The sequence below is a fragment of the Thalassophryne amazonica genome, chromosome 7 (assembly GCF_902500255.1).
Source record: "Thalassophryne amazonica chromosome 7, fThaAma1.1, whole genome shotgun sequence".
In the NCBI taxonomy this organism is placed as follows: domain Eukaryota; kingdom Metazoa; phylum Chordata; class Actinopteri; order Batrachoidiformes; family Batrachoididae; genus Thalassophryne; species Thalassophryne amazonica.
The window spans coordinates 91,004,705-91,069,172 of record NC_047109.1 but is presented as its reverse complement, the minus strand read 5'-3'; the positions used below and the strand labels follow the sequence as shown (position 1 = coordinate 91,069,172).

The 64,468-nt window shown below is 42.0% G+C and overlaps 1 protein-coding gene across 1 annotated transcript; it reads right to left on the bottom strand.

The window, feature by feature from the left end:
* Positions 1-9,316: 9,316 nt before the first annotated feature.
* Positions 9,317-58,026, bottom strand: c4b (complement 4B (Chido blood group)). Its single transcript, XM_034175037.1, is given in 42 exon segments — positions 9,317-9,688; positions 9,775-9,907; positions 11,847-11,930; positions 13,325-13,429; positions 13,539-13,628; positions 13,710-13,812; positions 13,896-13,970; positions 17,061-17,151; positions 17,234-17,390; positions 17,477-17,567; positions 17,642-17,701; positions 18,897-19,052; positions 19,169-19,362; positions 21,006-21,168; positions 21,314-21,409; positions 21,507-21,699; positions 21,848-21,926; positions 24,109-24,315; positions 34,934-35,023; positions 35,128-35,179; positions 35,394-35,609; positions 35,716-35,855; positions 35,951-36,030; positions 36,875-36,989; positions 37,073-37,288; positions 37,371-37,442; positions 41,275-41,398; positions 41,537-41,683; positions 43,453-43,644; positions 43,721-43,885; positions 43,973-44,131; positions 44,211-44,323; positions 46,901-47,042; positions 47,151-47,274; positions 47,827-47,914; positions 48,016-48,098; positions 48,196-48,284; positions 48,385-48,457; positions 48,532-48,710; positions 48,790-48,882; positions 48,885-48,981; positions 57,890-58,026. Coding segments are annotated over 42 exon segments (5,136 nt in total). The 5' UTR covers positions 57,958-58,026; the 3' UTR covers positions 9,317-9,546.
* Between the last annotated feature and the right edge of the window lie 6,442 nt (positions 58,027-64,468).

Genomic DNA, 64,468 nt, shown 5'->3' with positions numbered 1-64,468 from the left:
ATGCCACAAGCTTGGCACACTTATCTTTGTGCAGTTTTGCCCATTCCTGTTTGCAGCACCTCTCAAGTCCAATCAGGTTGGATGGGGAGCGTTGGAAAACAGCCATTTTCAGATATCTCCAGAGATGTTCAATCCGATTTAGGTCTGAGGTCAGGCTGGGCCACTCAAGGACATTCACAGAGTTGTCCTGAAGGCACTCTTTTGATATCTTGGCTGTGTGATTAGGGTCATTGTCCTGCTGAAAGATGAAGCATTGTCCCAGTCTGAGGTCAAGAGCGCTCTGGAGCAGGTTTTTATCAGGGATGTCTCTGTACATTGCTGCCTTCATCTTTCCCTCAATCCTGACTAGTCTCCCAGTTCCTGCCACTGAAAAACATCCCCACAGCATGATGCTGCCACCACCATGCTTCACTGTAGGGATGGTGCCTGGTTTCCTCCAAACACGACGCCTGGCATTTACACCAAAGAGTTCAATTTTTGTCTCATCAGACCAGAAAATTTTATTTCTCACAGTCTGAAAGTCCTTTAGGTGTCTTTTAGCAAACTCCAGGTGGGCTGCCATGTGCCTTTTACAAATGACTGGCTTCCGTCTGTCCACTCTACCATACATGCCTGATTGGTGGATTGCTACAGAGATGGTTGTCCTCCTGGAAGGTTCTCCTCTCTCCACAGAGGAATGCTGGAGCTTTGACAGAGTGACCAGAGTTCTTGGTCACCTTCAGCTCAGTATAGACAGGTGGCCAGCTCTAGGAAGAGTCCTGGTGGATTCAAACGTCTTCCATTTATGTATGATGGAGGCCACTGTGTTCGTTGGGACCTTCAAAGCAGCAGAAAAGTCTCTGTACCCTTCCCAAGAGTCGTGCCTCGAGAAAATCCTGTGTCAGAGGCCTACAGACAATTCCTTTGACTTCATGCTTGGTCTGTGCTCTGACATGCACTGTCAACTGTGGGACCTTATATGTAGACATGTGTGTGTCTGTCCAAATCATGTCCAATCAACTGAATTTACCTCAGGTGGACTCCAATTAAACTGCAGAAACATCTCAAGGATGATCAGTGGTAACAGGATGCACCTGAGCGTAATTCTGAGCTTCATGGCAAAGGCTGTGAATAATTATGTACATGTAATATACATTATGTACATTAGGTTTTTTTTTCATTTAATAAATTTGCAAAATTCCAGATAGCTACCTATATTAACTTAATACAGTACATTTTGACTTCCGCCACACACTGGACTACAGACACCAAGCATCTGTAATCATATTACGACATAGTTCCAGGCATGAATATGGGAAATATGTTGTAATTACTGATGTCAATCAATTAGAAATTTTAATTGAAATTAATCGCATGACTGTTTATAGTTAACTCATGATTATTCTTCAATCCAAGATGCTCCTTAATGTTTGTAAAAAAAAAAAAAGAAAGAAAAAAAATAAATAAAGAGTTTTTTGTTTCTTTTTCATCTAATCAATTGCAATGTTTACAATTACAGATGCAAAGAACAAAGAAATCTTTGGTCCCTCCCAAATAGTTGTTTTTACCTGGTTTTTTTTAGAGGGGTGGGGGGGTCAAAGCCATAATTGGGAGGTCAGACCCCGCTGTATCCTCTGTAATTTAAAGCATGGTCACATCTTTTTTTTTTTTTTTTTGAATGATTTATTTAGTCATTTATTTTGTGTATCACACAAAGGAATCTCAGTGCTGCCACAGTGGTTTGATCTTGAGGAGGTGGCAGTCAGTGGCTTTTCCCACTGTCGCTGACTGAATGGTCCCCCCTAAAAATCAGTCCCCCTGCCTTCACTGCACGTGTCATTAGCCGCGTTTCACTTATTATCACCTCGTTTCTGCTTCAAACTGCACTCCAGTCATCATATATCTCAGCGACAGTTATCTGAAGCTTTTGTACAACAATCATTTCCACATAAATTCAGCATTATTTCATCATAAAAGACGGAGGAAACGATCAGAGTGGCGCAGCTACACGAGCTGCTAGCTGATGTGTTCACTGCACATTGGTCATTTCAAAGCATCACAGAGTATCACCTCGTTTCTGCTTAAAACTGACTTTAGAATGATTTAAGAGGTTTTACCTTGTCCTCTGACGGTTAATAAACCTATTAATCCATTTGATCACTTTGGTTGAAGAGACTCTGTCTTGGACGGGCGGCTCAGCTTCGAAATGACGCATGCACAGTGGAGGCAGGGCGGACCGATTTTTAGGGGGGGACCGTTCGGGCTACGACACCGTGTATCAAAAGAGACAAAGAAAAACATATAGGTACAAAAAAAACAAAACAAAAAAAAGAAGAGACCAAGGCAGGGAAAGAGGCTGATAGAGCTTGTGATACAGAGAAGCAAAGATGCAGACAGAGAACCAACTGCCCAAAGTCAAGACCGTCATGTACAGAACAGTGTTGTGTGGCACTGTGGCAGGCCAGGTTGCACAGTGTGATGTCATTATCAAATTTCTATCTTCATAGCTGGTAAAACATATTTTGTCACATCATGATTTTCATACTCAAGAAGCATGATTTCTGAAAAAACAAACAAAAAAAGCAGTATTTTATGCTGAGAGTTGCTGTTTGTGGTGAGTAGCATCCTCGGACACTTCTTGTCACTTTGTATAACGACTGCCAGCAAAAAAAGTATTCAATTAAATCTAATGTTTAGTCAACATTTTCATTCAATTTGCCTTTTGCATTTAAAAAAAATTGAAAAACAAAAACTAATTCTCCGTGGGGGCGAGTCCTGAATGGGTGGTCCAACTCCATCAGTACCTCCATCATGTGGCAGCGTCCAGGAACAGCGCACCTTTCAGGAGGACCACAGACCACCCTCACCAGTGACCCGTTGCAGGCCTGAGAAAAACTGGCAGGACAAATACCTTCAACAACTAATCAGAAGCACACCTATGAAAATATACTGTACGTGGTCAGGCAAGCGCTTTGTCGACTTCACTGTCATCTCTGCTGACAAACGCAGAGCTGTCTTTATTCATAACAGTAAATATTTTACTTGATGTTTTGCTTGACATTAGCATCCTTAGCGGAAAGCACCCTACAAAAGAATGCGTAAAATACTTCTTGTAGAAAATGTAGCCATGTGACATTGTGACTGTTCCACATTTATTGTTGGTAATAACAACAAACTACGCATCTGTGTTCCTCCTCAGAAATGAGAAGACAAAACTTGAAATTTTGTTAGCTGCAGCCTCCCTGCTAGCTTGAGGTAGGTAGGAAATAATATTGATTATTCAGTGAAAGCAAATATTTGCTTTGTCCTCCAGCTAATGTTTTGTCAAACTACATTTTTGTAGTCAATGAAATATTTGCTAACTAAGAAGCTAGGTTAGCTATGGAGTGCCACCCTGCTCAGCGCGCTGCTCTCGTTGGAGGGACATCTCTGCTATTTTGACATTGTGGGATTGTGGGAGCTCACAGATTGAGCTCGCCAGACTACTTTCTCCTGACCCAGTTTCTGATTGTTTGTAAAATGGCGCTGAATTTGCCAACATGTGAAGATGCTGCTGGATGAGTGTGAGTATTGACCATGACCATTTAGGCATAAAAATACACGAGATGCACACGTTCTTGTGCCAAATATCACAATTATCTGGGAACTACTTTTTGCACAGGAATTCATCAAGCACGTCGGCCATGGGCGTGTATTATCACAGAATATGCAAAACTCTATAGAAGTTCGGCCAAAATGAGAGCATCCACTTTTAGCTTGCTATAAGCTAAGCTAGTTGCACTTGTGAGAGTATGATACAGTGCTTTCAAACAGGTGAATGGAATCAAGCTAATGTTAGCGCTGCCATGTAGATTGGTTAGCATAATTTGAACCCAGGTTTTCTTCAGTTGTAGTCAGAGTTAGGTAGGATTACTTTCACATGTAATCAGTTACTGAATATGAAATAAAATACAATTGTTAGGCTTTTGCATTACTTACAACTTAAATTGAATACTTTTAAGTTACTTCAAAATCAATTACTGAAAATTCTGCACTTCATATTAAAAATGAACAGCACAAATATACATTTTTTTAATCTAACAAACTATAAATTACATTTAAATAAACACAAAGTGTCTCAAAACATCTATCATCCATCATTTTCCAAATGCTTACTTTGTTTTAATTTATAATTAAAGTTCTAGTTTATTAGATAAGACTTTTGTGGTTTTATCCAGTTCCAGTATCAGTGCGCCACTTTCAGTAATTAATTTTGATAGAATTCAAAGTATTCAGATTACACTGTAAGCAATCCAGAAGGACTGAAGGACCTTATAGCTGAAAATGTGTAAAAAAAAAAAAAAAAAAAAAACCTTTTAAAACATGTAATGTCAAATTATTTAGGATACAGGAAAAGTAAGGTACTATTAGCATTAACAGTAAAATTAGCAAGAAATAGCATAAAAAAAATCAGCCGAACCAAAAGAGAAAAATCATACCATGCCGTTTACACAACTGAGAAAGAAAGCTACATACATCCAAAAAAGAAAAAAAAAGAAGTACAGCAGTTTGAATAATAGTTGTAATTTCAAGATCCGAACTATTTGCAGGCCATGACATTGACCCTATGTGTCTTTTTGCAAGGAATGTTTTCACAGTTTTTGCTCTATGGCAAGATGCATTATCATCCTGAAAAATGATTTCATCATCCCCAAACATCCTTTCAATTGATGGGATAAGAAAAGTGTCCAAAATATCAACGTAAACTTGTGCATTTATTGATGATGTAATGACAGCCATCTCCCCAGTGCCTTTACCTGACATGCAGCCCCATATCATCAATGACTGTGGAAATTTACATGTTCTCTTCAGGCAGTCATCTTTATAAATCTCACTGGAACGGCACCAAACAAAAGTTCCAGCATCATCACCTTGCCCAATGCAGATTCGAGATTCATCACTGAATATGACTTTCATCCAGTCATCCACAGTCCACGATTGCTTTTCCTTAGCCCATTGTAACCTTGATTTTTTTCTGTTTAGGTGTTAATGATGGCTTTCGTTTAGCTTTTCTGTATGTAAATTTCATTTCCTTTAGGCGGTTTCTTACAGTTCGGTCACAGACATTGACTCCAGTTTCCTCCCATTCGTTCCTCATTTGTTTTGTTGTGCATTTTCGATTTTTGAGACATATTGCTTCAGGTTTTCTGTCTTGGCGCTTTGATGTCTTCCTTGGTCTACCAGTATGTTTGCCTTTAACAACCTTCCCATGTTGTTTGTATTTGGTCCTGAGTTTAGACACAGCTGACTGTGAACAACCAACATCTTTTGCAACATTGCGTGATGATTTACCCTCTTTTAACAGTTTGATAATCCTCTCCTTTGTTTCAATTGACATCTCTCGTGTTGGAGCCATGATTCATGTTAGTCCACTTGGTGCAACAGCTCTCCAAGGTGTGATCACTCTTTTTTAGATGCAGACTAACGAGCAGATCTGATTTGATGCAGGTGTTAGTTTTGGGGATGAAAATTTACAGGGTGATTCCATAATTTATTCCTCAGAATTGAGTGAGTCCATATTTTTTTCCCTCTGCTTGGTCTAAAAAAGTAACCGTTACTGACTGCCACAATTTTTTTCTTCATTTCTTATAGTGTTTCTTAAAGCCAGAAAGTTGCCATTTGAAATGACTTTAGTTTTGTGTCATGTCTGTGATCTGCTTTTCTTCTACAAAATTAAACAACTGAATGAACATCCTCCGAGGCCAGTGATTCCATAATTATTGCCAGGGGTTGTATTTAAAAGATTGTTACATATTTTATAACCTATGCCTCCACAGATTAGCCTGCAGAGGGAAAGCTAGATTTAAAAGGTTCATTTTTCAAATGTGTTGTTGGTGTTGGACACAGTACATTAAAGTAATCCTTAGATGAACATGTGTGGAGCTGACGTCTACATATTTATTTACCTTGTATTGATTCAAATTTAATGAAATGCCTAACAGCAAAGGTTGACACAGTGCTGCCGTTGATTTGGCTGTGATTGAAGTGACGATCAGTCCTCCCACGTTGCTTATATTGGAACCGGTCTTAGAGATTAGAATAATATAAGTGCATAAGCCCCCGCTTGTTTCTTGCGTCTCCACCTATACCCCACTCCTTGCTCCCCACCTCCCCACCCGTGCTCTTTTGCACTACCCATCATAGTCCCTCTCTGCATCAGCTGCAGCTACACTGAATATCTCCTGCAGTATGCCTGTGTTTTGAGTGCGTCTGAGGGTCCCCAGCTCTCAGCTTTCTTACGATTATCTTTATGATGTAATTACTGATTCCACACTGGTCACTTTGCAGGTCCACGAGCAGCGAGGCAGATTTGTGTGCAGAACTGTGCACTGTGCTAAGATAAACCACTCCTTCTGCCTTCTTCCTCCCCTTACAGACCGTGAGGAGGAGGTAACTGACTGGGGTTGTGTTGAAAACAGAGAGTCCACTCAGGTCCTTTACTGCGAGTTAGAGAAAAAAACCCTCACATAAATACATTCAGGAGGAACCTTAAATCAGACCAGCAAATGAAACTGAGTGACACCAGTGAGGGTCATCAGGATCAGGAAGTTTCTTGGCTGTACTTCAGGGAGGAGCAAAAGAACTACTGGGATCAAGAGAACCTGTCTACTTGTCTGATAGATCTTTCCAGGACTGGGACATGTGAGGTCTAACTGGGAGCTGATTGAAATCCAGCAGTTGCCTTTATACCATAACATACCCTTTATTTATATAGCACATTTCACAAACATAGTTTCCAAAGTGCTGTTAAAAAAAAACAAAAAAAACACAGAGGACCACACACTCACGCGGTGTTAAAAGCCAAAGCATAAAACAAAGTGATCATCGCTGGGGTGGGGGTTACCTGGGAATGTCCTATTTTCATGACTGATCTGGCATCAGTACAAATACTGACTCAGCAGTTCCAGTCCACTTTACTGGGACTCTAATCTTCTATTTTGATCACTGCATCTTTGGCAATTCCTTGATGTGGTTTGGTTTTATTTTGATAGTATGGGCAGAACAGATGGTTACCCCACTGAGTCTGGTCTGCTTAAGGTTTGTTCTTACAATCAAACATTCCTGAAAGCGTTTTTCCTTACCAAGCCAACCTAAAGGAGAGCAGACACTCTCCTGTGCGTGTCTCATTGTTACAGAGGACTTTTTGCACTGTCCATCTTGTACATTTCCTAAAATTATCTATTTGTGCATTAGGCTCCTTCCAGATAGATAATATTGTGAGTTCTACAGTCAGGTACAGACATACATGAAAATTCAGTAAGGTATATCTTATATATTATATTCCAATTCTAAGGTGGAACTATGCTAGTATATAAAGGTATATCTAAATATCTAAAAAGGAAGAGTAAAAATAGGAGAGTAGAAAAGAGTAGAGTAGAGCCACTTAGGTGCCTGGTGTTGAGAACCAGGGATGGTAGGTTGAAAAGCTTTTTTATCCCATGGGAACTCTCCCTACCCACCCAAGTGGCTCAAGAAAAAAGTATATATAATATAATAAATAATAAGACATAAGAAAGATAAGACATCACAGGAGAAGATTGTAGTATAAGTAATTTAGTATGTAGACTAGTAGTAAAATTAAATATAGTTAGTAGGCTAAGCTGTAAATCTGGTATTTTATTATAGAAACAGAAGCTATGAGTGTATAAGTGTATTGGTATCTATCTAAAGTAGCTCTGTTAGCATGCTATGGGAAAATAAAAGGTATAATCATTATGCTATCAAATGCAAACCTAAGAACCTAGGTACTATATGTTGATATCTTTAAAAGAACACAAACTGATGAATCATTAAAAATCTACACCATGTAAAATAAAACTGTAAATAGCGAAAATAAGCTAGTTATAGTAGAAGAGCTAAATTAGCCGTTAATAAGCCAACTGTACCCAGCAAGCTAACACAATGAACAAAAACATAGTGTATAAAGTATAACAACGTAGTTAAACCTACAGTAACATGTCAGTGGATGGACTCAAGAACATTTCCAAGACACCAAATGTGTCTTTGACTTCATTTACTTTAACTATTAATAAATAACTAATATAACAGTGTTGTTTTTGTTTTATTTTTGCCTCTATTCAGCACCATAATGGTGTTGAAATTAAACAATTAAAATGAGTTTGTAGGGTTGAACAAAAATTGCATGACTGTTTAGGAATTATAGGGATACGTACACATTGTGCCTCCATTTTCATTAAAAGAACAGTTCACATATATAAATATATAATTCTTTTAAAGAAAATTTTTCTGTTCCACTCAACCATGAAGCAGCACAAGTTGCACCATACCCAGATGACATCCGCAGAACCCTAGAACTAGAGTTGTGTGGGTGTTTGGTAGCATTTGTTTCCTGCTCTCTGGTTGCACAGTGACTCCGTATTTGTGAACTGTGTTGTCACTACTAACCTTCATGCTCAAGACAGATTTATCACATAGTAGCACACTGTTTGTGTTTTGTAATGATTTACTTAAATTAAATCCAAGACATATTTATTGATTCGGAAATGTTGGCATATCCATTCTCTGACTTGTCTAAACTGGCTCAAAAGTGATGTTTTGTGTTAAAAATAATCCTTAAAATTAGTTTGTGCTTATGGGCTTCAAAAGTGAACTGTGCATGAATTCATTCATTCATTCATTTTCTACACCTGCTTACTCCAATCATGGGTCACAGGGGGCTGGAGCCTATCCCGGTAGTCATAGGACGTGAGGCAGGGTACACCCTGAACAGGACACTAGTCTGTTGCAGGGCCACATATAGACAAACAAACACATTCACACCCACGGTCAAATTAGAGTCACCAATTCACCTAACTTGCATGTTTTGGGCAGTGGGCGGAAGCTGGAGCACCTGGACGGAACCCACACAAATAACGCAGGGAGAACAAAGTCAACACAGAAAGCCCCGGGTGGGAAAGGATCCCACAACCTTCTTGCTGTGATGCAACAGTGCTAACCACTAACCCACCATGCCGCCCACACTGTGTGCAAATGCCAGTAATTATTGAATTCCTCGAGACATTTCTGCTATAGCCCTTCAGTTAAAGCTGAAAGTTTACACTTCAAATACATCTTGATTGTTTCATTTGAAGGTGCCAATGCAAATATTTATGGACCTGACTGTATCTGTTGAAACATATATGTTGCAGGCACTTTAAATTTATTTTAAAATGAATATATGCACATTTACCACAAATTTTGTCTCCCTACTATGAAATAATCTTGCAACTACATCAATAAAAATACCTCTAGAGCCACCACTGTATGCCATCATCTAATTAATGAAAAAAGCAGTTAAGAATTGAACAGCAGTTTAAATGAGATTTATTGAAGCAATGAGGCTGAACATTTAACAGACTGACCAGTAAAAGAGTAAGTGATTAATGGACAGATTAACACTAGAAACAATCCTGTGGTGGAGTCTGGTGTCGTTGCTACTATATGTAATAAATGAGTATATACGGTAACTACTAAATTACTGTAAATGGAAATGAATATGAAAGCCAAGTGCGACGTTTGACTGCCCCCTCAGAGTCTGCAGCCATCTCTTTTATACTCTGATATGAATTCATTAAATTCCCTGCAAGCAATTATGAAGGTGGTTTTTCTGCATTCTTCTGTCAGAGGCTTCTTTTCAACCCAAGTGTTTGATTCCAATAGATACTGCATCCTGGAGAGAGAAAGAGAGTGAGAAAGAACAGAACAAGAAACAAGCCGTGTACAGTTATACTGCCATCATTCTACTCGTAGACTTACTCTCCAGATGAGTCAGTAGTGGAGCCGTCTTTGCCCATTATGAGGTACTCTTTCCCTGCTTCCAGCTGTCCTTTACACTGGCGTCTCTTCGCAAACACTCGAACAGAATTTTCCCTCACATGTTTGTCCGCATCTAGCAAACATAATGTACATTTCTACTGTTTTTATGTGAACCTGAACACAATGTAATGGGCAGCACACCCTTGTTTGAGGGTGGGCACTAAAGGGGTAAAATATGATGCATATGAGTAAATTCTCTACTTCTGGGGACGGAAATGGCACTTTTTTGAGATTTTGGGCAAATTACATGCAAACAAAGTGAAAATACAAAGAAAAATAGTGATGCGGTGGGAAAGTGGACATGTGCTCCTGTCTGTTTACGACCTGGAGCTCAAACGTGTCGAGGCGGTTTTGCAGGCGAGAGAACGTAGTTACTCTGGTTAGCTGTGTAGGCTAACACTTAATGACAAGACGTCTCCCATTTGCCTCGTCTTCCCTTCTCCACTGGGAACAGAAAAAAATGCACTTTTCACGACTGCTTCTGTGACTGCAGCCAAAAACAAAACAGTACACATTTTTCTGTGTGAAGTTACGCTGTGTATATATTGCACAACGGGAGCGGAAGTCCCCATAAGTGGTCAAATCTTGTGATATCACGCAGGGTTCAAACTAGACTGCGATGCCCTATTAATCTTTCAAGGGGTCATATTCTACTTGTCAGTTCTTTAATCTACATTTTACAGCTACATATGGCCGTGGTTGAATCAGTGTCTACAATTTTTTAGCTTTAATATTATCCGTCGTCAGCCATAAGCTCCACAAGGGGGATATAGAATTCCATTTCCTCCATGTGTGCATATGTAAGCCACATTTTCTTGTGCACATGCACATGAAAACTTGAACAAAATTGGTCTGATTTGCAACACATTTTGGGGGATGGATCTGGACATTAAATTGCACTGGACTGTGTAAATCACTATGTTTACATGCCGTTAATATTCAGGTTAAGGTCAATATTCCGGTTTCTGAATCATTAGGAATAAGCCGTTTACATGCTTAGCTGACAGAGTTACTCCTGTATACATGGTCACTGGTATCATTTGGAATATCCCCATGTAAATAGCGACGCATGGACAACGTCCAGACGCATGGAGAATGTCATGACGCAAATATGCGTCATTTCTGTTGCTTCTCCCTCTTTCTACCGTCAATAAAAGACATTATATTCATGTCTTTCACGATACTAATGAAGTACTCAGTTTCCTCCTCACTCCAAAAGTGTGGTGCTGTGCTGCCGCGTCTGGATTTCGCCATACTTGTTTACCTCTGCTTCTGTGGTGTCCAGTGGGTTGCGCACGCTGCATACAAGTAGTTGCCATACTCAAAATACCAAGATTCCTTGCGGATAGGACATGCACAGAACACAAAATAATGTTCCGTTCTATGGGGATATACCGATGCGTGTTTATATGACCTGATATTCAGGTTAGAAAAGGAGTAACCCAGGGGTCATATTCGGGTTTTTAAAAACCGGAATATGAGCATATTTGGGTTTTTATGGGTGTTACATGGCCGTGCGCAACTGGGTTATTGCTAATATTTCGGTTATGAAAGAGTTATTGGCTGCATGTAAACGTAGTCAATGAGTGTATCTTGGATGGGTTGGAATAATGACTATTTAGTGACTAACCAAGCTTTTATTTGTGCAGTTTATGTTGAGTGGGACAAATTACCAGCGGGAGATGGTCTGTCCCTAAGTGCTGTTAACATACCTGGAGTTCTCTGTCAACTTGCCAAAAAGGTGTATAATATGAGCCTTTGTACCAGGCCTTCCCAATTCTGGTCGTGGAGGACATCTGCCCTACTCCCCCACAGCTAATTAACTCTCACAGGTTTGCTCAAGTAATGAGGAGCTGGAAAACACTATAATTAAATAATCAGGTGTGAGTAGAGCAGGTAGACATGAAAACATGCAGAACAAGTGCCCTCCAGGAACAGATTTAGACAAACCCTGCATTATATAGAGTAACATGAAAGCACATTGCTATGAGATCTATTTAGAATTTACTCACTTGTTTTCAGCACGTCTGTAACTTTGGTGGTGTACAGCGCAAAGTTACTCTTCATGGAATCACTGAGAACTTGAACCACGTATGCTGAAATAGAGCAGCCGTAAAGTAATAACCATTAATTCAAACAGTTTAATGGTTAAATAACAAATTGCTGTGCACAGTATGTTTTTAAAGAGTGGCCATACTCATGGCTTTAATAATGCATTCATTAATCATGCAATCGTTTGAAAAATGTTGTTTCTATGTGTCAGCGTGTATTTCTTTGTTCCAGTACTCCCCTGCTGTGCTCAGGCTAATTTCCCCCACACTTGCTATATGAATATAGGATGTCCTCAGAATTGCCTTAAGGGATTTGTTTCAACAAAGGTCATCAGAGTCAAAGGTCATATTTTTGATTCTGTTTGTAGCCCTAGTCCTCACAGGTCCTTTGGCCAGTGTTGATCAAACTTGATGTGTGGGTCACAGTCAATCACAGAATGTCCCTTAAAAGGTATCTTTTGCCAAAGGTCAAGGTCATTGGGACAAAAACGACCACCAGACAGGAGGCACATATGTAGAAAAGTTTTAGAGTTGCCCAGGCAAGGTCATCATTACCAAAGATCAACCACTGGGTTCAAAGGTCAAATTTTAAGTTTTATTTTTATATTTATTTTAAACTCAGATTTGCGCCAAGCTTGGCACACTCATGCATATGGGTTCTGGATTTTCCCAGGTGAGGTCATATTTGCCAAAGGTCATACATCGGGGCCCAAGTCATGTCTGTCTGTCTATTTGTTGGCCTACTCTTCCTAGACCCTTTTGCTGATTGCTACCAAACTTGGTATGTCAGTGAAGGGTACCCTCAAAATTGACCATAGAGCATTCATTTTGGCAAAGGTCAAGGTGTTTGATTTTCAACCTGATTGGAACCACATGTCACACACATTGCAGTGAATTATAGAATTGCCATGGAAAAATTAGGCAGCGTCCAATCATTAAGGAGAAGGTCAAGGTCATTGGTGTTAAATGTCAGATTACCGTAGCCCTTATTTGTGTTCATACCCACTATTGCCAAATTGGATTAAAAAAGACAGATGTGCTGATCGTGGTTTGTAGTAAATACATGTAGATATAGTAATTCAATTTTCTGTGAGATTCAGCAGCTCAAAATTAATCTTGTTGGGTGTAAAAATCACTGTAACCACCATCTGATTGATTTGTGAATCAAGTGGCCACCAATCAGAAACACCACCTGTGCATTCCTCTATCACCAGGTCTGAGTGCACATGAAAACGCTGATATCAAGGTCACTGAGTTAGGTATATATATTTTTTCAACCAAACACACAATAACAACTGCATTCTTCAAATTTAAGCATCAATGGATTATGTACATTTTATAATGGAACAAAACCATTTGTGACACCAAACACTGTAGGATCTCAACAAATTACAGAAAGGTTAGACTGTGCACATCACACGGTCTTGTGCACTACTCACCGTATTCTACTAAAGGGAAGAAGCAAGCGTGCTGTTCACGGTCGTTCTTTCTGATTACGCCCCCTCTTTCGGATTTAAACGTAGTTTGTTCTTTGTAACAAGGTCCTGCAGAAGAAAAAGAAAAAATATATACAATACTCATTAATTGCACAAATCTGACAGTTTACATGCTAAATTTGTGTTTGTCTGTGTAGCGTTTAGATTGACAGCTGACGTTCAGCACACTGGCACACATCCTCTGAACACAGCTTGGAGACCATCTTGCTTCTTTGGGGAGCAGAGTAGAAAATAGTGCACTTCCTGCCTGCAAAGAAAACAAGAAATAAATCAGAGCTACAACATTTCTGTTCCACTTCCAAATTATTATAAAAAGCATTCAACTTACTTGGTTCATAATAATCATAGAATACAGCTTGAGCCGGATGCAGAAGTCCAACTGGTACTCTCTGTATAGCGTCAAAATTAATGCATTCCTTTTGCTCAAAGAGCTAGAGAGATAAAAAAAAAAAGGTGACTGCCTTAGTGGTGGTCATTTGATGTTGTTCTTTGTGAGAGCAGATTTCAGTTTTACCTCGTTGAAGTAGAACAGTACTCTTCCATAGGAAACCTCATAGTGGGAAATATATTGTTCTGGTGGCTTTTTCAGCTGGGAGGAGGACATAGAGGAATTTGAAATGACATAAAATTAAGCCCCTTTTTCAGAAAATAGGATTTTACTGTAACAACCAACATACTAGTGCAGCAGATAACTGAAACAATCATGCAAATGGTGATAAAAGCATCAAATTCGGCAGAAATACTCAGACACTCCTCTTTTGAAAAAAACGATTGGCCACTTGACTTTTCAGTCGGTGGTCAGGAAGCGGTCAGTTGAAGAATTACACAGAGGTCAAAATTAAAAGATGCTCCAATCATATTGAAAAATATTCCACATTATTTGCCTGATCATAAAGATTCCACAAAGGTATAGTTTGGACTATCTGTGACTGAATTCTATGGAGTTACAGGATAAAAACAGCAAGAATGGTGACAAAGGTCAGTTTCATTTTGTACAGGGGTCAAAAGTTAAAGTATTAAGTTAAATTATTGGTTGAGCTAATTGGATTAATAAATGGAATAGTTTTGACAGTGTTGAATGCTTGGTCTCCAAACTAAAGGTCAAACAAGGTCTACATCTATTGGATTCTATGACATGTGACATATGTTACCCTGTAACGTGATAAGGAAGGATGATAAAGTGGCCAAACCATTCCTTTTTAAAACCGTGTTAACTCAACTAGTAATTTGCATCACTTTTTACCAAAATTAAAGCAACTTTAACTTTTGACCCCTGTACAAACCGACACTGGCATTTGTCACCATTCTTGCTGTTTTTATCCCATAACTGCATAGAATTCAGTTACAGACCGTCCAAACCATACCTTTTTGGAATCTTTATGATCAGGCAAGTAATGTGGCACAGGTTTCAATATGATTGGAGCATCTTTTAATTTTGACTCCTGTGTAATTCCTGTGTAATTGACCCCTACCTGAACGCCAACTGAAAATTCAAGTGGCCAATAATTTTTTTCAAAGAGGATTGTCTGAGGAGTATTTCTGCCGAATTTTATGCTTTTATCACCATTTGCAGGATTCTGCTCTAAATATTCTCTTATCTGCTGCACTATACTGCCAGTCCATGTATAGACCCTACACTGACTATGAAATTCACCATTTGATATGGATGCGCATTCTGAAATCATCCGGTAGGTGCCAGTGTTGACCAGGTGGGTAACACAGCACACACTGCCTTCCTTTTTATGTAGACAGTGTTCAAAACACAGGTGTTTCAAAGTATTTGAAACATTTCACATTTGCAGTATGGACGAAAAACTTTGGTAGCATCTCCAGCCACAGTGTCTGTCTGCTCTTTCATTCTGGATTTATTTTCCCACTCTGTTGCATATTTTGGCACATATTGTGATGTCTTCCTTCTCATGCGGACTCTGAAACAATGTTAGAGATGTGGGTGTTTTTAAGGTTTCAAAATGTTTTCATTTTGCCATCAGTAATTGGCAGAGGTGGAAAAGCTCGGCGTTGCAGACCAAACAGTCCGCCCTGCCTCCACTGTGCACTGTGATCGCTTCACCCAATGGATCAAATGATTAATGGGATCAATAACCATAACCATCAGATGACAAGGTAAAACCTCTTAAATCATTCTACAGTCAGTTTTAAGCAGAAACGAGACGATACTCTGTGATTCTGTGAAATGACCGACGCACAGTGACCGCATCAGCTAGCAGCTTGTGTAGCTGCGGCACTCTGATCATTTCCTCCCTCTGTTATGATGAAATAATGCTGAATTTATGTGGAAACGATTGTTGTACACAAGCTTCAGATATCTGTTGCTGAGACAGATGATGACTGGAGTGCAGTTTTAAGCAGAAACTAAGTGATAATCGGTGAACCGCGGCTAGTGACGCATGCACAGTTGGAGCGATACATAGTGGGACTTTTATTCACTAAAGTTGGTGTCGCTTTACATACCACTGGCGTGTAAATTAGGATTTTGTACACTCCTATTTGCATCACCCTTATCTACACAAATTTAATGTATAATATTAAATGCAATATGGCTGCCTGTGCTCAAATTTGAAAAGCCTTCTGATAAAGTCAGATTTCACAGCCAAATATTTGATCCAAACTAACAATATTTTGAAGTTTCGTACCACATAAACTGCCCATACCATCCCAAAATGCAATATGGCTGCTTCAGGTGGTGCATATTGCGCGATAAGAATGTGTAATATACGCCAGGTGGTGCAAATTTATTGCGTATTGCGCAATATGCACCACACATGGTTTTTATAGCCAGTCCGGATGGGGGAACAAATATGTGAGAAGACTTTTACTCAGTGAAGCCAGAGCCACACACCTCTGGTAATTTGCAGTCACAACAACAGCAGGTTTTGGCACATGCACTGTTGTACAGTACATCTGGGCTCATACTGTGATGTTTTCCTTTTCATGTGGACTCCAGAAAGATTTTCTAAAGATATATGAATCAAATGTTTTCAAATCTTTCAAAGCAGTGTTATAAGTTCTATCTATTCCTTAATTCTGCTTTTAGTTCCCCTTTCTGTTTTATATTCCATCTCAAATTTGCCAACATCATGTTTCTACTCACAGTTATTATCTTAACTTTCCTCATTAGCTGATGATAATGTAAGCGGTGGAGCAGAGAACAAAGTAGCTTTTGGGTTGGGTCTGCTGCATCAATGTTCATGGGGAGGTTAATGTGGAGGTGATGGCCTAGTGTTGGGCTTGAGACTAGAGGATCCTTGGTTCAAATCCCAGTCTGACCGGAAATCACTAAGGACCCTTGGGCAAGGTCTTTAATCCCCTAGTTGCTCCCGGTGTGTAGTGAGCGCCTTGTATGGCAGCACCCTGAGATTGGGATGAATGTGATGCTTTATTGTAAAGCGCTTTGAGCGTCTGATGCAGATAGAAGCGCGCTATATAAAATGCACTTCATTTCATCATGACCTAATCAGTTCATCCTCATTATGCACTCTTTATAATTGGTTAAGTTACAGGATGACATCATTTATTGTTTTGGAGTTATCATCTACAAAAGCCAGCTGGGATTGAATAACTCACTCACCTGTTCATCTACATGTTTGCGGTACAAGATTTACGCCGTTACCAGAGCAGAGATTAAATGTGGATCAGGTAGGGTGAACGGACCACAAACCTCCTCGAGATCCTCGATTTTGGCATCAAATCCACTGAGAAGTGTGATGTCAGCGATCGCCATCCCTGTGAGATTCTGGCTCAGGCTGTGACTAAACACAGGACAAGAAAGAGCTGCTCATCTGTGACTGTGTCAGCGTCAGTGCCTAATAAATAGAGAATACTTTAACTGACCTGACGCAGACTCTGTAGCTGACAGTGTTCTCTAAATTTGGGTCATCAGCGGCTTTGTCATTCTTGTTCGGAGACGCCAATTGGGGCATTTGTACCTCAGTCTCGTCAGTGTCATCATACTCTTCAGTGTAGTAATCGTACGTCTCTATGATCTTAGCTAATGAGACAGCAGTCGACACTACGATGAAGCTTTCATCAACACTGTGAGGGGTTTTTGGTTAGTTATCAGTGAACAGAACTCACCAGTGTACTTCACTTTCCCCTCCACTGTGACGTTGATTGACAGTTTGTCACAGCTGTCCTTCACATCCAGCAAATGATAAACCTTCACAGTCTGCCAGACAGATCGAGAATCACACTGGTTACTCCACGTTGCAGCTCCCTGTTAGCGTTTGAATGCAAACGTACCTTCATTTTAGCTTCTCCTTCTCCTGTCAGCTTCATCTCAATGTTGTTCCCTTTAAGTTTCTAGGACAAGAAGAGTACTCATAAAAGAACGAAGGTTAATATACTCAACAAAAATATAAATGCAACACTTTTGGTTTTTCTCCCATTTTGTATGAGATGAACTCAAAGATCTAAAACTTTTTCCACATACACAATATCACCATTTCCCTCAAATATTGTTCACAAACCAGTCTAAATCTGTGATAGTGAGCACTTCTCCTTTGCTGAGATAATCCATCCCACCTCACAGGTGTGCCATATCAAGATGCTGATTAGACACCATGATTAGTGCACAGGTGTTCCTTAGACTGTCCACAATAAAAGGCCACTCTGAAAGGTGCAGTTTTGTTTTACTGGGGGGGATACCAGTCAGTATCTGGTGTGACCACCATTTGCCTCATGCAGTGCAACACATCTCCTTCGCATCATCCGTGAAGAGAACACCTCTCCAACGTGCCAAACGCCAGCGAATGTGAGCATTTGCCCACTCAAGTCGGTTACGATGACGAACTGGAGTCCGGTCGAGACCCCGATGAGGACGACGAGCATGCAGATGAGCTTCCCTGAGGCGGTTTCTGACAGTTTGTGCAGAAATTCTTTGGTTATGCAAACCGATTGTTTCAGCAGCTGTCCGAGTGACTGCTCTCAGACGATCTCGGAGGTGAACATGCTGGATGTGGAGGTCCTGGGCTGGTGTGGTTACATGTGGTCTGTGGTTGTGAGGCTGGTTGGATGTACTGCCAAATTCTCTGAAACTCCTTTGGAGACGGCTTATGGTAGAGAAATGAACATTCAATACAGGAGCAACAGCTCTGGTTGACATTCCTGCTGTCAGCATGCCAATTGCACGCTCCCTCAAATCTTGCGACATCTGTGTCATTGTTCTGTGTGATAAAACTGCACCTTTCAGAGTGGCCTTTTATTGTGGGCAGTCTAAGGCACACCTGTGCACTAATCATGGTGTCTAATCAGCATCTTGGTATGGCACATCTGTGAGGTGGGATGGATTATCTCAGCAAAGGAGAAGTGCTCACTATCACAGATTTAGACTGGTTTGTGAACAATATTTGAGGGAAATGGTGATATTGTGTATGTGGAAAAAGTTTTAGATCTTTGAGTTCATCTCATACAAAATGGGAGAAAAAACAAAAGTGTTGCGTTTATATTTTTGTTGAGTGTATTTAAGCTGATCATTAATGTCCAACCTGTCCAGTACCTTCAGCTCTGTTTCCACTTTGTCATCCTTCCCCACTGACATCCTCACAACTTCTGTCCTTCCTGGGACACTGAACTCTGCCATCACATTTGTGATGGGACCGGAAGACTTCCTTAGTTCATATTCAGAGAGCGCTTCTAGTGCCATAATGGTATCCTGCACATCGGAATAACAGCGTTTTTATTTGGAATATTAAAATTTGAATTGCACAAGCAATATGCAGGCCATATCCAACAGCATGTATTTTGTCCTGTGTACTTGTCGTTGTTCACCTGTGATGATTTGAAGCCTCCAAAATAGTTTTCTTGGGTGATTAACCAACAGGCAGTTTTGTCTGCCCACTCGAATTGTTCATGTGCCACAGCAGTCAGGAGGGCATAAGCTGTCGTCTCCACTGTGATGGCATCTGCTCGTTCTTTATGCGCTGTTCCAGGATTAGCCGCCCACTTATAGCAGTCATTTTCCACTGTTAATTAAGAAATAGACAATAAGTAACAGGTGGGGGGTGGGTGGGGGGTATATATTTCTACCTGTAAATAACAATGAGAGAAAGCATTTTTTTTTTATCCCAAATTGAAATATTAGGGACATTATGTAGGTAAACCGAGGATAACAAGTTTACTCAAAGGGATATGTTAAGTTTCCAAATGTTACAAACTCACAATATTAAGTTTCACTGCACTTAAAATAACGTGTTACTTAACAGTGTTGCACCATGTTTTAAGTCCTTCCTCAGAGTAACACACTCATTGCCGGGTTCATTCCAAGCAGACTTAATGTGTTTTCCCAATTTAAAGACATTAGTTGTATCAATCAAGTTCATTCAAAGGGATATGTTACGTTTATCCATTTTTTTGCTTCACATCAACTCAAGCTTATTGTTGTGTTTTTTGAAACACACACACTTTACTTTAACAATGTTGCACACTGTTTTAACTCCTTCCTCATAGTAATTCACTGTAATCTGGGTTAATCTAAAGAGGTCTTTTTGAGTTTTCCCCATTTAAGAACACTATGTGGATCAGATTAGGATACCAAGTTCACTTAAAGAGCTCTGTTAGGTTTGACCAAATTTTAAAAGTTATGATTCACATGAACTCACTTCAACTTAAAAACATTGTCTTAACTCCATTTACACACTAAGCTACTCTAAATGTATTAATCCCATACAATCTTGTTGAGTTTACCAAAATTGGGGTGTTCACTGGGTCAAATTTTGAAAGTTTTGATTTGCTTGTTGAAAAGCAACAAATGAAAAGCAAACATTTGTGTTGCACATTGTATTAACACCTTCTTCACACTAACCTAATCTAATTGGTAGAGTGGGGTGGGGGGAGCAAAGAAATAAGAGGTTTGGTGTCTTGCTCAAGAACACTTTCAGCATAAAAGATTACTTGAATTCAAGTAAAAAACCTTCTGGTTTATAGAAAATCTGATCTACCACTTTAGCGACGAGTAAGGATTTTTAATACCCATTTTTATTAGTTTGTTTGACTAAGTTTCTGTTTTATTTAGTTAAATTGATCCATTTTATTTTACAATTTCATTTGCTTGCCATGATAGGCTCCACCCCAACCTCTACACTTAGGATAACTACTAGGAAGGAAGAGTCTGATTAATGTTCCATCTCTTTGTTGGGCAAATGTAACTCATATTGTGTTCCAGTCTATAATCCAAAGGGTTGGAGGATCATTTCCCAAAAACTCATTTTTTGTCAATATGTTGCCCAAAAACTCATTTTTTGTCAATATGTTGCCCCCAGTGCCAGCTGGTAAAAATCAAAGTGATTTAATGTGTGTGTGTGTGTGTGTGTGTGTGTGTGTGTGTGTGTGTGTGTGTGTGTGTGTGTGTGTGTGTGTGTGTGTGTGTGTGTGTGTGTGTGTGTGTGTGTGTGTGTGTGTGTGTGTGTTGGGGGTGGGTGTTTATAGCCACTTGTGGCTAGATTTGGTCCAAAATTTCAAGTGAGATAAACTTATTGTAATTGTGTTTAGCTGAGAAAAAATAACTGGTTGCTTTGAATTTTCAAGTTTTGTGAATTTTGAGTTTGTTTTTACTGACATATTGGCACTTTTAGACCAAAGTGCATATATAAGCTTTGAATGGACATGCCTTTTGTTGCCATTGATTGAAGTTTTGTCCAAGCTGCAGATGAATCCGTTTTATGTGGCAGACAAACAGCCAGGCAGTAGGCTGTGATAGCAACAGCATAGTGATTCTGAAGTTCTTCAAAGTGTGACAGGAGATATGTTGTTGATCTTGAAATGCTTGCTTCCTGGTACCAAAAACAAAACAAAAAATTAATTACTTTACATTTGGAATTAGTGATTCTTTACTGTTTATTTGAAAATTGCATCTTATAATAGATTAAATGAAAACAACATCTACAAAAAAGCTGGAGAGTATTTCTAATATCTTACGGTATTATTCCGCATGTCCTCCTTCAGGAATGGCAGTGCACGTTTAAGCGCAAGTGTTATGAAAGCTGTCATGGCTGATTGATCGTCTTTACCTTTCTACATGAAAAAAGTGAGACATTTCATCCAAATTACTGCTGCTTGGAACGATGCTATCTGTAATGTAGCGTTGGAAAAAACAAAACAAAAACATTACCAGCATTCCTCTGTGTAGCACTGGATGTGAGTCACTGAATGAGCCATCTGCATTCTGTACTGAGAGCAGATACTGAACCGAATGACTAATTTTGTCTTGTGGAACAATTTGACTCGTCCTGCCCTGCTGTCCAAGAGCCGCCGTCTGACGCTCTGCCACCAAGGACAGCACTTTCACCACAAGGGCAGTCACCCTATGGACCCCCCCCCCCCCCCCCAAAAAAAAAAAACAAAACAAAAAAATAAACAAAAACAAAACAAAACAAAAAAATAAAAAGCAAATACAAGTTAAGGTGAAATAACTATCTTGCATCAAAACTGATATTGCAAAAACATACTCACCAGTTGCTTGATGGCACTGAACTCCATGCGCTATAAGATCCGTCCTTTTTGTTCTGGTAACCTAAAATCCTGATATAACCTGACACAGATACTGACTTGTTTAAAATGAACTACAACTCTGTAACATTCACTGTATCCAGTATGTTCAAAACAGCCCAGTCTAACTTTTTTTTTTTTTTTAACTCACTATTACAACCCCTGGCAAAAATTATGGAATCACCGGCCTCAGAGGATGTTCATTCAGTTGTTTAATTTTGTAGAAAAAAAGCAGATCACAGACATGACACAAAACTAAAGTCATTTCAAATGGCAACTTTCTGGCTTTAAGAAACACTAGAAATCAAGAAAAAAGATTGTGGCAGTCAGTAACGGTTACTTTTTTAGACCAAGCAGAGGAAAAAAATATGGAATCACTCAGTTCTGAGGAAAAAAATATGGAATCACCCTGTAAATTTTCATCCCCCAAATTAACACCTGCATCAAATCAGATCTGCTCATTGACATTGACCCTATGCCATGACATTGACCCTATGTGTCTTTTTGCAAGGAATGTTTTTGCAGTTTTTGCTCTATGGCAAGATGCATTATCATCTTGAAAAATGATTTCATCATCCCCAAACATCCTTTCAATTGTCCAAAATATCAACATAAACTTGTGCATTTATTGATGATGTAATGACAGCCATCTCCCCAGTGCCTTTACCTGACATGCAGCCCCATATCATCAATGACTGTGGAAATTTACATGTTCTCTTCAGGCAGTCATCTTCATAAATCTCATTGGAACGGCACCAAACAAAAGTTCCAGCATCATCACCTTGCCCAATGCAGATTCGAGATTCATCACTGAATATGACTTTCATCCAGTCATCCACAGTCCACGATTGCTTTTCCTTAGCCCATTGTAACCTTGTTTTTTTCTGTTTAGGTGTTAATGATGGCTTTCGTTTAGTTTTTCTGTATGTAAATCCCATTCCTTTAGGCGGTTTCTTACAGTTCGGTCACAGACGTTGACTCCAGTTTCCTCCCATTCGTTCCTCATTTGTTTTGTTGTACATTTTTTGATTTTTGAGACATATTGCTTTAAGTTTTCTGTCTTGACGCTTTGATGTCTTCCTTGGTCTACCAGTATATTTGCCTTTAACAACCTTCCCATGTTGTTTGTATTTAGTCCAGAGTTTAGACACAGCTGACTGTGAACAACCAACATCTTTTGCAACATTGCATGATGATTTACTCTCTTTTAAGAGTTTGATAATCCTCTCCTTTGTTTCAATTGACATCTCTCGTGTTGGAGCCATGATTCATGTCAGTCCACTTGGTGCAACAGCTCTCCAAGGTGTGATCACTCCTTTTTAGATGCAGACTAACGAGCAGATCTGATATGACGCAGATGTTAGTTTTGGGGATGAAAATTTACAGGGTGATTCCATAATTTTTTCCTCAGAATTGAATGATTCCATATTTTTTTCCTCTGCTTAGTCTAAAAAAGTAACCGTTACTGACTGCCACAATCTTTTTTTCTTGATTTCTTATAGTGTTTCTTAAAGCCAGAAAGTTGCCATTTGAAATGACTTTAGTTTTGTGTCATGTCTGTGATCTGCTTTTTTTCTACAAAATTAAACAACTGAATGAACATCCTCCGAGGCCGGTGATTCCATAATTTTTGCCAGAGGTTGTACTAACCCTACTCCTACCCCCAACCCTAACTTTAACCATAACCTAATCTTACTCCTTCCCCCCACCCTAACCATAACCACCCGACCCCCCGGCTTCACTTTTAATTTCGTGCAGCCATCACGGAATGAATTAGAATGAATTTGTGCTGCCATGACGAAAATGAGGCGCTTTTCGTCACAATATCACAAACCAATAGATTAATGTATATTTTGTACTGCTGAATCACGACTTGCCGTGAGACTGGGTTGGTTCAAAACACTCCATGAAAGAAGGATCTTTGTCTGCTTTTTTCTTTTTGAGTCTCTCACTTCCTCAACTAAATTTGATGAAGCTTTTCTGAAAGAAGAGCAAAACATCTTCAAGGAAATAAATAAGTCCAATTGTACTGACTCAACTTTCTTGGATGCTATGACCTGGATGACTGAGAATGTCCACCAACATGTTGCCAGCATGATACTTGTATATTCATCTACAACTGTTTACACTTTACCCTTAGTTTGACTGAAAATAAAAATTTTTGGCAACTAAAATGTACCCCCTTGAGAGACTGACTGTGATGAAGGTATGTGACTTGTTCTCACCACTCTCAATATTATCCATAGCTTTATCTCTGGCACCAGGTGGCAACTCAAACCATTGCTCACTCAGATCGAGATAGCGGAGGGATAAAGCAGTTGGGGCCAATCGTACCATTGTTTGTTCTAAACATCCTGTTGGCAATACGATCAAGGATGCAACCTTCTGGGGAGAAAGAAGGTTCTTAGCATGTGATTGTCCAAATCCAACCCCTGTCAAAGGAGAACATTGAACAGGTCAGACACACATATTAGGTCTTTGCATTATTATCTCCACCAACCAATAGAAGAGGGGTGCACGTTATGTAATCATGCCCTCCGTCTGAGTCTCTGTCTGTTTGTCAGAAGGTAGGATATCTCAAAAAGTGGTCGCTGAATTTCAACAAACATTTATGAAGACCTTTTTCCTGACCTTTGGGTCAGGAAAGAGTTGGTTTCATTTAAGCAGTGATTCTAATGTCTTCCAGTTTTTTATGTAGATATCCTTCTTTAACATTGCAGTTGGACCATTTAGGAGCTGTGTTGGTTCACTGGAGGGTGCACAAGCCAATTTAATAATGTTGGTCCCAAGCCTGGATAAATGAGGAGGAAGGCCATTCAGCATAAAATTTGCACCAAATCAAATATTCTCTTTACAAATCCAGTTTATACACTAAATCGATCAAGAGCCAGATTACCAAACAACTGCAACCGGTACATTTTGCAAGAGAGGGGGGTATGATGTAAGGAGAAAAGGTAGATGTACTGTGTGCACAAGAGACCAACTGGAAGGGGAGTAATGCCAAGAGGATTACAGGTGGTTTCAAACTATTCTCTCCTGGTGAAGATAGGATAGAATGGTGTAGGGATCATTCTTGAGCAAAAGTACATTAAGGCTCAATCTTAATACTCCCCCTTCACCCTACTACTTGGCCCTACCCCTGTTGTGTGGGCCGCCAGAAGAGGATGTACTGCTGGCCCACCATCAAAGGGCGCCCTGCCTGAAGTGCGGGCTTCAGGCACGAGAGGGCGCTGCCGCCACGGACACAGCCGGGAGTGACAGCTGTCACTCATTAATTCCTGACAGCTGTCACACATTCTTCATCATCGCACTCCATAAAGACCAGACGTCATCTCCACCTCATCGCCGAGATATCATACTTCATTGGAGGTAATACTCTCAGCCTTTTTGTGAGATTTATAAATCTGTTATTGTGAGTGTTTGCAGGAGAACCGGTCATTTTTGCGGAGGCTGTGCAAGACGGCGCTTCTTTTCATCTGAGACCGCTGCAACGTGTTGAGTGAGAGGTGGAGGTGGCATTCCCACCGCTGTTGTTACTGGGTGTACACACACCCACACTTGACTGTCTTTGTTCTTCGCCAGCAGTACCAGATCTGACAGTCGGGGACGGTGATCACCTGGGAATTCGGGACTTGGCGGCTCCAATATTCACCAGGTTCTGTGGGTGCGGAAATCGTGTGGTTCCGGCTCTTCTCAGGACAGACGTCTTCTATCCTCGAGCCTGCCCACACGTCACCTTTGTAATTTGACCGTAATTATATTCTGAGATTGTCTGTATGTTCGTTGTGCACGTTTCACAACATTAAATTGTTACCTTTTGGCTCATCTATTGACCGTTCATTTGCGCCCCCTGTTGTGGGTCCGTGTCACTACACTTTCACAACAGGATATCTCGGCCAGCGTCATGGGGGCGTCACCCGGCTGTTGAACGACCAATGGGAGAGCAGGGAGCGCAGGAGTCTGCAGGAGGCGTGACTGGTGAGCTACAGCACATTCTCACCGCCTTTACGGCTCGGTTGGATCAAATGACCGAGCAAAACTTCCTCCTGAACCGCAGGGTGGAGGCTCTCTCCGCACAGATGGCGGCGAGCGCTCAGGGCGCTGCTGCAGCTCGTCCTCCTGCCGACCCTGTGCAGAATATGAACGTTCCAGTGGTGGTTCAACAACCCCTCCCACCATCCCCTGAAGCATACATAAGCCCTCCTGAGCCGTACGGAGGTTGTATAGAGACGTGCGTGGACTTTCTTATGCAGTGTTCGCTCGTCTTCGCACAACGTCCCGTCATGTACGCGTCAGATGCTAGTAAAATAGCTTATGTGATTGCTCTGCTTCGGGGTAAAGCACGCGCCTGGGCTACGGCGCTCTGGGAACAGAACTCACGGTTGTTATCAGCATACACTGGGTTTGTGGGGGAGTTCAGAACAGTGTTTGATCACCCTAACAGAGGAGAGACCGCTTCAACAATGCTGCTGTCAATGAGACAGGGACGCGAGAGCGCAGCCGCTTATGCAGTCAACTTCCGCATCGCGGCTGCGAGGTCCGGCTGGAATAACGTTGCGCTCCGCGCCGCCTTCATAAACGGACTGTCGTTGGTTCTGAAGGAGCAGCTGGTAGCTAAGGAGGAACCGCGGGATTTAGATGGGCTTATCGATCTCGTTATACGGTTAGACAATCGGTTGGAGGAACGCCGTCGGGAGCGAGGCGAAGGACGTGACCGGATACGCGCCGCCCCTCTCCCTTCCGGGTTCGAAAAGGCGCTGCCCTCCCCACGCTCCACAGCCACAGCGCTCCGTGGGATAACAGCTCCCCCTGCTGACGTTGTTAGGGAAACGCACAGGGCCAAAATGAGGAGGCTGATCCGCGGGGAGTGTTTTCTCTGCAGCTCAAAGGAGCACATACAGAAAAACTGCCCCAAACGGCCAAAACGACAACACTCGCCCTTAGAGACTGGGCTAAGGGGGGGTCAAAACATTCAATTGAGACACACACAGATTGCCACACGACTCCCAGTCACAATCCTGAGCGGGGATTTAACCCTTCAAGCCCCAGCACTGGTGGACACGGGGTCAGAAGGGAATCTGCTAGACAGCAGATGGGCAAGGGAGGTAGGGCTCCCTCTGGTGGCGCTTCCTTTGCCATTACAGGTTCGGGCACTAGATGGCACCCTCCTCCCTTTACTCACACACAAGACACAACCAGTAACTCTGGTGGTGTCTGGAAACCATCGGGAGGAGATTGAGTTTTTTGTAACTCCTTCTACCTCCCGCGTGATTTTGGGCTTCCCATGGATGTTGAAGCACAATCCCCGGATTGACTGGCCGTCTGGGGTGGTGGTTCAGTGGAGCGAAACCTGCCATCGGGTGTGTTTAGGATCCTCGGTTCCTCCCGGTTTACAGGCTAAGGAGGAGGTCAAAGTCCCTCCCAATCTGACGGCAGTGCCGGTTGAGTACCACGATCTTGCTGACGTCTTCAGCAAGGATCTGGCACTCACCCTTCCCCCGCACCGTCCGTACGATTGTGCCATTGATTTGGTTCCAGGCGCTGAGTTCCCGTCCAGCAGGCTGTACAACCTCTCACGACCTGAGCGCGAATCAATGGAGACCTACATCCGGGACTCATTAGCTGCCGGGCTGATCCGGAACTCCACCTCCCCGATGGGGGCAGGTTTCTTTTTTGTGGGCAAGAAAGATGGCGGACTCCGTCCATGCATTGATTACAGGGGGCTGAATGAGATTACGGTTCGCAATCGATACCCGTTGCCATTGTTGGATTCCGTGTTCACCCCCCTGCATGGAGCCAAAATCTTTACTAAGCTGGATCTTAGAAATGCGTATCACCTGGTTCGGATCCGGAAGGGAGACGAATGGAAGACGGCATTTAACACCCCGTTAGGTCACTTTGAGTACCTGGTCATGCCGTTCGGCCTCACCAACGCCCCCGTGACGTTCCAAGCCTTGGTTAACGACGTCTTGGGGGACTTCCTGCACCGATTCGTCTTCGTATATCTGGACGATATTCTCATCTTTTCTCCGGATCCTGAGACCCATGTCCAGCATGTACGTCAGGTCCTGCAGCGGTTATTAGAGAACCGACTGTTTGTGAAGGGCGAGAAGTGCGAGTTTCACCGCACGTCTTTGTCCTTCCTGGGGTTTATCATCTCCTCTAACTCCGTCACCCCTGATCCGGCCAACGTTGCGGCGGTGAGAGATTGGCCCCAACCAACAAGCCGTAGGAAGCTGCAACAGTTCCTCGGCTTCGCTAATTTCTATAGGAGGATCATTAAGGGCTACAGTCAGGTAGTTAGCCCCCTGACAGCCCTGACCTCTCCAAAACTCCCCTTCACCTGGTCGGATCGGTGCAAAGCCGCGTTCAAGGAGTTGAAACGACGGTTCTCTACTGCGCCAGTTTTGGTGCAGCCCGACCCTAGCCGCCAGTTCGTGGTTGAAGTGGACGCCTCTGACTCAGGGATAGGAGCCGTGCTGTCCCAGAGCGGAGAGACTGATAAGGTTCTTCACCCGTGTGCCTACCTTTCACACAGGTTGACCCTGGCTGAACGGAACTATGACGTCGGCAATCGAGAACTCCTTGCGGTGAAAGAGGCTCTTGAGGAGTGGAGACACCTGTTGGAGGGAGCGTCTGTGCCGTTCACGGTTTTCACTGACCATCGGAACCTAGAGTATATCAGGACCGCCAAGCGGCTGAACCCCAGGCAAGCCCGCTGGTCACTGTTCTTCGGGCGTTTTGACTTCCGGATCACCTATCGCCCCGGGACCAAGAACCAGAGGTCGGATGCCTTGTCCCGGGTACACGAAGAGGAGGTCAAAACTGCACTGTCGGATCCACTGGAGCCCATCCTGCCGGAGTCCACTATCGTGGCCACCCTCACCTGGGACGTGGAGAAGATCGTCCGGGAGGCCCTGGCACGGAGCCCGGACCCAGGTACCGGTCCGAAGAACCGTTTATACGTCCCACCAGAGGCCAGAGCTGCAGTCTTGGACTTCTGTCACGGTTCCAAGCTCTCCTGTCATCCGGGGGTGCGAAGGACCGTGGCAGTTGTCCGGCAGCGCTTCTGGTGGGCGTCTATGGAGGCCGACGTCCGGGAGTATATCCAGGCCTGCACCACCTGTGCCAGGGGCAAGGCTGACCACAGGAAGGCCCAAGGACTACTCCAACAGCTTCCTGTGCCTCATCGCCCCTGGTCCCACATCGGCCTGGATTTCGTCACGGGCCTCCCGCCGTCCCAGGGCAACACCACCATCTTCACGATAGTGGACCGATTCTCCAAGGCGGCCCACTTCGTGGCCCTCCCGAAGCTCCCAACAGCCCAGGAGACAGCAGACCTCCTGGTCCACCATGTTGTCCGTCTGCATGGGATACCCACCGACATCGTCTCAGATCGTGGTCCCCAGTTCTCCTCACATGTCTGGAGGAGCTTCTGCAGGGAACTGGGGGCCACCGTGAGCCTCTCGTCCGGGTACCATCCACAGACAAACGGACAGGCAGAGCGGGCCAACCAGGAACTGGAACAGACCCTCCGCTGTGTCACATCCGCGCACCCGACGGCCTGGAGTAACCATCTGGCCTGGATCGAGTATGCGCATAACAGCCAGGTGTCTTCCGCCACCGGCCTCTCCCCATTTGAGGTGTGTTTGGGGTATCAGCCCCCGTTGTTCCCCGTGGTGGAGGGAGAGGTCGGTGTGCCCTCGGTCCAGGCCCACCTGCGGAAGTGCCGTCGGGTGTGGCGCTCCGCCCGTTCTGCCTTGTTGAAGGCCCGGACGAGGGCGAAGACCCATGCAGACCGCCGGCGATCCCCGGCCCCTGCTTACCAGCCCGGGCAGGAGGTGTGGCTGTCCACGAAGGACATCCCCCTCCAAGTGGACTCCCCCAAGTTGAAGGACCGGTACATTGGACCTTTCAAGATCCTCAAAATCCTCAGTCCCGGTTTTTCATGTGTCCAGACTCAAGCCTCACCACACCTCACCCCTCTGTGCTCCCAGTCCGGCGCCGCCTCCTGCCCGGATCATTGACGGGGAGCCGGCTTGGACAGTGCGCCAGCTCCTGGATGTCCGTCGAATGGGCCGGGGGTTCCAGTATTTGGTGGACTGGGAAGGGTATGGACCCGAAGAACGCTCCTGGGTGAAGAGGAGCTTCATCCTGGACCCGGCCCTCCTGGCCGATTTCTACCGCAGACACCCGGACAAGCCTGGTCGGGTGCCAGGAGGCGCCCGTTGAGGGGGGGGTCCTGTTGTGTGGGCCGCCAGAAGAGGATGTACTGCTGGCCCACCACCAAAGGGCGCCCTGCCTGAAGTGCGGGCTTCAGGCACGAGAGGGCGCTGCCGCCATGGACAGCTGTCACTCATTAATTCCTGACAGCTGTCACACATTCTTCATCATCGCACTCCATAAAGACCAGACGTCATCTCCACCTCATCGCCGAGATATCATACTTCATTGGAGGTAATACTCTCAGCTTTTTTGTGAGATTTATAAATCTGTTATTGTGAGTGTTTGCAAGACAGCGCTCCTTTTCATCTGAGACCGCTGCAACGTGTTGAGTGAGAGGTGGAGGTGGCATTCCCACCGCTGTTGTTACTGGGTGTACACACACCCACACTTGACTGTCTTTGTTCTTCGCCAGCAGTACCAGATCCGACAGTCGGGGACGGTGATCACCTGGGAATTCGGGACTTGGCGGCTCCAGTATTCACCAGGTTCTGTGGGGGTGGAAATCGTGTGGTTCCGGCTCTTCTCAGGACAGACGTCTTCTATCCTCGAGCCTGCCCACACGTCACCTTTGTAATTTGACTGTAATTATATTCTGAGATTGTCTGTATGTTCGTTGTGCACGTTTCACAACATTAAATTGTTACCTTTTGGCTCATCTATTGACCGTTCATTTGCGCCCCCTGTTGTGGGTCCGTGTCACTACACTTTCACAACAACCCCTTCTGTAAAATGTAGGGTGTCTCATTTCTCTCCCTCATCAATACCTTATCTCAAAAACAAAAAGTAAAGATAAGGGAGGAGAAATTTGTCAGGGACTGGGCCCGGTCAGGGCGCTAAGCCCTTGATTTTCCTCTTTTCATGGTTTCCTGTCTGCTGCATCTTTGATTTATTACTATTTATTTTCATCATGATTTATTCTGTCATGTTTTTCTTGTCACTTTGTTCTTGTTACTATTCACTAGTCATATTATTTTCATCATATGGTTATTCTCAGTTCTGTTTTTGTTACTTTCATCATGTGTTTATTCTACGTTCTAATTTTGCTTTGTCACTTTCCTTGTTACATTTATATTCAGATCATGTCTCAATTCCTTTCTATTAATCTGTGTTTTCATAGTTGATCATTTAGTTATCATTTGCTCTTTTATGCTGTTCTCATTTCTGTTTGCACTTTGTCTGGTTTTGTTTCGTTTCTACTTAGAGTTTATGTCTGCCTGTTTCAGTATTAGTTCTGTCATGGTGTTTAATTTCTTATTATTCTCTGAGCAGTTTTATCTAGTTTATCTCCGGTCTGTTTTTCTGTCTTGATTAAGTCTGTCTCGCCAGTTCATGTTTAGTCTAGTCTCTTGTTCATGTCTGATTCCTGTTCACGGAAATATGATTCAGTTTTGTTTTTGCCTCTTGTTCCCACTTCACATCCTGCACCTGCTTTCATGTCCTTGTCTCACATCCAGTTATTTATGTTCACTTAACATGTCTCACGCCCAGTCATTTATTTTCACATCACATCCTGCACCTGTCATGTTTTTCTTTCACTCACTCCCGCTCTTGCACCTGCTCACACATCTTTGTCTGCTTCATCACCCCACTCTGTCTTCCTGCCTTCACTATCTTGTCTCATGCCTATCTCTGTTCACTAGCCACACCCCCTTCTTGATTGTTCCTTCATGTGCACCTAGTTAACTCCTGTCTTATTTAATCTCCACCCAGCCACCACACCCTTGCTCGTTTGTTGTCTTTGTACACTCACCAGCACTTTGTCTAGTCCTGTTTTTGCCGTGTATCCAGATTCTGCCTTGTGTTTTTTGACTGCGCCTTTTGCCTTGCCCATGATGTCTGTGTCTGCTCGTGCCTTTGAACCCTGCTTGCCCATGACTGTGTTTTTGCCTGACCCTGTTTGTGCTTCTGCCTCGCCAACTGATCACCTGTGTACCGAACCAGAGCCTGAATTAAAGACCATGAGTACTTCTACATCCAGTAGTCCGAGAGTTTGCATTTTGGGTCCAAACACTTCGGGTGCCTGGCACCCGCCGGGCATGACAAAATTAGTGTATTGGAGGTAAACAGTGCCTGACAAAGTGATGACTGGAAAGATGGAAGTTGAAGTTGTGATGATGAATGTCATCAGCACATATGTGCCACAAGGTTGTTGTGAGAGGAAGAAGAAAGAAGATTTCTGGAGTGAGTTACATGAGGTGGTGGAAAGAGATGACTGGAGTGGACTTCAAGGGAGATGTTGATGCTTGCTTACATCATTGTATGGTGATGTACATGAGCTTGCACTGTCCCTTCACGAATAAGTAAAATATTCAAGAAATGTTGATGAAGTGAACAGAGGTAATTAGAAGGTGTTTGATAGGTACAGTGTCAAAGAGAGGACTTAATAATGGTAGATGTTGGTGGATTTTGCCAAAAGGATGGAAATGGCTGTGCTATATAAATATTTTAAGAAGGAAGAGGAGTACAGGGTGATATATAAGATTGGCAGAAGGTGCACACAGGTGGACTATGCCCTATGTAGGAGATGCAACCTGGAAGAAACTGTAGGCTTTAAAGTGGCGACAGGAGACAATGTATCTAAACAGTACGGAATAGCGATTAGTAGGATGACCTTGGAGAAGAATAAGCAAACAAGCGCTGAAATGATTTGATTGGTGGATGTTGAAGGAAGAAGGATGCTGTGTGAAATTCAAGGAAAAGGTAACACAGTGAAGAGTTGGTGGATGACTGGGTAACTACTATAGACCTGGTGAGAGTAACAACTAGGAATATACTTGACGTGACATCTAGACAGAGAAAAGAAGACAAGGATACTTAGTGGTGGAATGACAAAGTGAAGGAATGTATAAGGAGGAATACCAGGAGATGCATCAAAAGAAGGAGAGAGATGAAAAAGGCAAATGGAACCCCCGCTAGGCTCTGAATGGTAGCCACCCAGGCAGACAACCAATCCATCCCCACCTCCTGAAAGTAACCACTCATCTGACATCTCACAGCCAAGTGAAATGTGGGTTTACTCTTGGTGTTCTACAGCCCCAGGGGTCCTCAGCACTAATGCACCTACATGCTGGAACATGCCTAGAGAAATGTGCCAAATGCCCAAAATGTCTACTAATGAACTGATATAGTTGGAGGCATCACATATACAGTGCATCCAGAAAGTATTCACAGTGCTTCACTTTTTCCACATTTTATGTTACAGCCTCATTCCCAAACTGAGGAAATTATTTTTTTTTCTCAAAATTCTGCACACAATATCCCATAATGACAATGTGAAAAAAGTTTTGAGATTTTTGCAAATTTATTAAAAATGAAAAACTAAGTAATCATGTGTAAATAAGTATTCACAGCCTTTGCCATGAAGCTCAAAACTGAGCTCAGGTGCATCTTGTTTCCACTGATCATCCTTGAGATGTTTCTCCAGCTTAATTGGAGCCCACCTGGGGTAAATTCAGTTGATTGGATATGACTTGGGAAGGCACACACCTGTCTACATATAAGGTCTCACAGTTGACAGTGTGTGTCAGAGCACAGACCAAGCATGAAGTCAAAGGAATTGTCTATAGTCCTCCGAGGCAGGATTGTCTCAAGGTACAAATCTGGGAAAGGGTACAGAAACATTTCTGCTGCTTTGAAGGCCCAATGAGTACAGCGCCCTCCATCATACGCAAATGGAAGAAGTTCAGATCCACCAGGACTCTATGTAGAGCTGGCCACCTGTCTAAATTGAGTGACGGGGGAGAAGATCCTTAGCCAGGGAGGTGACCAAGAACCTGATGGGCACTCTCTCAGAGTTCCAGCATTCCTCTGTAGGGAGAGGAGGACCTTCCAAAAGAACAACATCTCTGCAGCAATACATCAATCAGGCCTGTATGGTAGAGTGGCCAGGCGGAAGTCACTCCTTAGTAAAAGGCACATGGCAGCGAGACAAAATTTTGAGAGACAAAATTCTCTGGTCTGATGAGACAAAAATTGAACTCTTTGATGTAAATGCCAGACATCATCTTTGGAGGAAACCAGGCACCATCCCTACAATGAAGCATGGTGGTGGCAGCATCATGCTGTGGGGATGTTTTGGTCAGGACGAAGGGAAAGGTGAATGCACCAATGTACCTGGTTGCCCAGCCAGAGCCCAGACCTGAATCTGACTGAACATTTCTGGAGAAATCTGAAAATGGCTGTGCACCAATACTCCTGATTGACATTAAGAGGTGCTGCAAAGAAGAATGGGCAAAACTGCCCAAAGATAGATGTGCCAAGCTTGTAGCATCATATTCAAGAAGACGAGGCTGTAATTTCTGTCAAAGCTGCATCAACATAGTATTACGCAAATTTTAAAAAACAAAACATTGTTTTATGTTGTCATTATGGGGTATTGTGAGTAGAATTTTGAGGGGAAAAATGTATTTACTCCATTTTGGAATAAGGCTGTAACATAACAAAATGCGGAACAAGTGAAATGCTGTAAATACTTTCCAACTACACTGTATTCAGATATATAAGTGTGGTGATCGATCACTGATGTCTGGTTAAGAGGAATTTAGAAACATGACATCCCGGCAATGAGTCCTCTCTGTCCTTTCTCTAAGTTTCCTTATCCATTGAAAAATGGATACAGTAAGCTTTGTTTTCCCGTCTTGATGGGAAAGTCTTTTCTCACAACAATTGGTCATATATAGTAAGATGTTTTGTGATCATGGAATCTGATGGGGAAAGAAGTCTGAAGTCTGCTCATCCTCATTTATCAGTTGGTAGAGATAGTAATTGTTGGCCTTTATCAAGTCAGCAGAGGTACACAATCCCCAAATGTCTGTCTTTGCTTACCTTCCATTGAAAGAAACATATTTGAGTCAGACTCAGGGACAATGTTTTCTGGTAGTGTTCCATCAATGGTGAAAGACTGACTGCTCCTGCCTATCAGAAAAGTACATTTGTGAAATAAAAATCATGTAAATGCAGAAAATATTCATGAAGAACAATAATCACAAGTATCTTTGAAAGCTATGCTAAAAACATACCATCCAACTTCAGCATCCATGTTTTTTCTGTTCTCACTTCTGCACCCTCTGTCTATAACAAAGGAACATAGGGCACTCAATAATTATCATTATTATTATTATTATTATTATTATTATTTGTCATACAGATAAAAACATTTGAAATTTTAATCACACTATTTTTGAAATCAAGTAGATATTTATTATCTCAAAATAATAGAAAAACAAAAAAGTAAAGCAAAGCAAATATAATAATCTTGAATCAAGGCAATATTACTGAGTCTTACCAAAACATTTAAAGTCTTTTCAACCGCATCAATTCCCATTTCATTTTCTATATCATATACGCGAATTTTGATTGGTATGGAGTGTGCTACCATAGGGACAGCTGGGAAAGAAACAAACTGAGAGGATCTGGGTTCCACAGTAATGTTGACAAAAGCTGAGGAGGTGGCTGAACCAGGGGAACAAAGACCCGCAGTTTGCTCCATGTGAACTGCCAACTATAAACCCAAAAACCACACATTCCACAGAAAAAAATACCTTCAGAATTGGAATGCAGCTTTTGTTCTGGATGTGCCATTTTCCATAATATCATGAAACATTTACCTGTCTGCTCTCATCGCCATAGTTGTAGATAACAGGTGAAATGGTTAACTGCTCGTACTTTTTCACGGAGTAAGGCAGCCTCAGAGACACAAATATATCCTGAAATGCTCTGATTGTAAACGGCTCAACAACACAAAAACCTGAATGAAATATGAAAAGACAAATAAAGCATGGCGTTTTTCAGAAGTAGATCTTTAGTTAAAAGTGCACTTGTGAAGTGTCAAACTAGTATTACCTGTGGTGGGAGATAAAGTGATAACCTGAATCTCCCAGGTAGTGATGGAATCCGGAAGAGCCAAAGAATGCTTGAAAGGGCTTTTAATAAGATAAAATGAATTAATTTGTTGCAAGATATGCTAACTAGCATGGAATATATACAATTTGTACTGTGGACTATTGTAAACCTGATGAACCTTTACTTGACCTGAATATGTTGAAGTCTCACATATAAAAAAGGAGAAAAAGAACACAAATAAAATGGCATTTTAATAAGATATCTGTCCTGAAGGATCAGTAGCTCCGATCACAATAATACTGTACTGTTTTTATTGTAATAGGTATGTGGAGTCTCACTGTAATCTGACCCAAAATAAAGTAGTTCAAGGTCAGAGTCCTCTGAAGTCATTAGATGGGGTTGTGTGTTGAACTTGTATGCCAAATATTTTGGGTCTGTGAAGATCTGGTGTCAAGTAATTGCAAGGCGAAGGCCCATGTAATGCTATGACCCAGTTCTGACTCAGAAAAAGAGCCAACATGCTGCCCACTTGGGGGTAACAGGAAGACAGAGGACGGGCAGAAGAGGAACAGTAGCAGCCAGTCAGCCAGTAGCGAGCAGCATTTCTGGTATTTATATTTGTATTTACATTTTGCAAATTGCTTTTACTTACATTGTGTGTTTCTTACTCTGTGTGCTGCTGCTATACAATGCTGCTGGAACCTCAATTTCCCTGAGGGAGTCTTTTCAAGGGATTAATAAAATTCTATCTAATCTAATCTAATCATAATATATGACACTACTGCTTTTTAGGAGCCTATCATTTTATGTGTACCTGTTTATCCTGTAAAATGTCATGTCAGGTTTGAGCATGCTCACACTGACAGAGAACCATGGAAAGGTATTTAAGTTAAAACATGGCATAAAAAAATGACCATCTCTTACCCTTTTTTGCCATTTACTTTAAATTCTTCAAATGCAAAGCTTGGGGGGAAATATCGTCGAATGTACTGAGCAGTGGTGTCCAGGAAGAACTCCTCAATGTCGAGTATGCTTGCAGCTAAAAAACAAACAAACAAAAAAACGTAATAAAACATCCGCAATCCTATTAAGTTGGTTAATCATATGACAGCTTTTGCTTACTGCGGCCGTATCCTTTCTGAGCATCCTCTCGTTGCTTTTTCTGTCTCAGATTTTCTCCTTCAAGGCAACACTTCAAGAAGGCCTGTTTACACTTGGGGTCTGCTTTCACCCGAAACACCCTCTGAGCTCTTTCCTGACATGTTAGTCTCATCGGGATGATAGAAAAGCCACGAACGCAACAGTCTTGTAAATACTCATCACCGGTGAAATTTAATTCTGCAACGTGACAAATAACAGTCAGGTTTAAAAGTTTTTTTTTTACAAGCATATTTTCTCTGGTCAAACAATGCTGTCTTACTTAATTTCAGCATTTCTTGGTGAAGATCCACAGCACGTTTTTGACGAGTAGATGGTGATTTACAGCCAAAGTCTGGAAAGGTAGAGTAACAGGTGAATAGTTTTAATGATACTGAGGCTTTTAAAACCAGGCTGAATAATTTTGGTTCTCATCTGCCTATAATCAGTAAAGGTTTGTGGATTTATTTATTTACTGTCTTAATGTTTTAGGTTTGTATATTGTGTATTTCTTATCCTATTAGTTGATTATGTTGTCCATGTGAATTTCATTGTATTTAAAATTGTGTAGCACTTTGTATAATTGAAAGTGTTATACTATTATTATTATTATTATTATTATTATTATTATTATTATTATTATTATTATTATATTATTATTATTATTATTATTATGTGTTTAAAAGTAAGTTCTGATAGTGCAATAAACTTAACAAGATCAATAGTTTTCTTCTGGTATGGCTCACGTCTCTCTTTCACATATTATGTTGTATTTTTGTTATTGATATGAGGTTTGTCCATAATTGTGGTAACGCTTGTCTGTCCATGGAGTTCTCTAGAATTCTGTTTACAGGATGTCATGAGGAAAATAAGTATTTGAACACCCTGCCATTTTGCAAGTTCTCCCACTTAGAAATCATGGAGGGGTCTGAAATTTTCATCTTAGGTGCATGTCCACTGTGAGAGGCATAACCTAAAAGAAAAAATCCGGAAATGACAATTTATGATTTTTTTTTAAATAATTTATTTGTATGTTACTGCTGAAAATAAATATTTCAACACCTGTGAAAATCAATGTTAATATTTGGTACAGTAGCCTTTGTTTGCAGTTACAGAGGTCAAACATTTCCTGTAGTTTTTCACCAGGTTTGCACACTCTGCAGCAGGGATTTTGGTCCATTCCTCCACACAGATCTTCTCTAGATCAGCCAGGTTATTGGGCTGTTGCTGAGAAACACGGAGTTTGAGCTCCCTCCAAAGATTTTGTATTGGGATTAGGTCTGGAGACTGGCTAGGCCACTCCAGAACCTTGATATGCTTCTTACGGAGCCACTCCTTGCTTATCCTGTCTGTGTGCTTCGGGTCATTGTCATGTTGGAAGACCCATCCACGACCCATCTTCAGAGCTCTTACTGAGGGAAGGAGGTTGTTCCCCAAAATCTCGCAATACATGACCCCGGTCATCCTCTCCTTAATACAGTGCAGTCGTCCTGTCCCATGTGCAGAAAAACACCCCAAAAGCATGATGCTTCCACCCCCATGCTTCACAGTAGGGATGGTGTTTTGGGGATGGTACTCAGCATTCTTCTTCCTCCAAACACGGCGAGTGGAATTAAGACCAAAAAGTTCTATTTTGGTCTTATCTGACTACATAACTTTCTCCCATGACTCCTCTGGATCATCCAAATGGTCAAGGGCAAACTTAAGACGGGCCTGGACGTGTGCTGATTTAAGCAGGGGAAACTTCCATGCCATGCATGATTTTAACCCATGACGTCTTAGTGTATTACCCACAGTAACCTTGGAAACAGTGGTGCCAGCTCTCTTCACGTCACTGACCAGCTCCTCCCATGTAGTTCTGGGCTGATTCCTCACCTTTCTTAGGATCATTGATACGCCACGAGATGGGATCTTGCATGGAGCCCCAGTCCGAGGGAGATCTAATAATAATAATAATAATCTAATAATAATTGCTCCAACAGTTGATCTTTTTTCACCAAGCTGCTTGGCAATTGCCTCGTAGCCCTTTCCAGCCTTGTGGAGGTCTACAGTTTTGTCTCTGGTGTCTTTGGACAGCTCTTTGGTCTTAGCCATGTTAGTAGTTGGGGTCTTACTGATTGTGTGGGGTGGACAGGTGTCTTTATGCAGTTAACGACCTCAAATAGGTGATTCTAATTTGGAATAATAAGTGGAGTGGAGGTGGACTTTTTAGAGGCAGACTAACAGGTCTTTGAGGGCCAGAATTTCTGCTGATTGGCAGGTGTTGAAATACTTATTTGCAGCAGTAACATGCAAATAAATTATTTAAAAGATCATACATTGTGATTTCCAGAATTTTTTTTTTCTTGAATTATGTCTGTCACAGTGGACATGCACCTAAGATGAAAATTTCAGAGCCACATTCCAGGATGAAATGAGGAGCATCCATGAATACATCAGAAAGATGGCCCTTCCGAGATCAGCTACTATAAGAATGCCTCAGACAGCTGAAGGCAGACAGGGTGTCATGGAAGACTAAGCACCTCCATGGGATGTACCATCTACGGATACCGGAAATGGCTAACATCAACCAATAGTTAGAAAAGATCTAAAGGACAGCACAGAGGCTCTGTTCATGACAGTTCATGACAAGAACAAGCCATAAGCACCAGAACCATAGAGGCAAGAGTCTACCACAGACAACTAGAAATCCTCAAGTTCTGATGGGAGACACCACAGGGATAAGATCCTGTGGGACTTCAAATTCCAGATAGACAAGCAGCTGCTAAACAACCAACCAGACATAGTGGTGGTTGTAGCTCTATTAGACCTATGTAGTATATTAGATCATCCTAGACCCTAGAGATATTTAGAGCCTTCCTAAAAACCCACTTCTTCTCATATGATGCTTCAAATGTCTTGTTTTGTCCACAACCCACATATTCAGTTTACTGCTAGACTGTTTATTCACATTTAAGTAGCTGAAATCAGAGAATCTTGATCATTTTTAAAAATAATTCAAAGGTATTAATTGATTGTCAAACTAGTTGTTGATTAATAGTCAATTAGTAACTAATTAATTGCAGCTCTCGTAGTGTACACTGACATCACTAAGTTAAGTTGTTTAAAACTAAGCTTTAAAACATCTGCATTTGTTTTACCTGTTCCCTTTATAGCTTATTAAATTTAAAAAAAGACAAAACCTAATTAATTTGCCTTAGCTGGTAACACTCAAATGAATTAAGTTTGTCTAAATTAAGTTGAAGTAAATATTACTTGCTACGTTAATTTGGATCAACTTAATTTCATTTGAATGTTCCCAATTGAAACACTTTATTAAGGTGGTCCAACAATTTTCTTTTTTTATTTATTGATTTGTTTTAGTGAATAAATCATATGTTTATAATAAGTATAAACAAAAACCCTGTTCCTCATCTTCAATAACTAAAGTGAGGTGACAAAAATTAGATTTTCTTAGACAGTATGATGCACAAAATATCTTTCCTGTGAACTATCCATAGTTGATTATTACTACTATATTTTTATTATTATTATTACTACTATTATTACTTATCCTTACTTTAACCCATTTTAATATCATTTAATTTCATCACATCTGAAGTACATTGTTACAAAACTCAAGCTATTCTATTTCTGCTGAACATCCCAAATGAAGTAAAGATTTAATTAAGCCCAATCCACATTCGGACACTCCTGGAACTGCACAGTCAAATTTAAAACTATTGTGGAATAGTGAATACATTTTAACCACTTGGATAGACTCCAGCAACACCCCCCCACCCCACCCCCCCACTCCCTTGGAATAGATGTTAGCAGCCCCCTCTAGTGGTTGCTTATTTTTACTGAAGGTAAAATAGGAAACATCAATCAATCAATCAATTTTTTTATATAGCGCCAAATCACAACAAACAGTTGCATCATCTTTAAATGCACCAAGGACCCAAGAGCAGTTGTTGGTCTCACATGCCCCCAAACGCATCCCGGCTTGCAGACTTTCCCACTTGTCAGCAGGACTTTCCCTGCAGTCACTCGAGCTTTCCCCAGAGTTTAGGTTTTATAAGCTTGTCTGATTTCTCATGAGATGTAACTATATTTTATTAACACTACAACTACTTTAATGCAAGACTGTGTTATACACGGTAAATCTGTCCTATTTAGAAAAAGAAAAATTCATGGGTTTGTCATACGTTTTGTCCATGCTGAGGAGGACTGAGTCACAAAGGACAGTCCAGCGTCATTTAAGGTGGAAGCTGAATCCGATCCTCCACCGTATGAGCAGCCGAGGTCATACGACTGCATAAAGGAAAACACCTAAAACACAAGAACAAGGTCTCAGTACTGTGTTATCTTTGATGAGTGGATTGAACATATTAAAGAACAAAATATCTGAGGAAAGGACTCCGTCTGATATTGTTAGTCTTTTTACCTAAGTATCACAGAAAGTTGTACCTGCTTTGGTGAGAGTCTGTTGTGGAAGTTGAGTGCATAGATGGCCTTATCCACAGCCAGCAAAGTCACTGTGGCATCTGGCGATTGTATGTTAAATTCAATCTCAGTCCTTTTTCCAGGTTTGCTGTGACTTTTGTCCTTGGATACCTACATCGTACCGAATGTTAAAAATAATTGTTCAAGTGTTCGATTCAAGCCATCGGTGAAATCAAAAATTGTAAAGTTTCTTGGTTTTGGTCAGACAACTCACAATGTTAATCTTAATTTAATCATAACTCTCTGAAACATTTAGAGTCTTAAAGAGAGGGCGACTGGGGAGTGACATGGGGAATTTCTCCCTCTGATAAAAATAAATTAAAAAAAATAAAAAATAACAGCCTACACATAGAGTCCCTTTATTCAGAGAGTGACATGATGAGCCGGAAAAAAAAAAAAAAATGGTTACGTTTCTCATGGTGACATCTTAATAACATTCGCTGTTAAGATGTCTGCATGTAAATCCAGCTATTTCATTAATTTATTCACTGAAAATGCCGGGTTGCTGTGCATTTGGATACACAAATAGACACAACAAGGGCTTCAAGATGTACAGATTCCCTTCAAATCTCAACAAAGAAAAACTTGGGAAAATAAAGTCAGCCGTGTGGGATGGAAGCGACATCATCCTTAAAGCTTTAAGCCTTTAAATAAATTTATTGTTCAGTCCCATGTACAGTAAAGGGACTCTACCTGCACATGGATCCTAGGGTGACAGAAAGACAAATTACAGTTTTACTTCTGTACTGCTACATGTCTGTTTCCCATCTGGTCAATGCAAAGAACTGTTGGATTGACCTCTGGGAAAATTTGGTTGAAAAACAAATTATTTGACTTTTACCCAAATTAACTGTTCAAGCCAACTAGCTTTCATTGATATATCAAGTTTGGTAGAAATCAGGAAGAGCACCGGGGAAGGAGTTGGCCAACAATCAGACAGGCAGACATGACCTTCGCCCCAGTGATTGATCTTTTTCAAGTTTAACCTTGCTGGAAAAGTCTTGAGCCTGTCCCCATATGTGTACCAAGTTTGGTGGAAATCTTAATGAAAAACCCCAGTTACCTTGACCCATCTCAGTGACTGACCTATGGCAAATCTGATGTGGTCTGGACATTTTCCGAACCCAATTCCACATGTCTACCAAGTTAGGTGGCCTGTAATGTAATGACCTTGGCCACAACGATTGACCTTTGGTCAATTTGATCTCATCTGGGCAATTCCAGTACCCACTTGTATATGTGGGCCAAGTTTGGTGGAAATCCGAGTGAAAAAATAAAATTCTGATTTGTGACCACAATAACCTTGACCACAATGAGTGGCCTTTGGTAAATTTGATTGTGCCTGGCCAATTACAGAACCCACCAGCATATGTGTACACAGTAAATTCACCAGTGTAAAACTAACACTGACAGTGTTAATTTAACAGTCAGTGTACATATGATCCTATTCTGGCCAGAGTGGCCATATGTTCCCACTGGTGATTTTACTGTGTACTAGCTTGGTGGACATCAGCATCAAAAAAGAATAAGGGAGAAAACAAAAATCTAAGTTTTGACCAGACATACAGACAAACATTGATGCCCCCCCCCCACCCCGGTAACCTAGGAATGTAACGGGGATCCACTCAATGGAAGCAAAAATGAGGTCAGCTGTAGAATGTGTAGTTGCAGAATGAACAACATTGCATCATATGACTGTAGTGTTTGCTGAAACAAAATGGACCCTTTGATTGCCATGCAGTAAAATATGTTTTGATCTATTTGCAGTTTTTATCCCCCACGCGGTACGATAGAAATATGTCTTGTCTGGACTAAAATGAATGCTACGGTACTTCTTTTGCTAGTGTGCCACTCTGCACGTATATCTTCTGTTTACTCACCGTGACCTGCGTCTCACATTCATCCTTGACATCTATCCACACTGAGTCAGCAATGATGTCACCACCATTGCTGTAGTAGTAGCCAATCAGACGGAAGGATGGAACCATATCAGCCGTTATGAACAGGTTGTCTTTAAGCGAACGACCAAGGGCCAGAGAACCCTGTTTTATTATGGATCCTCGACTTAAAACCTACAAGAGCGAAGTAAATGTTTTAATAAGCGTTACTTAACTTAATCAATATCATACTGACTCGGATTCTCTTCACCAGGTAGTATAGAAACCCATTCTCTGGGCCATTGATGTGGTACGTTACAGGTAGGGAAGAACCCACAGAGACCATCCTGTTGCTAACTTCCAGGTATAAGTAGTTGCCACTTTGAGATGAAGTGCGCCGAATTACTTTCCTCTCTTTCAGATCACCTACTGACACCTAGAATGGAAACATTGAACACTGAAGCCTCACCGTTGCACTGGAGGTTGGATACCTTTAAGTGACTTTATGATTCAGATTACTAACTTCCAGAGTGAAATCATCTGAGGAAAGAATGTTGAATTCAGCAAACACTGCCCCCTGCTGGTCAGTTGTATCCTCTTTAGATTTCTCTGATGATGATGGAACATCAATCTTTACTGAAACAAGAGATGCTGCAGAACCGTCTGGTAGACGCACGATTGCCTGCAATAACAACCAGACAAACATGTTACACTCAAACAAAAATCCCGCACGACTGCCGAATGTTGTGTTTGAGGCATACCACAACGCTTAGCGGAAATCCAGGAAGGAAATATGCACGAGTTCGAGACAGATCTATTGTGTATCTGTGGGAGATGATGGGAAGCGAAACGTCTGCTTCTTGGAGTTCACCATCTGCACAAAGAACACAGACATAAATACTTGCCTCAATGACAACAACAACAAGAGCAATCCGAGATTTCTGACGCTGCCAATCCGGATCCCGATGACCTCCAAAATTCAGTGGAGTCTTCCATGCCCTAATACCTATCTGTGGTGAAAATTTGGTGAGAATCTGTGAAGTAGTTTTTTTTTTTTTTTCAATTTCTATGTCATTGCAGGGAGCATGGACCAAAGATATTTCATGTTTAGTGTGGTTAACTTCCTTTAATTTGTGAAAGTACATTAATTCCTGCATTTCAGGCCTGATGGAGGATTGGTATTCCAGGTTCAATTGGTACTCCAAGTTGAATACACATAAGGATGAAGACTTGCACCATCATGAATCCCTGTAGGGATGATCTTCAGCATGATGTGGTCAGTAGAAATTGTAATCAAAACAATGCATATTTAAAATTAGAAGCTTCTTTAGGTTGTTTTGAAATAAAGGTACATTGGGAGTGTGCACACATTCCATGGGTCATAATGGCCAAACATTTTATTTCCTCCACCATAAAACAGAAGCAGTTTTTAAATCTTGGCCTGCGAGTCTTTGTGCAGAATATGTGCAGCTGAAGCGATAAAAGGTACAGTATTTCAACCAGATCTGCTTCAAATATTATACAGCTCTTCACTAATCCAATAAATAAAATATAACGCAATGCTAAAATACCTTTGGCCATATGAGCACTGTGTTCTTTATAATTTGCAGTTGTTTAATTAATTATTGATCCTGTTGTCTTAAATACAATTTGTACATGATCAATAAATCAATCAAAAACAAAATTTACGGTTTAACGGTATCTGCAGGAGGCCTTGTGTGAACGTAAACATGAGCTTTTGACAAGAGTGGAAGTTGTGCAAATCAAGGAATATTTGTAGATCACCCTCTTTCAGGTATTAATGAGACAAATTTAACTTCATAGGAAGTTATCTTGAGTTAGTGGAAGTTACGCTAATGCCGCAAAATGTCTTGTAAATGACTCCAGAGGTGTTATCAGGTTACAAAAACAGTGTTTTCAGTTTTAGAAGTGTTTATTTCTCACTAGCTTTTACATAATATGTGGCAAAGAGGTTATATTTACACACAAACGAAACGGAGCTTTTCAGCTAGCTACCAGACTGTGATGTCAAGATTCTAACATCCATAAAATGACTTGTAAATAAGTTCAGAGGTGTTATCAGGTTCCAAAAACAGCGTTTTCAATTTTACACGTGTTTATTTCTCACTAGCTTTCGCATAATCAATGAGAAACATGTATATAAACACAAAAAAATGAAGCGGTTTTGAAGAGGCCGGCCACTGATGTCACGGTGTAGCTCAACTCTGATTGGCTGTCACCCCACACTCAAAAACACAGAAAAGATTGAAACAGAATGTGACTTTTTAACTTTTTAAAATACCTCTTAAATAGGTTAAGGTTAGCCATCTTTACACCTGTCTAAGGTCTGTGTCCCAAGAATGTTCAATGTAATAAATGGGTAATAATAAATCTTGTGAAATCTGTCCTGCACTTTTTTTATTTTTTTTTATTTTATACACAAGCAGACAGCAATTATGCAGAGCTGTATAAAATAATATTATATACTGTTATCTCTCCACGAGACAAGGGTGGAGGTAACTGTATCTAATATTCTTCATACAGCTCTGTCTTAATGGAATTCCCAAAGTCAAGTTACAAACAGTTAACATTATCTCTGAGTGACTGTGTGATTCATCACAGTGAAAAAATTTAGTCTTGACATGACCTTTGATCCAACATTATCTTTTGATTGACATATTAAGGAGATCAATAGGATGACCCATTTGTCGATGGAAGATGCTGATACTTTGGTTCATGCGTTGCGTCTTTCAGATTTAACTACTGTAATGTACAATTTTTCTTAATTTCCACTTAAAAGAATGAGATGCCTACAGATTGTTCAGATTCCTGCTGTGAGAGTCTTGAGTAAAACCAAGAGATTTGATCACATTACACCTGTTCTGGGTTCCCTTCACTGGCTTCCTATGAGCGGAAAAAAATAATTTCAAGGTTTTAGTGCTGTCATACAAGGCTCTAAATGGTCATATACCAACCTATCCTGCTGTACCTGTTAAACATTGTGCTGCATGCTGCAGTCACAGGATGCAGGTTTACTCTCCCAAGGGTTTAAAAGAAGTCAGCAAGGTTTAAAGCCTTTGCTTACCATACTCCTACATTATGGAACAGTTTGCCTATTGATATTAGAAAAAACACTTCAGTTTAATATTTTAAAGCAAATCTTAAACTCATTTATTTTCTCCTGTTTATCATGCATTTTACTGTTTTTTAATCTTATTTTAACTACATCTGCTTTTTTCTTATTATATTATGATAGGCGCATTATATTTTTTTCTATTTAAAGTGCTCATAAACAAATTCATTATTATTATTATTATTAGTCCTGTGTAGACAGTATAGCCCAGTATAGACACAAACAGGTAGCATGGCTGAGAATCAAACCCAAACCTACATGTTGGTAGCCCAACAGCTTAAATTAATTTGCTGGTGGTGTGAAAAGTGTGTTATTTACTTTGTATGTTGGTGACAAATACACCCAAATACAGCTGCACTCCACGTTGTTGTAAGTCAGAGAGAGTTTCATTCATCTCTGTTTTAAGTTGCCTTTTTAACACTGCGGTCTTGAGTGAAACTGCTCCATTCCCATCATGGACCTGCAGCAAATGGGGATTAAAAAAATGTGTTTTTCATCAGTATTGTCACACTATCTGATTTCAGTTCCTCAAATGGGTTATATATAAATTTTCAAATGGTTTACTCACAGAACCAGTCAGTTCCAGTCCTTTAATAAAAACAAGCTCCTTTTCTTGACCACCAATAGTTCCATTTGTGAGCACTCCAATCCGACAATGGTAGGCCCCATTAATGTTCTCACCATGTGAATACCTAGAAAGAATCATGTAAGTGAATAACTTCTCACTCTCTTTGAATTTGTATTTTAATTGAAAAATAGTAGAAGTCAATCATAGTGTCTAACTCACATTGAATCCTGCAGTACTATCTTTGTTTATCCACATTAAACACACAGTTTTACCGTTATTGGACTTGTGATGTAATTTGTTGGAAATTTAGTGTTGTTTTCCTTCTCTCTCTCTCTTTTTCACTGTGGTGTTCCCACACCCATCAACAAGTCAGAGCTCCAATAAAGTTTGTGCAATTGTATGAGTTTTTTCTGTTATGGCGGTTGGCATCCAACTTAATGGTTCATTACCGCCAATCTTCTGCTCCAGAGTGTGGATCAGACACCACACTATGGCCATTATTAAAAATAACAAACAATAGCAACGTCTTTTGGAATATATACATACATATGTATACTGTATTATTTATATATATATATATATATATATATATATACACATAGTGATTATCGTCTTGGTTCGGGCCACTTCTGTCACACGGTCACACTGTCACACTGAACAATGAAACAATGCTTACATGGCTGTGACAATGAACTTTAATTCCTCAGCATCCAATAAAATATAACGCTGCTCCATGTTGATCGTCACGTCAAAACTTGGTAAAACTAGAGTGTATTGAATACAAATACAATTTATTAATTAAAAAAAAAAACACTGTGTTCGAGCACTTATGGGAAAATTTTGTGACATGACATTTGAAGCTTACCAAATTTCTGTACTTTGAACTCCCGAAAAGCAGAGTTCTTATTATCACCTTCAAAGTGTGCCACGATCTTCCACGTGCCCGTTCTGTGTAAACAAATCGCACAGGTATGAATTACACATTGTTCCCCCCCAAAGTGTTTGCACTGACATCATAAATTAAAGGATTTCTTTTATTGCTTACTTGGAGACATCAGGTATGGTGAATACACCCTTGAGTATACCATCAGGATTAGTTTTGATGGACTTCATTACTCTGTTTCCAGCTGCATTCTACCATGTGAATAATTGAGAAAAAAAATTGAAATAAAATGAAGGCATTTTGAATGTTTTCAGAACTGCATAATCCAAACATAAAAGTGTATCAACTCACAAAAATTGAAATGCTGCACATTTCATTTGTAAGGCCTCCAGTGCATGGTCCAGTGTGAAGATCCTGTACCTCACTAACAGGAGGAGAATCAAAATAAAATGGTTAAAATGCACCCAAGTGGAATTTTAAGGCTGACGTTACTCGTACCTGTCTGTGACCAGGGTGTAGATCGGCTGATCGGTCTGAATGAAGATGTAACCCCTGTGCTTTGACACCAGGACCCTTGTTGAATACCTCTTAGGGAAGGAAGGGCTTTCTGCCACTAGCACAAGATATAGTGGTGCATTTTTGGGGGAAGCCAATTGTGACATCTTTTCCTTGTCTACCTGTAGAGATACACATTTTAACTTGTAGTAAATATCAACTTAGTCCTGCCACTTTGAGCACATATGGGGTTTGTCCTACCATGAGCTCAACTGTTTTGATGCTGCCCATCTCAGCACACGTAGCAGTTGTTTTCACAGACATCAGTGTTGTAGTACTTTCATGTTCCAGGTAAAAATGTTTATGACATTATTGAGATGAATCCCTTCCACCTGGACCAACACTTTTTCTTTGACGCCCACATGGAACACTCTCGGGGCTGAGATGAAAAATCTGCAGATGAAACAATTTTTTTGTTTTACTGTGTCTGTTCACCATTGTACAGTCTAGTGCCTTTTCGCCCGTAAAAACAAGTCTGGAAAAGCTGTTGAAAGACAAGTTGTTCTTTTTTTATACGAGGTCTGTTAGAAAAGTATCCGACCTTTTTATTTTATGCAAAAAATATATGGATTTGATTCATATGTTACGTCAGCCAAGCTTGAACCTTCGTGCGCATGCGTGAGTTTTTTCACGCCTGTCGGTTGCGTCATTCGCCTGTGGGCAGGCTTTGAGTGAGCACTGGTCCACCCCTCTCATCGTTTTTTCATTGCGAGGAAATGGCGGAATGATTTGGGCTATGTTCCATCAGAATTTTTTCAGAAACTGTTAGAGACAGGCAGCTGGACACCATTTGGAAAATTCAGATGGGTTTCGGTGAAAATTTTATGGGCTTTACAGAGATTAAGGAGTGTTACTACCGCTTTAAGGATGGCCCACAATGGCGCGCCGCGCTCCGAGCCGCGATCAACAGGCAGAAACAACCATTTCATTTCTAAACGGATGGCTGTATGGATCCGGGACCATCGTGTGCAATTTCTCTGGTTATCAAAAGAGCTGGACATCAGCCATTTTCCGGCAGATTTCACTTTTAACAAGAGATTTTGTCATGGAAAGCTGCGCGGAGGCTTCGCGCGTCACGATGGATTCGCTGATGGAGCGAGACAAAGAACGCCTCCGTTTTGGAGTGTCAGAGGACAAGTTGGGACAAGCCCAGCTCTCTACAATTTCTCTCATACTCACTCGACTGGTAAGCCACTGAAAGCCGAGATAGGCATGTCCCAACTTGTCCTCTGACACTCCAAAACGGAGGCGTTCTTTGTCTCGCTCCATCAGCGGCTCCGTCATGACGTGCGAAGCCTCCGCGGGTCTTTTCATGACAAAATCTCTTGTTAAAAGTGAAATCTGACGGAAAATGGCTGATGTCCAGCTCTTGTGATAACCAGAGAAATTGCACACAACGGTCCCGGATCCACACAGCCATCCATTTACACTCAACAAAATTAACGCAACACTTTTGTTTTGCTCCCATGTTGTATGAGATGAACTCAAAGATCTAAAACTTTTTCCACATACACAATATCACCATTGCCCTCAAATATGTTCACAAACCAGTTGAAATCTGTGATAGTGAGCACTTCTACTTGCTGAGATAATCCATCCCTCCTCACAGGTGTTCCAGTAGCAAGATGCTGATTAGACACCATGATTAGTGCACAGGTGTGCCTCTAGACTGCCACCATAACAGGCCACTCTGAAAGAGGTGCAGTTTTATCACACAGCACAATGCCACAGATGTCGCAAGTTGAGGGAGCATGCAATTTGCATGCTGACAGCAGGAATGTCAACCAGAGTTGTTTGCTCGTGTATTGAATGTTCATGTCTCTACATAAGCCGTCTTCAAAGTCGTTTCAGAGAATTTGGCAGTACATCCACCAGCCTCACAACCGCAGACCACGTGTAACCACACCAGCCCAGGACCTCCACATCCAGCATGTTCCACGCTCCAAGATCGTCTGAGACCAGCCACTCGGACAGCTGCTGGAACAATTGGGTTTGGCAATAACCAAAGACATTGTGCACAAACTGTCAGAAACCGTCTCAGGGAAGCTCATCTGCATGCTCGTCGTCCTCATCGGAGTCTCGACCTGACTCCAGTTCGTCGTCGTAACCGACTTGAGTGGGCAAATGCTCACATTCGCTGGTGTTTGGCACGTTGGAGAGGTGTTCTCTTCACAGATGATGCAAAGGAGATGTGTTGCACTGCATGAGGCAAATGGTGGTCACACCAGATACTGACTGGTATCCCCCCCCCAATAAAACAAAACTGCACCTTTCAGAGTGGCCTTTTATTGTGGGCAGTCTAAGGCACACCTGTGCACTAATCATAGTGTCTAATCAGCATCTTGATATGGCACACCTGTGAGGAGGGATGGATTATCTCAGCAAAGGAGAAGTGCTCACTATCACAGATTTCAACTGGTTTGTGAACAATATTTGAGGGAAATGGTGATATTGTGTATGTGGAAAAAGTTTTAGATCTTTGAGTTCATCTCATACAACATGGGAGCAAAACCAAAAGTGTTGCGTTTATATTTTTGTTGAGTATAGAAATGATCTGGTGGTTTCTGCCTGTCGATCGCGGCTCGGAGCGCAGCGCGCCGTGCACCATTGTGGCCATCCTTAAAGCGGTAGTAACACTCCCTTAATCTCTGGGAAGCCCATAAAATTTTCACCGAAAGTCATCTGAAGTTTTCCGAAGGGTTTCCAGCTGCCTGTCTCTAACAGTTTCGGAAAAAAATTCTGAGGAACAAAGCCCAAAATCAATCCGCCATTCCTCGCATTGAAAAACGACGAGAGGGGTGGACCACTGCTCACACAAAGCCCGCCCACAGGCGAATGACACAACCGACAGGCCGTGAAAAAGACCTCACGCATGCACACAAGGTTCAAGCTTGGCTTGACGTAAAACATATGATCAAATCCATATATTTTTGCATAAAATAAAAAGGTCGGATACTGTTCTAACAGACCTCGTATACCCTTAGAAATCAGCCTCTCAGTGCTTGTACTCCACATTTATGATTACTTCATCTTAATCCTTTTTTTCATTATTATGAATTTACTTTTGGAAGGAATAAAGTGAGTGAATGGGGCATCCCATGGCAAGAGTTCCCAAATATCTTACCACACGCTCTATACAGCAATGAAATATCGCCAGCGGCCTCCTTTGTAATACATTAGCACATTAGTGTAGCAAATACATTTCCAAGAAAAACAGACAGTATTTTACATTTTTTCCCTGCCCTGGGTAACCATCTGGTGAACATTATATGCAACCAAACCATTTGAAAAAGCAACTTAATTTGCCTTTGTACTATTCCATAGCATGTCCTGCCACCTAGTGGAATGGTTAGTGAATGATGGAAAAATTTACAAAAAAAAAAAAGGTTCATGAAAATTAGTGATGCGAAACTATAAACTTCCAATAATATAAATCTGAACTTTTCAAAAACCGTTGCAATACCCTTGTTCAAAAACATAGGAAAAGACACCATAGGTTGTGCCTTAATGAAGCCTCAATTCCCAACAACTGTTCTAGATTATTTTGCACCTTCTAGTGATAAAACATGACAAAACAAAAGTGCAAGTGACTGAACTAGGATTACATAATTTTTTAATTTGATATTTAAATGTTGCAGTTAGTGCATGGTTTTCTGATAAGCCAACTTATGCAACCTTACACCAGTCTTAGAAGATAGTTCTGGTCAGTTTCTTCACCACTTGATATTGCCAGCAGTACTTTTAAAAACTTTAGAAGAAACTTATTGGGACACTGCCACAGCACAAGATTAAGACCACCTGTGCCCCATTCTCCATGTGCTTCTGGAGTTGCATCAGGGAGGGCATCCAGTGTAAAATTTGTGCCAGATCAACAACTGGATCTGGTATGGATTTACTGTGTCAAAAGGTAGCAGCCAAAGGTGGCAAACAATACAGCAGACTAAAACCAAAATCAGGTAAGTCACATAAGATAAAATATGTTGTAAGCTTCTCTGGTAGCCCAGCAAAGACAGAACTGGCATTTCTTGGAATACAAGCTGAACCAGTTAAAATGCAGCATTTTCTCCAAACCTTTTTGAACAATGAACAGCAAAGGTTGAAGCTTTAGCAACTTTAGTACAAGTACCACCAATCTGTAAATATTTCATGCGAAAATGTTATAAAATCACATGCAACCAGAGGAGTCTCTCCAGCCACAGACTACTTCTGTTGTATGGTTGGGGTGCCTGGCTGCCTTTTGTTTCTGTCTTCTGTTTTCTGTCTTTTGTTTTTCCTTCCAGGTGGCATGCGTTCAGGACTGAGTGGCTGTGTGGCTGAGTTATCAGGACCTCACCCTGATCACCTGAGGCTGGTCATGTGCAGCTCGTCAGGACTCACAGCTGTGGTGCATCTTTATGGATTGGGGCATGGTTGCATTTAAGTCTGGAGTACACAGTGTATATTTGCCAGAGACTCGACCTTGTGACCAGACGGGTGAGATCGTCGTCTAGAGAGCCATCTCATCATCATGGATGCAGAGACCATACCAGGTTTGATGCCATGGTCTGTGAAAGAGGAGGGGGTGAGGTCTCACGCTCGTCAGCACACTTCCTGAGGTACTTTAGGTTTTGTGACTAACATAAGTACAGTCATAAATGTGGTGTCCCTCACACCTTATTATATTGAGCTGTTATGTTAGTCGTTTAATCAGCTTCCACTGCAGTGGAGAATTGAACTGGGTGTTCCATGCCTGCAGGGTGGGAAGCTGATTGGTGATTAACCAGGAAGTGTTTGCTGTTTATGTACACTTTGAGTGGTCTCTCTGTGTGTGGAGTGGTGGACTCACATGATGGTTTCTTCTTTCACAGACTCGGTTGGTCGCCGGCCACCTGGGGGTGTCTCTGCGGGGGTCCTTGGGTCCGAACTGTTCTGGCTCGGACCGTTTGTGCTGCTGGGAGCGCACCGTTACTCCACCTTGCCATACCGCGCACTCATTTGTTATTAATAGCACTCACTGTTATGTTTATTAAATTCTGTTATCCTTTGAACTGTGCTCTGCTTATTTTATGCTTGGGTCCTTCAAACGCTGGTCGGTTCGTCCGCCTGCGTCCGATCACATAACAGTAGTCTCTGGCCAATACATCACGGACCCAGTGGTAGCAGAGGCGGTTCTGCGCCGGAAAGGCGGCAGCAGACGTCAGAAGTTATCCGGATCAGTTGCGGGTGCTCTCCGCCCGGATGGTGCGTGTCGGAGAACCCATTATTGAATAGTGATTTGAGCTCTCTTGCAGCCGTGTTCCTGTGTGTTGCCTTATCCGTGGGTTGTTGTGGAGTGTGAATAGCGACGGCTTCACGTCACACTTCAACCGATAAGAGGTAAAACGGGAGCTGCATGAGTGTGTCTTTAATGGGTGAATGCGCACGGCGGAGTCCTGTGGCACGGGTCGCTGTGCTTCCTGTGTTACAGTTGTAGCCCCGTTTCCCCGGGTGAAGATAGCTACTGCGTCTGTTGTGTCAGCTCCGGCGTAATTTAGTTGAAGCACATTTTGGTTGTGTGTTACACTTAGCTGCGCACAGGGAAAGCAGCATGAATTGTTTTCTCTCGGTTACCAAAGGGTTTTTTTTTTTTAGCACTTTGGCTCCCCCTGTTGGCGACTGAGTCACATTACCGTCATAGCTCTTAAGGTGGAACAGGTGTTTCCATTTGTTTGAGCTTGACGGTATAAATCACTTATTAGTTTTGTGTTGGTTCATTTTTTGTGGGGTTTTTTTTTAGTTGGTTTTTGTGTGGGATGTTCTGCACTGTTAGTGTTCTGGGGTCGTGACCATGCAGGCTGACTGGAGCATAGATAGGACCCAGTTAACTTTATGTTAGTCTGTTAGTCTTTCTTTTTATTTCTTTTGGTTTCACCTCCCAGGGTTTGATGGGACGGTCCTCTGGGGGGTGATGGGGGGGTAATTGGGTTGTTTTTTCTTTTTTCTTTGTTTTTTTGTTTTTGTTGTGCCCTCTCTTCTCCTCTGGCTCCAGCCGTGTGAGCCGTAGGTTGTCGGCGTTGCTGGAGTGGTGCAGTTTAGTTATGCTGGGCGTTTCCCAGGTAACCTCTGCACCTGGGGGGGGGGGTTCGGGCTGTTGTTTTTTTTGTTGATTCCCTGTTCCACCTCCGGCTTCAGCGCGCCTTTGAGCCGTATGCCATCGGCGTGGCTGAGGTTTGGGGCAGTGGAATATACCCGTGGCTGGTTTGGAAGTCGGAGGGGTGGCGCCGTTTTGTGCCGTCTGCCATTACCGCTGTTCCACTCCTCCCGGTTGACTTCTGGGGTATAGTCGTGGTTGGTGACACTGGACATACTTCCAGTTTCCACTGCGCCAAGGGGGTGGGGTTGGGGTTGTTTTGTTTGTATGGTTTTTTTTTTTTTCTGTTTTTCCCCCCGTTTCCGCCCTCAGGGTGTGACTGTGGTGTCCTCTGGGGGGGAAAGGGCTGTGGGTCCATCTAGCCATAGACGGCCGGGGCTGGGTCCGTTAGTCATGAGGGGGGCGTCTCCTGGGGTTTGATGGAACGGTCCTCTGGGAGGCGCTGGGAGTCCCCGTGGGTGACTTTGGATCCCAGAGGGACCTCGGCTGTGGTTATTACTCCTGGAGCTGGCGGGATGTCCTCTGGGGGGTGTTGGTCCCTACATGTCGTCCGGGGGGGGGGGGGGTGTTAGCATTTTTCTTTTGTTTGCAAGCTTAAGTTTGGGTTGTGTTTTCTTTTCTCCTCTTCCCGGGGTTTGATGGGACGGTCCTCTGGGGGGGGGGGGGGTTTGGTTGTTTGTGTTTGTCTTTTTTGTTTTATGACTACACAGACTTTAAACATGGTTGGACAAAGGCTGACCGCACAGGTTTAAGAACTCCTGGCCACACCTGTGCAAATTGATTGACAGAAACAAAGGCAAAGATGCAGTCAGAGGTGAAGACGTCAACAGTTCTGTTAAATGAAGATTCAGTTGGAAGATGAATGCAGATACTGTTTCCAGCCATGGTCCCTGGAGGGGGGTGTTTTTCCTGGGCAGGTTTGTGTGGTCGCCGGGAGGCTTCCCGTGAGGGTGGGGTGCTGTTGTATGGTTGGGGTGCCTGGCTGCCTTTTGTTTCTGTTTTCTGTCTTTTGTTTTTCCTTCCAGGTGGCATGCGTTCAGGACTGAGTGGCTGTGTGGCGGAGTTATCAGGACCTCACCCTGATCACCTGAGGCTGGTCATGTGCAGCTCATCAGGACTCACAGCTGTGGTGCATCTTTATGGATTGGGGCATGGTTGCATTTAAGTCTGGAGTACACAGTGTGTATTTGCCAGAGACTCGACCTTGTGACCAGACGGGTGAGATCGTCGTCTAGAGAGCCATCTCATCATCATGGATGCAGAGACCATACCAGGTTTGATGCCATGGTCTGTGAAAGAGGAGGGGGAGGTCTCACGCTCGTCAGCACACTTCCTGAGGTACTTTAGGTTTTGTGACTAATATAAGTACAGTCAGTAAATGTGGTGTCCCTCACACCTTATTATATTGAGCTGTTATGTTAGTCGTTTAATCAGCTTCCACTGCAGTGGAGAATTGAACTGGGTGTTCCATGCCTGCAGGGTGGGAAGCTGATTGGTGATTAAGCCAGGAAGTGTTTGCTGTTTATGTACACCTTTGAGTGGTCTCTCTGTGTGTGGAGTGGTGGACTCACATGATGGTTTCTTCTTTCACAGACTCGGTTGGTCACGGCCACCTGGGGGGTGTCGGCAGGGTCCTTGGGTCCGAACTGTTCTGGCTCCGGACCGTTTGTGCTGCTGGGAGCGCACCGTTACTCCACCTTGCCAGACCGCGCACTCATTTGTTATTAATAGCACTCACTGTTATGTTTATTAAATTCTGTTATCCTTTGCACCGTGCTCTGCTTATTTTATGCTTGGGTCCTTCAAACGCTGGTCGGTTCTCCGCCTGCCTCCGACACATAACTTCTTTCCAAGTGCAGGACCAACAGACTGAAAAACTCCTTTGTCCCACTGTGAGACTGTACAACTCCTCACTCAGGAGGAGGAGGAGTAACAGGAAGACAGGGGACTGGAAGGAGAGGAACAGTAGTACCAGTAAGACAGTAGTGAGCAGTATTTCTGGTATTTATATTTGTATTTAGACTTTGCAAATTGTTTTTTACTACTACTTTTGATAGTCTGTGTGCTTCGTAGCCCATGTCCTGCTATACAATGCTGCTGGAACCTCAATTTCCCTGAGGGAGTCTCCCCAAGGGATTAATAAAGTTCTATCTAATCTAATCTCTACTCTGTTACAAATTACCACAGTAATCATAAAATGCAAGAATGTTTGAATATTTACAGAATGCAATTTTAAGGTTTGTAAAAATGCTGTTTGGTTTTGGAGCTCTACTTCAAGCACGACTGATACCTATTTATTTCTTTTTAACAATTTGTGGAACTAAAAGACGTTGAGAGAGGGCATACCTCTGCCAAGGCCACCTATTCCCCACTGCCAAAGTACCAACTTTAACTTCCATTTAGCATCATATATCAAGCTTTGTGTTTATTTATATGTTCATAAAATGTCATCAAAATCTATTCACAATGTTTTGAGTTCAATATTGCTACATAACATTGCTAATATTCTTCTGAATACCCAATCCAGAATATGTTCAGGATCATCTTTAAAAAATTACATAAATTGTTTCTTATGACATTATTCATCTGATCACAAAGGATCAAATTCAAACTAAAATCCCCCATTTTCCAGAGCATGTACCATCTGCTTGCCAAATTTCAGCAACATCCTCTCACAATTTTTTGAGTTAAATGTTGCTGTGTGTCAAACATTCTTCTGGATCTCAGCGAGAGGATATATTCCAGACAACCTCCAATATGTAATCACTTATTTCTCACAACATTATGCAACTGCTCACTGAATTTAATTGAAATACATTCATTGTATTTCGAGTTATCCTGCTAACAAACAAACAGACAAAATGCCAACATTCTCTCCATAGCGGAGATAAAGAGCACTTCTTTCACATGATGCAATTTTCAAAGGTGAGTAAAGTCCTCAGAGGCTTGCTTGTGATTGTATTAATATTATTCAGTTTGTAAAAATTTAACTTCTCCCTTAAAAATTAGTGGCTTTGCACTAATTTGCACTGAAATGTATAATTTTCTCCAAAATATAACTTTCACCATTTTGTAGAAGATGGTGTACATAATATTTTGCATGCTGAATTCAAATCAGAGAGTTCAGAAAACATGTTTCTCTTAAATAAGCTGATGTGTGATTGCATAAATCCGATCAATGTATGTGTTTACCTGTTGTTGGACGACACGGAGTCCAGTGTCAACATCAGCAGCAGGATCAAACAAATGTGGGACATCATTGTGCAGCTTTGCCTTCGTCTGCCTGCTCTGGCACAAGCTTATATTCATCTGAGATTTTATAGCACACCCTTCGCTGCATTTCTCAATCTTTGGATTGTCGCTTCATGCCCTCCCATTGTTTTTTTTTTCCTCTCCAAATCTGAGCTGCATCAGTGCTCACAAGGACAACTTTTTGTAATATGTTATCTTGTGTTTGTGTAGTGGAACACACAACATGTCTGTGACATGTATACTGTGTGTGACATATTTTTGGTTCATTAGATCTCTTTATGAGTGAAAAAAAAAAGCTTTTTCTTAAATGTGAGGCTGGAAATGGATTAGATCATACTGGAGTCACAGATATTTTAGATGTTCACTATATTTGATGTTTTAAAAGTCCCCTAATCACAGTTTAGTTTTCAGCATGAGTGTGTCCGAGTCTGTTGTTTTCCAATCTGGATCCGTCCTCTCATTGGACAGTGCAAGTCAGGCAGATTTCCCCCAAGTCATGTGATTTACAAGAAGCCTGATATTTGTTCTGTGTTGGACTGATTAGTGTTGACTCCACATTACTAGGAAGTGATTTCAAAATCACAGCTCGGTTTAACTGCAGACACTCTGTTAATAACTATTTATACAGAATATGCCATCCAGCCAGTGAGCCTGGACAACAAAATGAGACTGGCTTACATACCTTATGAGAAATCCAAAATATGCAGATTTACCCTTCATTAAGAGCCGCTAACTCAGATTATGATCAATAATAATAATAATACATTTATTTATGAAGCACTTTAAATTAAAAAAACATAGTGCTGAACAAACCCAAGACCAACACAGAGTAAAAGCAATTAAATCCATTAAAAACAACTCTGTACAAGCAAAATTAAGAGGAGGTAAAAAGCCATGAAATTAGTGATAAGCAATAGAAAATGATTGGTTTTAAAACTAGTGTTAAAAGAGTCCATGGAAGTTGCCTTTTGAACCCCAAAAGGCAGGCTGTTCCACACGTCAGGAGCACTGCTGGAAAAGGCTCTAATGCCTGCAGACTTCTTTTTAAACCTTGGGACACACAGCAAGTCAGCATCCAGCAACTGCAGGGTACGAGGAGGCACATAAGGCTTCACAAGTTCAGCGAGATAGTTAGATGCATGTCCATTTAGAGCCTTATAATTCAGCAACAAAATCTTAGAATTGGCGCTTAGAGTCATAAGGAGCCAGTGAAGGGAAGCCAGGTCAGGTGTGATGTGATCTAACATCCTGGTTTTCGACAACACTCTGACAGCAGGATTTTGTACCATCTCTGTCAACATCTCATACTCTTATGTGGCAATCCAGAAGAGAAAACATTACTCAATTCTGAAAGACACAAAGGTGTGAATCAAAATTTCTGCACCCACCAGAGAGCAGATAGGTCTGATAACTGCAAAGTAAAAATGTAGCCTTCTTAATGACCTCCCTAACGTGCAAATCAAAAGATAATGGTGGATCAAAAGTCACAATGGCATTTTTTACTTTTTCAATTTGATGAATCACACAGTCACAAAGTGACAATATTAATTTGTCAGAAAGATGTCTCAGTCTGGGAGAGCCAACAACCATCATCTCAGTCTTTCAAAAGCAGGGAATTTGCAGGCATCCGATTTTATACTGTAACTGTGCAAGCGTCCAGTTTTGCAGACTGAGACACTTTGCCTACAGTGCTTGGCATATACATCTGGAGGTCATCAGCGTAGCAGTAGAATTTGATTCCATGACTCTAAATAACCTTTCCCAGACATGAAACAAACAGGAAGAACAATAGAGGACCCAAACAGAACCCTGAAGTACCCCAAATTTCATAGCTGAGAATTCAGATGTTGAGCCATTATAATGAAGACATTCTTTTCAACCTGATAAGATCTCAGCGGATCAGAAGTCACAATGACATTTTTAACTTTTCACTTTGACGAATCATACAGTCACGAAGTGACAATGTTAATTTGTCAGATGGCTCAGTCTGAGAGGGCCAACATCCATCATCTCTGTCTTCTCTGCTTTCAAAAGTAGGAAATTTGCATGCATCCAGTTTTATACTGCAACTACGCAAGCCTCCAGTTTCGCAAACTGAGACACTTTGCCGATAAAGTTTGGCGTATACATTTGAAGACGTTTAAAACATGAAAACATTGCTTTCAACCCAATGAGATCTCAGCCATGCAAGCACCCTTCCAGAAATACTAAAAAATGTCCCTTCTCGCTAGCAAAATGCCATGATCAACCATATCAAACACTGCACTCACATCTAGCAACAGTAACAGTGATGCAGAATCTTCATCCATGGCCATCGTTCTTCAGGGGAGATGATGGTCTAGTGGTTAAGCATTGGGCTTGAGACCAGAGGATCCTCAGAACAAATCCCACCCTGACTGGAAAATCAATAAAGACCCATGGGCAAGGTCCTTAATCGCCTAGTTGCTCCTGCTGTGTAGTGAGCGCCTTGTATGGCAGCATCCTCACGTCGGGGTGAATGTGAGACATTATTGTAAAGCGCTTTGAGCATCTGATGCAGATGGAAAAGTGCTATATAAATGCAGTCCATTTACCATTTTGTAAGGGCAGTCTCAGTGGAATGATAAGCCCAAAAGGCTGACTATAAGTGCTCAAAAAGATCATTCTCTGACAGATGGGCAAGAGGTTATCTTGCAACTACCCTAGCACTTTGGAGAAAAATGATGAATTCGAAATATGTCTATAATTATCCAACAAGATTCTGCAAATAACTATCATCTCTCTCTAACATCCTACTATAGTCCTTTCAAGCTGCCCATGCTGTTGTAATGCAGGGAAGACTAAAACTTTTATTGAGTTAAAATAATAAAGTTAGTATCTACTCCAAAAATGAATAATTTATTATTATCACAGGACTTGTCCAAGGATAAGGAAGTGTGGGATGAGCTGCTGGTTCTACTACCACTGCGATCAGGGCCCAGTTAAGGGCCGAAAATGACTGAAATATTATTATTATTATTATTATATATTATATTCTGAATATGAAACTTTTAAAAAGTGGTTATGTCCAACAAAGAAATTGTGGAAAATGACTGAATTATAAAATGCTAGTGTGTTGCTCATGGGGGTCCATGGGCTCTAGACTGGGTAGTGTTTATAAAATATGTAGCTGACATAAGCTTGTATAATGAGTTGGAATCGCGTGTCAGTGCAGATTGTTTTTAGAAACTTCGACCTCAACAATTTTTAGAAGAGGAACTAAACACTTTTATTTCCCGTTAATTATATATATTTTTTTTTGCAAGGGATCCTGGCCAAGAGGCAGCAAAGTTACACAATTAAAATTAAATTCACGCAATTAAAATAACACAATTAAGAAAAACAGTTGCAAAAGTATACCAATGTCCCAACCTCCTGGTGGACAAAGAAGCTGATCCCACTTGAGAATACAGTTCACAGTGATGGGTCAAGGCTTTACAGTTTGTAACAAACCTCAGAGAAGCATGATAAACTGTTGTGAAAGTGTAGTGACACGGACCCACAACAGGGGGCGTAAATGAAGGGACAATGAATGAGCCAAAAATAGAACACTTTACTGTTGTGAATGTGCACAACGAAATACAGACGGTTACAGAATTTGTATGTAGTCAATCTACAGAGGTGACGTGTGGGCAGGCTCGAGGAAAGAAGACGTCCGACCAGAGAAGAACCGGATCCCACACGATTTCCACTGCCACCGAACCCGGAGGATACTGGAGACGCCAAGTCCCGAGTCCCCAGGTGGCCACCGTCTCCGGCTGTCGGATCTGGTACTGCTGGCAGGAAGCAGAAACAGTTAGGTGTGGGTGTGTGTACACCCAGTAACACAGTCAGCAAGCAGGTGGGAATTGCACCTCCACCTCCGCGATACTGAACACAGTCAGTCCACTAACCCGACCAGTTACTTGTCTTACAAGTCGTGAAGGGTGAGCTCCGTCACCCTGCCGTCAATGACTGGTTCAGCCTCCAGCTGACACAAGCACTTAGGTCCTTCTGAAATCGATAACAAACAGTTACGTGAGATACGGCACAGAAAAACGGCTGAGAGAATTACCTCCAATGGTAGGCGATATCTCGGCAGCGGGGTGGAGATGTCGTCCGGCTTTTATGTAGTGGTTGATGAAGTGGAGATTGGTGACAGCTGTCATGAGTCGATGAGTGACAGCTGTCACTCCCGGCTGTTCCCGTGAGGCGGCAGGGCGCCCTCTGGTGGTGGGCCAGCAGTACCTCCTCTTCAGCGGCCCACACAACAATAAACAGCAAGACACTGAGCTGAGGCGTTCATATACAACAAATTTCGATAGTCTAAAATAGATAAAAATGTTGCTGTGACAAGCTGCTTTTCACCTCAAAAGAAAAATAAATGTATTATGCAAGAAAAAGCCCAATTTGAGTTTGAGTTTCTTCACAGGACTGTCTGTATGTGGTTTGAAAATGAGGGAGTCATCAAGCAAGGCACCAAGGTATTTGTATGTGTGAACCACCTCGATGACATTTCCCGCAAGAGTGGACATCGTAGGGTTAGCTTGAGGCATCTAACTGGTGTTTCCAAACAACATTAGTTTGGTCTTGTCGGCATTGAGCACCAGTTTTAGCTGCAAAAGTGTGTGCTGGTCCACATTAAAAGCTGTCTGTAGAGATTCAACAGTTTTAGCAGGAGTGAATCCAAAACAGCAAATAATTGTGTCATCAGCATAAAAATGCATATTTGCATCTGACACATTTTGTCCTAATTCATTAAGTACATCATGAACAACAGGGGGCCCAATATTGAACCCTGCGGCACCACCTTATGGACAGTCATAAATTTAGAACACAGACTGTCAATCTTACAAAATATGCTGAGTCCTGTCACTCAAATAATTTGTGAACCAGGAAACGAGATCATCTGACGGTCCGAAACAAAGAATCCTATGCTTTGAAACAACATGGTCCATAGTGTCAAAAGCCATTGACAAAAGCAAAGCACAGTACTTCTTTCTATCAAGAGCAACAAGTATATCATTAATCACCCCCTTGTGGCCACAGTAATGGCGCTATGCTTTTTCCTGAAGCCTCATTGTAGTTTTGAGCCAAGTTCATTTGAGTATAAAAACTCTTTTAATTGATTACAAGCAAGAGTTTCAAGGATTCTTGACAAAACGCACAAGTTTGATATTGGCATGTAATTATTTAAAACTGCTGGATCACCTCCTTTAATTAAAGGTGTGACAAAAGCTAACTTCCAAACAGATGGAATTTCATTGTTTTGGACTGAGAGATTAAAAAAGATTGTAAGAGGTTGTGTAATAAAATCAGCTGCCATTTTCAAAAAATAGGGCTCTATCAAGTCTGGCGCAGGGGGTTTTCTGTGATCTAATGTTTTGAGAGCCCAATGCACTTGATGCACTTGATGCACAGCAAAAAGAACAAAATTAAAAGGGTCTTCAGAAAACATTGGAGGATTTGAGCATGGAGTCACAGGGACTGATCCTGCAGAGTCAAGCAAAAAAAAAAAAAAAAAAGAAAAAGATACAAAATTGTTGTGTGGGCCGCCAGAAGAGGAGGTACTGCTGGCCCACCACCAGAGGGCGCCCTGCCTGAAGTGCGGGCTTCAGGCACGAGAGGGCGCAGTCGCCTCACAGGAGCAGCCAGGGTGACAGCTGTCACGCATCACCTGCAACAGCTGTTACCCATCATCTGATCAGCAGGGGAATATCAGCAGGACGACGCCTCCACCTCTTTGCCGAGATATCGTTCTACCTGGAAGGTAACGTGCTCAGCTGACTGGTTAACAGTGATCTTTTGTGACTTTTGTGAGTTGTTTAGCTGACTCCTTTTCCAACGAGTGGTGGAGGTAGTTTTCCTGCCGTACGGATTCCTGGGTGCAGACGCACCCACATTTAATTGTTCTTTTGTTCCTCGCCAGCAGTACCAGGTCCGACACGCGAAAGCAGTGGCCACCTGGGAGTTCGGGACTTGGCGGCTCCAGTATTCCCGGGGTCTGGTGGCGGAGGAAATCGTGTGGTTCCGGTTCTGCTTTGGACAGACGTCTCCTATCTTCGAGCCTGCCCACACGACACCTTTGTGATTTGGCTTTTGTCTATTGTTGTAATCTGATTGTATTTGTTGTGCCCATTCACAACAGTAAAGTGTTGTTATTTGACCTCATCCATTGTCCGTTCATTTGCGCCCCCTGTTGTGGGTCCGTGTACCTACACTTTCCCAACAGGATATCTCGGCCAACGTCATGGACCCCGAGGGGCGTCGACCGGCCGTTGAACGGCCAATGGAAGAGCAGGGCGCACAGGCGTCTGCAGGAGGAATGATCGGTGAGTTGCAGCGAATCCTCACCGCTTTTACGGCTCGGCTGGATCTGATGACCGAGCAGAACGTCCTCCTTAACCGCAGGGTGGAGGCTCTCGCCGCGCAGGTGGAAGCGCGCCCTCAGGGCGCTGCTGCGGCTCTCCCTCCTGTCGATCCTGTGCGCAATAGTGACGTTCCACAGGTCGTTCAACGACC